The sequence below is a fragment of the Coptis chinensis genome, chromosome 3, assembly GCF_015680905.1.
Source record: "Coptis chinensis isolate HL-2020 chromosome 3, ASM1568090v1, whole genome shotgun sequence".
NCBI classification, from domain to species: Eukaryota; Viridiplantae; Streptophyta; class Magnoliopsida; order Ranunculales; family Ranunculaceae; genus Coptis; species Coptis chinensis.
The window spans coordinates 66,039,080-66,111,168 of NC_141458.1; the positions used below are offsets into that span (position 1 = coordinate 66,039,080).

The following is a 72,089-nucleotide window of genomic DNA, read 5'->3' on the forward strand; positions in this document are numbered from 1 at the left end:
TCTCCATGAATCCCTCCAACATCAGCAAGTCTCAAGCTAAATCTCTCCCAGTCATGCAAGCTAGCCGATACTGCAAAGTCTATTCGAACACTTCTCATGCAACTCTAGAATGTCCTGGTTACTATCAACATGCATCAGTTGGAGAGTACAATGTGAACCCATTTTAGAGGCCCAACTAAGGTGGTAATAACTTTCAAGGCAATTTTTGGAGACAGAACGCTGGACCCCCCAGGTTCTCAAGATCAAAGTTATATTCCACAGATAAGTCAAGCTTGATAGTTGGTTCCTCAACAACAATTATACTCTCAGCAGAATTCCAATACAAGTGGAGAGTTAGTGCCTGATCCTAAGAGAAATTATGTCACACCTGCCAACCTGGAGAATGTTATTACTTTGCTATCACAGAAAAATTAGAAGTTTGAAAGTATTCTACAGCTTCTTGCACAGTCTCAACTCAATCTCCAGCAATCTCAGGCAAGTCAATGTTCTAGAACGGAGTCTTTAGAGGCTAAGGTCGACCAATTCACTATTGCTTTGTCTGTAAAGACACAAGCCATTCAACCTAGCTTATTGGAACCAATATTGAGGAGTGAAGATGTATGACACATTGGGACAACTTCTAGTACTGATCACCTCCATGATCATGTCAGCTCAGTTACTACTCTCATATTAGGATTGAAGATAGACAACAAGGTTGACTTACCTTCTCATGATAACATTGCTACAGAGCAATCAGTCAAGATTTCAAATGAAGTTCAAAGGAAGTGGGGGAAATCCTTTCCACTCCCATTTGTCAAGATGACCAAGACAAGATATGCAAGAATGTCGAAGAGAAAGAAGAGCAGATACATGCTGATGTGTTTGTACCAAAGGCACCTTTTCCTATGTTTTTTGCTCAAAGCAAAAGGACAAGCAATTTTTAGAGATGAAGGATGCATTTGAGAAAGATAACATCAATATCCCCTTTCTCAAAGTGATCAAGCAGTTGCCATCATATGCCAAATTCTTGAAGGATGCATGCAACATAAAGAAAAGTACTCATGTTCCAAAGCGAGCGTTTTTAGCTGGACAAACAACATCTATTATCCATCAGCAAGTTCCAATCAAGCTCAAAGATCCAGGAAGTCCTATAATATCATGCAAGATAGGAGAAAAATTCACGGGTAATGCTCTTTTAGACCTTGGTGCTAGTGTTAATCTCTTGCCATATCATGTGTACCAAGCGTTGGGCCTGGAGAACCTAAAGTCTACAAAAGTCAAATTAAAGTTAGCTGACCGTTCTACCAAGATTCCTAGAGGCATAGTTGAGGATGTTCTTGTTCAAGTAGCCGATTTCTACTATCCAGTGGATTTCATTGTGATAGACACCAAGGAGGCCTTTGATAAAATTCCAATTATTCTAGGCCGACCTTTCCTCGCTACCGCAAAAGCTTTTGATAAATTGTCACAACGGTGAAATGAATATCAACTTTGGTAAGATGTCCATGGACATAAATATCTTTCACCTGTTGCATAGGATTATGATGACGCCGAAGGTGAAGAGGTGTACTTCCTTGATAGCATCATACAAGAATCCTTCCCATTCGAAGATACAATTGAGAATGCTCAATCTACAGAAAACTATGATGAACATAAGAACCGCACCACAGAGGCATTGCTAGCCATGTTCTTGGAATCTCTGCAGAAAATTCAGGATTTAAGTGAGCATAATGGAAAATTGGTAGAGAGAGTATCATACCTTGAGAAAATGAACTCTACATTTCAAGATGAATAACAGACTTCTGCCCAGAAAAATTAGTTACTAGAGAATCAGCTTAAAGAAGTTTTGGAAAAACAACAGAATCTAGAAACTGAAATGAGTCTTCTGAAGTAGAAAGTGGACCATATTGATAAGAAACATTGCACTGTTGAAGCCTCTTCTACACCATCATTGTCTTAACGAGAGAAGTATGTGAACCAGTCTACCGCCCACCTTGAGCGCAGTCAGCCAGATATCTATTATCATTATTGTGGTGGTAAAGGGCACATCAGATACTATTGTCTTGTTAGAAAGAAAGATTTTTGTCAATCTTCTACACAGAGGAACCACAAGGCCTATCACACAATCATCGGACCTGAAATAGTTCAAGGTAAATAAGCAACTTCACCAACAATCTTTCCAGCATATCAAGGAGTATTTTTGACAACCCACAAGGTGAGACCTCCTCGTCCTCCAAACATTCATCAGATTTGGGTAAGAAAATCTGAACTCCTTACTCCAAATTGATAATGCATGATATAATACTAGTCTTAAGGATCTGACTATAAATGACTCAAAAGTCTTGAGAATCTGACTTTAAAATACTCACATTACGTCTTGGGGATCTGACGTAAAAAGGCCTAAATTGATTATACTGATATTCAGCATCAATGGTAATATCCTACCTTTTTCTCATCCATTTCATTTACTTCTTTATACATTGAGGTCAATGTATGCATAAGTAGGGGGAGGGTGTACTTGAGAAATGAATTTCGAAAATTAGTTTTCAAAAACAAAAATATTTTTGTTTCTATATCAGTAGCATGAGAAAAATAAATTTTAATGATGAGTCTGGGATATAGATTATATACTGCTTAGTGTTGAGTTTGATAGATAGTTGATATTGTTGATTTCATTACGGCTTAGACTATTTATTATGCTCGGACATAGTTCTTGTTGATAGAATTCTTTATCAAGGCACCACCATAATACTTGGTCAGTTTTGTGTACTTTTGCTAGAAGAGAGATTTAAACCCCTAGTAAACTGGAAGTAGAATTTTTAGACTTAGCCCGTGAGACTTGAGCTTTATACCCATTCTTTGGAGAATTCTTACGAAAAATCCGAGTCTTAGTGACTCAACATCTTTCAGTTCTTTATGTCGTTGTAATATAGTCTCATTATTTGTTGATTTGGCTAATCATGAAGTGACATCAACTGGGGAGATAGCCATTAGGTCTTGTAGTCTATTCGAAACAGAGTATCATACTGATAAGTCAAGTAGTGAACCCATTCAGCCTTTATCCCACCTAGTAGGACCATCATGTTAAACCTTTTTGACCCTTACAATAAGCCATTTTCTTTCATAAAACCCTTTACCCTTTACCCAAATCCAGACAAGGAGTATAGCCAAAATCTTTATCAGCCATACCCATATGTTTCTAGGAATACGAAGAGCACAAAGAGGAAGAAATAGCATAAAAGGAAGAATACAAGGAAATACCAGAGAGATACAATGAAGACCATCATTCTGTTCTTAGTGAAAGAAAATAGTGGAAAACAAGCATATCCAGTACTAATCAAGGATATACCACTGAGCTAAAGAAAAAAAATTAAAAAAAAAAAAAAAAAAGAAGAAGAAGAAGTTGAACAGAATGGATGGAAAAGCTAAGACAAAGGAAAAAATTCTCTGCAATACAGAATTTGAAGAAATCTTCCAAAGAATGAAGCAAAACCCTTAGTGTTTTTCAGAAACAACATTTGAATCTTTTTTACCTTTCCTTCATAAACCAATACCTAAACCAAGTTACAACCCATGACTTATCACTACAGTATGGTACAAAGTCTACAATAGGTGAGAGGATGCTAAAGTGAAGGACCTGACACTTCATATGTGATTGACATTCTTTCCATGAGACTACTGTCATCTAGAAGTCTATTTTTCAAGGTAGTATGTGGGATGTTCGTATTCATTATTATTTTCCCTACATACATGAGGTAAAATAGTAAACCATCTTCTGAAAGATTCTTTTATAAGAGTATGACCGGTGAGGATTGAAAGTCGAGATTATTTGTCTAAAGGTAAACTAGGGATTTCGTTTCTTGGATAAGAGAGTATAAGAGATTGACTGAGTACACACATAAGCCTTGATTGAGAATTTTGTCAATTTTTACTATCTTCCATCATAATCTATGAGTTTTTGCAACAATGTAGTTAGCAATGGAGATCGTTTGTTTGAGTAAGCACTAAGTGGGTAAGGAAAAATACTATCATTCTTGAACATGCTATTAATTGATTTTGTGGGTATATTACCTGAAAACCCTCACGAGACTATAACTACTCATCCTTTTTGGGGAACTTAGAGGTTTAAAGCCTTGTTGCATATAGTAAACGCAATCGCGATGCCTGCGAAAATGAGTTAGGATTTTATTTTTGTTATTAGGATGTGATTTTGATCACTTATCTACTTTTTATCTTATTTGCTAAGAGACTAGCAAAAGGCTAGTTAGGAGTTGTGATAAGTGCTCAAAAGGTGCAATTTAACCCTCGATTATGCCTCTTGTTTAGCCATCTTAGTGGACTAATAGTGTTTGTAGGTTATGTTTTATGATTCTACAGGTGAAAGAGAGAGTTTTGTAGAATATTAGAGAAAAAGGGGTAAAACAGAGTAATTCGGAGCATTAAAGATCACATGGGAAGCCCGTGGATAATCATGGAGAAGGCCAAGGAATTAAAGCTATTAAAGATGCGACTTGGACCTATTTTAAAGCCTATTTGGAAGCCCAAGGCCAAAGGATTCGTTGCTTGGACCAAAGCCCGCAGAAGAGGATAGAGCAGAAGAAACAAAATAAACTTCCGCGTCTGAGACTCATGGATCGTGAGTCCAGACTCAATTGTCGCGTCTGGGACGCATGGATCATGAGTCCAGACGTATGAAACAACATTGTAGCCAATTTCTTCTCAGTTTTGGAGACGAAGTTGGACTCTGAAAGAAGTCTATTTGTATTAGGAAACAAATGGCGGTTTGGAATGTTTCTAGAACTCATTTTAACCCCTATAAATAGAGGACCTAAGTGCCTCATGTAATTTTCCAATTCAGTTATATTCTTGTCTCCAAAACTTGAGGCAGAGAGAGAGTAATAATAAAATATTCAGTTTTAACTAGTTGAGTCTTAATAAATTAGTCTTTCTAGTCTTATGTTTTTCGACTCTTCTTCTTCTCATTCTTCGTGTTCTTCCTTCTATATAGAAGGCTAATCTTCTCCTTCAAGGGAGGAGATGAAGTCGGTGCTTAAGGTTTAATGATTCTTCTGGTGCATGGCGTTCTTCAATCAGGTTAGTTCTTTATGTTTTTAGTTATTAGTTCCATTGCCCATATTAGGGGATGGAAGTATAGATTAAGGTTTTTATTTATTGCAATCGAATATCATGCTAGTTTAGGGTTTTATTTATTACAATTGAATATTTTCTAGTGACATGCTTTTATTTATTGTAATTATAATGCTAAATATTATTTATTGTAATTGAATATTATTCTTATTCTACTTTTCTTCTAGTTGTGCATTGTTTTAGAGTAAGGGAAGTATTCCTTGTGTTTGCCTTAGATGGTGATTCATTGAATAGCTGCCCAAGCTCACATAAAAGGAAAGAAGATACTAATAACATGAACATAGGAACAACCTTAAGTAGAGTAATTCGTTAACGATGTTTCGTCCAAGAGGGCATCGGCACTCGCTCGATTGCCTAATTGTAGTCTACTTGTGAGAACAACCATGAAGCAAAAGGTCATTGAATCAAAGGTATTGGTGGATTCTAATCTCTTGAATTCCCTTTCTTATAAATTCTTAATAGTTTAGTTAGTTTAGTTTAGTTTAGCATTAGAATCTACAATATCTATAATCATAGTTTTTAATCCTTCAAACCCCCTTTCCAATCCTGTCCTTCATATAAACATACACTTAAAAGTGGAACGATACCCTACTCATCCTTTACTCATTGAGGGATAATTAGGTTTTTATATGCTTCTATTTTGTTCAACAACCATCATCTATCCACATCCCACATCCATACAAACCATAATAAACACAAAAAAGAAGCGAGGTCAACTTGCTCTGAAGGCCCCTTACCAGTTCCAAGTATTTAGTCATTCATTCGTCCCTGACCTTGTAACCTCCATCAACTTGAAACACAACCAGCTATGAGTCACTAAAAACTGTGAGGTGTGTTAAGCCCAGGTTGAGAGCCATTGTGAGGCCAACAAGGGTCATCTCATACTCCGCCTCATTGTTAAAAGCATTCCAACCTAACCGGATAGATTTCTTCAGTCACATGTTGTCAGGAGTAACTAACATAACTCCAACTCCTACACCTCTATCATTTGAAGATCCATCCACAAACAGTCGCTATCCGGAGCACGACTCCCAGGGGTCTGGATGGGTTTTTGGGGATTCAGGTAGGATGCTATCATCTGAACTGGGAATTGTTGAGTTGTACCTAGTGTAGGTCATCGGAAATCTCCTAAGAATTCTACTAGTGCCTGACCCTTCTCTGAGATTCATGGGACGTAAATAATATCATACTTTAGCAGTTGCACGAACCATTTAGCTAACCTTCTTGACCTGTTCGGCCTTTCCAGAACTAATCATAATTGGTATTTTGTGATTACTCTGATAGTGTGGGACTGGAAGTATGGTCGTAATTTCTTTACTGCAAAAACAAAGGCTAAAGCGACTCTTTTGAGTTTAGGGTACCTTGTTTCTGCTGGTAGGAGCATTCGACTCAAGAAGTAGACAGGTTTTCAACCTTCTTTTTGTCCACACGGAGCCACAAGATGTAGGGGATTTTCTAAGTATCCCCTGATCCTCCTCTGTGCCTTGTGATCCATAAGCTTTTTCTTGATGGAGAAGGGATAAGATGATTTAAAGTTCAGGGTTGAACCGCCTAGCGGCTGCCTACGTATCTCCTGGGGTTGTACTGCATTCGCCTGCTCGTGTTCTATGAATTGCTTCAAATACCCCATTTCAATCAAATCATGTAGTTCATTTTTCAGGGTCCTACAGGATCTGGTACTGTGACCCTTACTTTTATGGAACTTGCAGTAGGTCCTCTGGTCTCTGGTACCCAGGGAGCCTGGCTTGAGTGGAGCTGGCCACTTGAGATAACTCTAGTTTTTTATCGAATCCAGGACCTCGTCTGGCATTTTGTTCAAAGGGGCGAAGTTTCTGTCAATCGAGGGAAGAGCTTCTTAAACTCCTTCCATCCGTGGCTTCTATTATGGTTTTCCATATGCATTACTGGCCACATTTTGGTACTGCCCTCTGGGCATTCGTCCCTTGGATGGGGATTCAGCCTTTTGGCGACCACGATGACGGTCTCTCTTTGGCTTTTGAAGTGAAGAGCTACCATTCCCCTCATGTGGGACCACAGGGGTTGTCCAATTAGTCTTTTTTGCTTCTTGGCATCTGTTCAAGACATCCTCCTCCCACCCTATATGAGTTTCAACCCTATCTAAAAGTTCCTCCAAATTACGGGGTGGTTTCCTAGATAGGGACCAGAATAAGGCATTGTTTTCATCCAACCCTTGTTTGAAATCTATTATAGCAGTCTGTTCATCACAAGACTCTATCTGGATTGAAATTTTCATGAGCCGTTGTATGTAGGACCTTAATGCCTCTTCGTCTTTTTTCTTGATGTTGAACAGTCGATCAATTTTGGTTAGTGCTTGTTGCACGAGTGATAAATGCTCAAAAGTGCAATTTAACCCTCGATTATGCCTCTTGTTTAGCCATCTTAGTAGACTAATAGTGTTTGTAAGTTATGTTTTATGATTCTACAGGTGAAAGAGAGAGTTTTGTGGAATATTAGAGAAAAAGGAGTAAAACGGAGCAATTCAGAGCATTAAGGATCACATGGGAAGCTCGTGGACAATCATGGAGAAGGCCAAGGAATTGAAGCTATTAAATATGTAACTTTAACCTATTTTAAAGCCTATTTGGAAGACCAAGGCCAAAGGATTTTTTGCTTGGACCAAAGCCCACAAAAGAGGATAAAAAGATGGAGCAAAATAGGGAAAATAGACTTCCGCGTCTGGGACGCATGGATCGCGCTTCCAGACGCATTGTTCGTGTCTGAGATGCATGGATCGTGTGTCCAGATGCATGAAACGACACTGTGGCCAATTCCTTCTTAGTTTTGGAGACAAAGTTGGACTTTGAAAGAAGTTTATTTGTATTACGAAACAAATGGCGGTTTGGAATGCTTCTAGAACTCATTGTAACCCCTATAAATAGAGGACCTAAGTGCCTCATGTAATTTGCCAATTCACTTATACTCTTGTCTCTAGAACTTGAGGCAGAGAGAGATTAATAATAAAAGATTCGGTTTTAACTAGACGAGTCTTAATAAATTAGTCTTTCTAGTAAAAAAAAAATATAACGAGTACCTGTCTATAAAGGTCCTAAACAGTTCTTCTGAGGACCTGATCTATTGCTCAGGTAACCTTTGGTACCACTGGAGCGTAGATCCAGACAGGGAAGCTTTGAACTCTTGACACATAACGTGGTCATACCTTTCATATTGTCCTATGGTGGCACGATATCTGAATACGTGATCCACCGGATCTGACTTGCCACTGAAGATACTGAACTTTGGTTGTCTATAACTCCGGGGATAAGGCTTTCTTATTACTCGTGATGAAAAAAGATATCTGCCTGCCCCCATTATGGCGGATTGAAAAAGGGATTCTTGCATTTTTCTCCCCTTACCTATCATCCGATGCATCTGACAGATCAGGTCATTTTTCTCAGTCTCCCATGCACTTTCTTTGGTAGAAAGTCTCTTGTTCTGGGTTCTTTTTTGGTGTCGGGGGTCGACATCATGATCCTGGTCAGTTGACTTTGGCTCTGATGCCGTATCCGAGTTACCGTATTCTGACTCTGATGGTTTGCGTCGAACTGGATCCCCTCGCCTTGGGTTCCTAGCACGACCGCCTTCTGGAAGGCTGTCATCTTCGAGATCAATAAGTAGCTCATTCCTTGTGTCAGATTGATACAACTGCCTCAGCAGCTATAACTCTCATTCAAGGTTGCTTCTTTGATGTTCCAAAGCCTATACCACGTGGCTCGCTTGAACAGATTCTGGGTTGGTGAGAACAACATTCTCACCATTTTGACTTTCCTCTTGAGTGTTTTTCCTAGGGCCTATACCAGGAGCAACTTGTCCGTCGGTGCTGGTCACAGGTCTTTGGATAAGATTATTCGCATCATGGCGACCAACATTCTCCCCCCCCCGGTATCTCGTGCTCTTCTTCTCTAACAGCGACGCTACGTGTGGTAACGCCGCCCTTTGTTTTCTTTGCTCTTGCCATAATAATAGTAAGAGTTTTTAAACTAAATCAGTCATTTGAAATGAATGTTTACCTGCTTTTGTCCCCACAGACGGCGCCACAAGATGTAGGGGATTTTCTGAGTATCCCCTGATCCTCCTCTCTGCCTTGTGATCCAGAAGTTTTTTCTTGATGGAGAAAGGATGAGATGATTTAGAGTTTAAGGTTGAACCACCTAACGGCTGCCTACATATCTCCTTGTTTACTTAGAAGAATCAAACCCTATTTTGCATAGTTCCTAAAAGCAATCCCAATGGTTTATATAAGAAGAGCTTTGAGAGTCCTAGGGTTAGGGTTAACCTCACCGCTTGTGAGTTCCCTTCCATCTTTGGACTCTACCTTCCTATTAGGAATCATCTCCTTATAGAAGTCTGAATCTAGACCATATCTTATTAGAGGTAGGTTTTCCTCGTTGATCATAATATCCCATCGTATATGGGAAGTTAATACCTACAAGGTAACTCTTAAGATATGTCATTACGATTCCTTCATTATCATCAAAGATCGCCCTCTTCACTTTCCTTCTATTCAGGAACTGTCCATATCAGTTCCTAACGACTTGGAGAGCTATTATGCTTAGAGGTGGTCAGTCACGTGTCTGGCACATGCTTACTAAACACTCGTGCTAAACACGAGATCACTTATTCACAGAACTGATCTGATGTTTCTCGTCTCATTCTGGACATCTATAGTCCTGGGTCACTTCCTATACACATGTCATCTAATCAATGACGGGAAATCCCCCTTACAGACGTTATGATGGCAGAAATGCTTCTCGATGGTAGGAAAAACCACACGTCACACTGCGCGTTTCAGAGTTAGCTGTTAAGGAATTAGTTGGCGGTATCTCAATGGATAACTTAAAACTTAATAGGCTCTATCAAGCCTTCTAATATTAGTAAGGCGATGCTCCACATCTTGTGGATTCTTTAGGAGCAAAAGAACAGCTTCTGCATCGCCACCTTCGTCTGGGAGCAACTCTGTAAACCCAGGAGGTCCATCACCCCTCTACCAGTGCTGGTCACTAGGATCATGCAGCACTGGAGGTTCGATGCTACAAACGCTCTAGTGGAAGTCAAGGATGCTACCATAGGTCCTATCTATGCCCACTGCGTCCAAAAATTCTGGCATCCACCTGCTGCCAGAGCCACCGAGCAAGCAAGCATTACCGAGCCAGTGGACTACTTCGCCGAAGGTGCCACTCGACAATTCACTCAGCCCATGGATGCAATTCATTTCCTCCATGAGGGCTAGAGGATTATGCACCATCACGTCCACCACCTCAGGCAAGGTCAACGAGTTATTATAGCGGCTCAGCAAACCCTTAGAGAGGAGCAGCAGTCTTTCCAGCAGGAGCAGCGATGTTTTCAGCACAGTGTCACAAGGACACTACACAGTATTAGAGATGCACTCCCACATAGTGATAGACACTCTATGACCCGACGTCAGTGAGGAGAAGGATCTTCTCGACATCGTGATGAGTCACACACGGATTCTGACTAGGCAACTCCCTAGTGTCTGTATAGATAGTTTATGCTTTACTTTCATTTTGTTTGCTTTGTTTTCTTTTTGCACTTATGTATAATTATAACTATTAGTGTAATTTTAATATTATCTACTTGTTTTCATTTGTTTTTTATATGGAATTTGGTATATGATTATAAGGTAATACAAATACATCATACCAAAATTTTCCATTTTTCTTTCTGCATTACATATGTTTTCAAAAATACAAAAACCCAAAAATTTCATTATAGAATAAATACGTAAATCCCTAGTACAATAAACCATGTATTTATCGTTCTATATCAAACAACCCACGCCCCAAACTTATTTGGGGTGACATATTTTCATCATGAAGAACATAATATAGGTGTATCGCCATTTTTGCTCATGTTTATATGGTAATATCTTTCCTTTTCTCTTCATACTTTGAGGGCTGATAAGCATCCAAAACTGTATTTTAAACCCCTTAATAGTACTCTATTTAGGCCAATTATGTTTATAATAAATAAGAGTTAGTAATGTTTATGTGTTTTTATGCATTTTAGGACTTGAAGTTGATCAGGTGACTAAAAGCACAACTTTTTCATGGAAAACGGGTCAATATGATTGCCAAGGAAGTTCTACATTTAAAGCCCAAGAATCATGGAGAAAAGCCTTTTTCAAGCCTAGTCAAAGCTGGGAAGTCAAAGTCAATCTGAGTAGAAAAAAGACAGAAAAGTCAGTAGAACTTCAATAAGTTGTATCTTTGGACTTGGGCCTTGGAATTTGGCCTACATTATGTCAAAACAACCGGCTCGGAATCAGCTTTCCAATTAATATGGCCTAGCCCTAATCAGATCTAAAAAAAGTGGATGAAAATGGTACTTAAGTAATTTCCAACATATGTGGCCCTTTTAGACTTAACCTAATGTGACTTTGGGCTTACTTTAGAGGCCCAAAGTCCCCTTTTTTGGCTTATGCATGAAATTGTAAACCTAACCCTCTCTTATATAAAGAAGGTTAAGGCTAAATTTATTTTCTCTCCTACATCTCTTCCCTTCTTTAGTTAATAAGTAGTTTAGTTTAGTTTTAATTAGTTTTTACTTTTATTAGGCCGGGTTAGCATTGTAACCTCCATTAGAACCTATCAATAAAAAGTGTAGTTCTTTAATATTCAATTCTCCTTACATTATGCCTTCTTATTATTGCATTTATATAATGATTCCTATGACACTAGGCTAAACCTCCATTAGAGGAGGTTTATGAAGCCATGTGAGGATGATTAATCTTTAGGATTTATTGTTTTGCAAATAAGAACTTTAAGTTCTTCGTTATGAGTAACTAGAGATAGAGCTCATAATTGAGAACTAGAGTACAGAGCCACCACCAAATAGATTTGTGGTAGAGCTATACTCTCTTGCTTGTAAAACCTCGATCCAAGAGGACTTGGTATTCACTAGGGATTAACAAAGTGATTCGATACTAATTAATGGTAAATCGAATTGCATGGCGGATTAAACCCCTTCTAATTCCTTTATTCATTCTCTAAATTTACTATTTTCACATCATATCTACTGTTTTGACTCTTATTAGTGAAGCATAATTGCACTCTAGACTCGCATCTAAGTAGTGTACAAAGTAGAGTTTGGCGAGCATGACTACTTTCCTCTTTATCACATGATTTTGATGAGTTATATCTACTATTTTTCCACCATAATTTACTATTCATGATCTCATATGTCTACTGTTCATCTATATAAAAACGATATTTACTTATCAATGGCACCGCTTGCCATCTAGTTTGTTTACATTACGCGTATTTAGATTACAAAACACTGTTTTCACTATTCACAAATCACACACTAAAACATTGTTTGTACTTTTTACCAATTTTTCTACTACTGTAAGAGAGCATACAAGTTGCTCAGCCAACTCACTGCCCTCCCGTGACCTGACCTTAAAAAAATCAAGTCACTGTATTCACTTACAAGCGCGCACACCCTACATTTGCCATTACTGAGTGCGACCCGCCTTCCACATATAAAACGCGACACGCGCCCAATAAAACTAGATTCTAAGCACGCACGTGCCCTATGTTTATTATAGTTAATTAAATTTTTAATATTATTTGCAATATCATCTTAAGAGTATAGTACAGTACTCATATGCTACAAATTACTAAATTTGAAAAATTAGTTTTCTTTATTCTAAACGGTGTCTAGCAAACTGAAAGAATTTGGGGTAATCTAATTAAGGAACGTGCATGCATGGACAACCTCCCTCAAATTCCTAAGTGACCAGGCCGTTGGTTTGATTAAAAATACAAAAAAATTAATTAAATAAATAAATATTAATTAGAAAGCCTACTACCAAAAGTCCATTTTCACAGGCCTAACATCCAGGCCCAAACATGAAGCCCATAGTAAAAAGTTTTTTCCTAATTCTTAAAACTTTGAAAAACTAATAAGATTAATCTTTTTACAGGACTTCACAATCCACATCGTGTGCTAGGAACAGTACTCGTATAATTGTTCAAATAACGTAGACGTGCTTCAAGGCTGTTGAAGACGCTATTTGTATGCGTAGCAAGGACACTCCAGGTAACACCTCTATACATCCTCGAATTACTATCAGAGGATTCTATTTCTAGTAATAATCAGGCTATTTTTGCATGCTTGTTAGGACTTGCCTATTAGATTGAAAACTTGCATAAGATTAAGATCTGGTACTCATAAACCTGCTATATTTGTTTATCGTAGACACAGAAATAATCGCCTATCTAGAAATTGACCAATCACCACACACACACACCACATACACCCACCAACACTACATCAGTAGCAATGGGTGAAGAAATTGTAGAGAGACCTCTCTCTGATTTCTATAAAGCTTTAAACGATGGACCTAAGTCCTGCATAATTTTTGCAAATACTATGGGAGATTTTAGAATCCCCCCCCCCACCCCCCAATATATTTAATATGCTACCTGTTTTCCATGGCTTAGACCATGAGAAGCCTTATCAACACTTACGTAGGATACAACAAGTTCTTACTACATTTCATCATCCTAACATAAGACCTGGACAAATAAAGCTTAGGGTGTTTCCTTTCAACCTAGTTGACAAAGTGGCTGCTTGGCTAACAGCAAAAAAGCCAAACTCTGTCGATACATGGGAAAAACTAGTATAATTATTTATGGACCAATTTTACCTGCCACAGAAGACTGATGAGATGCTACAAAATATTAATTTTCTTTTGCCAAAAGCCTCAAGAATCCTTTGATGAGGCTTGGAATCGTTTCACTGATCTTATAGTAGAATGTCCACATCATAATCTTGGTAAAGATACACTAGTTCATGCTTTCATCAAAGGCATATCCCAACATCATAAAGAGACTTTAGATATCATGAATGGAGGTAATTTCTAGGTAAAAGAGCCACAGATGCATATAACTTCCTAGATAATCAATCTAAGAAAAGTAATAACTGGGGAGGTAACGATTACTCCCACTCCATTCCTTCTTCTATAGCTAAGGCAGCCAGTATGTTTGAAATTAAACAAGATCCTGAACTAAAAACTTTAATTGATTCCCTTACTCGGAAGGTAGATGCCCTTTCTGTTAATAAATAAGAAGAGAAACCAATTCCCGTCATGAACATAAACTCTCTTTGTTGTAATTTCTGTTGTAGTCTTGAACATTCCGATCATTATTGTCCTCTTTCTTATGAACAACAACAATCACAGCCATAAGATGTATGTGCTTTTAATTATATACCTAACGCACCTTGGAGACAAAATCCTAATTTTAGTTGGCATAGTAATCAGTAACAAGAAGCACCTCCAGGTTTTAATAATCAAAACGTTAGGCCCACCAATAACTACAATCAATATCAACCTAGGCAAGGACAAGGGCAAGGTAATTATAATAATAATAGAAGTTCAGTCCTGGTAAATAACAACTATCAAAATCTACCCGTTAATAATCAACGTGAGACAGTTCCTGTTACTCAACCCGTGGCAACGCAACCTTCCCAAACTGATAGATTCGATGCATACATGCAAGCTCAACAACAGATATTACTAGAAATCCAACAATCCATCCAACAGTTAGCCCAAGAAAAACCATAACAAAAAGGCGTGTTTCCAGGTCAACCTGTAACTAATCCAAAATCAACAAAAACAGCCTTTGAATTAAATGGTAGTTCTAGTAATGAAAATATAATACAAGGAGAACTAAAGGACGTCACTACTCTCCGTTCAAGGAAAGTGGTTGATAACAAAGTAATAAAGCCTGAGGATTCTCCACAACAAGATAAAGAAAACTTACTAGATACCATAGTTGAAACTGAAGATCCTACCACAGTAGAAGTACCAGTTCAACCTTAACCTAATGGGAAAATGACAACACTTATAGAAAAAGGCAATACTTATATTGACCTTTATGCTAAATATAGAGAAAAATCACCGCTTCCCCAGAGACTAGCTATGTTAAAAAAGGACGATAATTTTGACAAGATTAAGAAAGTTTTTAAAAATTTAACTATAAACCTACCTTTCCTCGAAATTGTAAAACGTCTTCCAACACACTTTAAGTTTCTTAAAGATTTGTGCACCACAAAAAGGAAAACAAACATACCTAAAGAAGCCTTCTTAACAGTTTTCTTATTTATCTAAACATAATGGAATCGTTAAGTACAAGAACCCTGGTCGTCCCACTATGCAATGCACCTTAGGCAATACTTTCATAACAACTCCTCTTCTAGATCTAGGGGCGAGTGTTAACTTACTCCCATTTTACCTTTATAAACAACTAGGTATACACGATCTAAAACTGACTAAAATGACTTGCAGTTAGCCGATCGTTCGATTAAGTATCCTAAGGGCATTGTTGAAAATATTCTTGTTAAAGTACAAGACTTCTATTATCCATCCGATTTTGTCATTCTAGACGCAGAAGTCACCCATGACTCTGTTCCTATCATCTTAGGGCGTCCTTTCTTGGCAACTACCAATGCCCTCATTAATTGCCGTGATGGTTCGATGTCTATTTCCTTTGGAAATCTTGCTATTGAGGTAAATGTTTTTAAAATGATGCAACAGACACCAGACACGACTATAGATGGCAAAATTAGCATGATAGAAAGCCTCGCTCAAGATTATTTTAACAAAACTTTTCCAGATAATCAGATGCACTAATTTCTTTCCTTTAGCAGTACTGAAGATTCTTACATCCAAGAAGTACATGACCTCTTAGAATCTACTCCTATCCATGATATAGCTCCTGAGTTTGAAGAACTCATTCTTGATCAAATCTACGTTTTAGAGGAGGAAAACCCTCCTAAATCCCTCATTCCCACTCCTCCCACCCCTAAGCTTAAACCTTTTCCTGCTGAGTTAAAATACATTCATCTTGATCCGGATGGCACTCATCCGATTATTATATCATCTCAGTTATCTGCTACTGAAGAGGCAAATTTGATTAGGGTTATTCGTGAACATCGTTCTGCGATTGGTTGGTCTTTAGACGATATTACGGGTATTGACCCTAGCATATGCAAACATCGTATACATTTGGAGGATAATGTGAAAACCTCCCGTGAGCCACAACATCGCTTGAACCCTGCCATGAAAGAGGTAATGAGAGCGGAAGTTTTGAGATTACTCAATGTCGGCATTATAAACCCCATTTTAGATAGTCAATGGGTGAGCCCAATTCATGTAGTCCCTAAAAAATCCAGTGTTACAGTCATACGTAATGCCAATGGAGAGTTAGTTTCCATCTGAATTCCTATAACATGGTAGATTTGTATTGATTATAGGAAGCTTAATGCTATGACAAGTAAGGATCACTTTCCTTTACCCTTTGTTGACCAAATGCTTGAACGCACAGTCGACGATATAGTTTTAGGTCATATTATTTCTAAAAATAGAATAGAAGTAGATAAAGCTAAAATAGATAAAATATCATCTCTGCCTATACCATGGACTGTCCATGACATTAGAGCCTTTCTAGGCCATGTAGGTTTCTATAGACGTTTCATAAAAGATTTTCCAAAAATAGCTAAGCCATTAACACAATTGCTTTTAAAAGATGCCATTTTTTATTTTAATTATGACTACAAATAGGCTTTTGAATCTTTGAAAGCCGCTTTAACCTCTGCACCTATCATGCAACCACTAGAGTGGTCAAAGCCTTTTGAACTTATGTGTAATGCTAGTGAATATGTCGTTGGTGCTGTGCTAGGACAAAAGTTAGATAATAAGTCTACTGTAATTTTTTATGCTAGTAAAACCTTAAATGATGCTCAATGTAATTACACAACTACTAAAAAGGAATTTATAACCGTTGTCTATGCCTTAGATAAGTTTTGTCCCTACTTAGTTGGTTCCATGACCATCGTCTATACAGACCATGTCGCGCTTAGGTACCTTCTCGTGAAGAAGGATGCTAAGCAGAGATTGATCCATTGGATTCTTCTCCTAACTGAATTTACCTTAGAAATTAAGGATAAAAAAATGAGCTAAAAATGAAGTTGCAGATCACTTATCTAGGTTAGCTAATGAGGATGACAGTGATTCCGAATCGATATCTAACTCTGTTCCGGATGAGCATCTATATGCACTTTTTCTGCACCTTGGTATGCAGACATAGTAAATTTCTTAGTGTCCGAGATCATTCCTGACATATAGACTAGGAATGAATGCAAGAGATTTTTGGCAAAAGTTAAATTTTACTACTGAGATAAACCTTACCTTTTTAAGTATTGTGTGGATCAGATAATACGATGTTGTATTCCCCAGTGGGAGCAGAATGAAGTCTTATCCTTCTTCCATGAACAATCATGTGGGGGTCATTTTAGTGGAAAGAAAATTGCCGCCAAAGTTCTTCAATGCAGTTTTTATTGGTCGACCCTATTTCAAGATGCCCATACACACTGTTATAGGAACCGTTATTTCAGAATGACTATTTCTACAAACCGCGAACACCACGCGCAGCGGAATTAATGGGTGTCCACGATTTGTAATTGGAAAACATACCTTTGAGAATTGGTTTAGATAACTCTGAGAATCCAAGCTTTATGAAATTTGAAATCAACCTCTTGATCTTCTATTGTATTCCTTTAGAATAGATTGGACGTTGTGTGGACAACGATCTACCAACCCCTTTCTTTCTCTCAAGATTAGAAACGAATTCAGATCTACTTTTCTTGCCTCTTTTTCAAAACAATGAATAGTCAATTACGGCCAGAGATAGATTATTCTATTTATAGACTACAACAGGGACTATGAGGAGAAATTAGGGTTGGGCCTCCTGACGGGCTTGGGCTTCCCATGTTCACCCCAAACACACGGCCCAAGTCCGTCAACAAATGGCTTATTCCACTAAAGGTCATTGTTGCACTACCGCCCTAATCCCAAATTACGTATCAGCATTTATGGGCTCCATATTATATGCTCGTTGATCTCCCCGTGTTTAAGATATCGAATGTCCGTTGATTAAGTCAAGTTACTGACAACTACATTAATCAACTTATTATGTCCTTGAGTAGTACCACTCAACCTCATTGTCATGTCGGAATAAATCCACCTGCAGGGTTTACATGACAATCTTTTTGAGCTCCTCAAGGGGACATCATCAACCCGACTTTTTGCGGGACACGGATTCCTTCTATAATCAACAGCACACCTTACATACAATGTCATTACCCAATCCATCGAGTTTGTTGATTCACATATGAATCTCACTCATTGATGATTTAAAGCAATGTACAATGTATGTAAGTGCCCGTTATTATATCCGGATTAGGAGGACAAGCATCCATAATAACAGAGGCGTTTGTTCTCTTATATAGTCAGTATAAAGGGAAACAACCTCACTTGGTCCTATTCAATACACACAAAGTGTACTAGTGTAATATTATAGTCAAGATAGACTAATACCAGATTATACTACAACCGTACTAATGGTTTGTCCAAATCCATCTAGGTTGTGAACGATTACTTATACTTTATAAGATACCGATGATATAATCTTCTGTGTGTTCACACCATATCATCTACAACATAAAGTATTAGACACATGCATATAACTAATATGTATAACATTTGCCCATATGATTCTTATTCAAAAAATGAAGAATTATAGTTAATACAAAAGTAATGTTTTTAGTATATAACCCTATCAACTGTAAAGCGTGTATTATATGTCAACAACTTGGGCGTATTACTCAACGTAATATGATGCCCCTAAATCTCATTCTTATAGTGGAGATATTTGATGTCTGGGGTATTGATTTTATGGGTCCGTTTCCTATTTCGCATGGTTTCATTTATATTCTTGTAGCTGTAGACTACGTTTCTAAATGGATTGAAGTCATGGCTTGTCGTAATAATGATCATAAAATTGTAGTATTGTTTATGAAGGAGTATATTTTCTCACGTTTCAGCATACCTAAAGCCATCATTAGTGATGGAGGAAAACATTTCTGTAATAGAGTTATTGATCCTTTAGTCAAGAAATATGGAGATACCCATAAGGTGGAGACTTCGTATCACCCACAAACTAGTGGTCAAGTAGAGGTGTCCAATAGAGAAATTAAAAAGATTTTAAAAACGACATTTAATCCTGATAGAAAAGACTGGTCTAAACACCTAACAAATGCTTTATGGGCATATAGAACGGCTTTTAAAACACCTATTGGTATGTCCCCTTACCGCTTAGTTTTTGGTAAACCTTGTCACTTGCCAGTTGAGTTGGAATACCATGCCCTATGGGCTATCAAAAGTTTAAATTTCAACATTAATGCCGCTGGTGTCAAGCGCAAATTACAATTAAATGAGCTTGAAGAAATCCGTAGCGATTCTTACGATTTAGCGAAGGATTATAAGGCTAACATGAAACGTATTCATGATAAACATATTTTGCGTAAAGAATTTGACCTTGGTCAAAACGTTTTGTTATATAACTCACGTTTGCATATCTGGTAAATTAAAAACACGTTGGTCAAGACCTTTTCTGGTTACTGATGTCACTTCTCAAGGAGTAATTACTTTGGTAAATCCCAAAGACAATAGTACATTTCAAGTAAATGGCCAACGCTTAAAATATTTCCACGAATTACGTTCGCCCGCTATAGAAGAAACCCTTCTACAATACCCTGTTTATGAGGACTGGCCTTTATGCTTGGTGTACTTCCTATCTTAATTCTATATTTTGATAGTACTCTATTAAGGTAACCGGACTCTACTTTCGGAGTGTGTGGTTGTAAGTGTCGGATCCTTAGTCCATATTCATGTAATTCGCACATTTCTTTCTTGCACTTTTTCTCAATTCTTTTGAGTAGTGTTTCTCTATGGAGTGATTTACATTTGTACTTGCTTTATTATTGTATTCTTCAAAAAAATCCTTTTCATAAAAATTAGAAAATATAAAACCATAAATATTAGATAAATTAGAAAGTCTAGGGTATCTGACTTTAAAAGACCTTCTTTTTCACCACAACAAAATATTTTTTTCATCGTATAGATTCATGTGACACAATCTAGTCGTCTAGATTTTCCTTCACCCGCATAACTTATGCCATTTACACATTTTGAGACGTTATTCCACCATTTCATACGTCACCCATGGTTATTAGATAGAATTTTTTATGCTGATCATTTTCATAGCTCATTAGCCAAAATCGGACCACAAACGAATCAGGAATTTTAGTTTTAAGTTTACGAGGCAACAAGACAGGATCGGTATTTTAGAAAAGATTTGGGCTTGGGCCAAAATTCATTTTTCCACCCAACCCACGATATTTACACCCTACCAACCATCCCATTTAAGATCCAACACCGGCCATTCATTTCATCTTCTTAAACAAAATTCGCCCCCGGGAAGGGTGTTCACATTGTCCTAAATGAATTTCTTCGAGGCCTAGTAAATCGTTCATTCTGCCCAAACAACGAAGGATAGGATTGAGACTTGTGCCGCTGCGATAGAGTTTTTGGTCATCGGAATTCCAGAGCATCATCAACTGCATGATCGTTGTCGGTAGATACCGAGACATTATCAGTGCCAAGCTCGTTAGAATCATCTGACAGCATAAGTGGTTAATCCAGTGCTGTCTTGGCAGTGACGACTTGATTTCCCCAAATAAGTTACGATAGAATCTGGATGTCTTACATCATAACGTGGATATTGCACAATACTAATAGGTGTAAAATTTCATGCAATTCGTTCAATTAAGTCCAAATAAATGATCATTCTATTATCGCGAGCCGCATATTATCATGCAAAGTGGCTAGTGACTAACTTAGAATAATTAATCGAAACTTAGTCGCCCCCAGCTGAAGAGTTGTGTGTATACCACAAATGACAGTTTTGTACTCGGCCATATTATTTAAAGCGTCAAAACCCAAACGTAGAGACCTCTCAATTATGTCTTCATTCAGCTTCAAGATGACAAAACCAAAACCATAGGCTGACTTATTATGCGAACCTTCGGTGTAAATCCAACAATCAGTTGATATAGCCAATAAGTATTGCTAGTCATCGCCCTCGGGAGGTAATGACAATTAGGTATCAACATTTTTCTTATCGAGTAATGTGTTCAACAGAGAAATATTATCAATAAGAAAATCAACCATTAGCGAAACCAAAGTTTGTCTTTTTTTTAACAGTATGAGTGTTAGAAACAATGTTGTAAGCGCTAAGGTAACTTTTCCATTTTGGGATTCAATTTGTAGACATTTACGAAAAAACTGCGACATTTTTTAGAGAAATAGTTCGTTTCAAACGACGCTTATAGTAATTGTTATGTTTCCGTACACACTTGAACTATCAAAGAAGTGCTACGCGAGACATTGGACTTATATTATCCGCATCAAACGATGGAGAATCGTCAGAGGTAATAACTTCGCGCTGAATAATTTGGTGTATCGGTGGAACGGCAGTAGGGTCACGTGCAACCTGTTGTTGAAAAGGAGTAGAAAGGATTAGTCCGTTATCGCCAACTTGACCTTGAACATCATGTACGTGATGATCGACAGTAATTGTATCGGGAACTTGAGCTCTTCTAGTATTCGTCATAATTTTTGCAGAACGTGATCGAGGGTGTTGAATAAGAACCGTAGACGGGGCCAATTATATTTTGACCAAATATGATCAAAACACTAAGAGATGATGAAAGATGTGAATAACGTAGAAGAGTAGTGAGAAAAGTGATGGTGATTAAGTGAATGATGAGATTGTACCTTTCGGTTGCCTACGTACCCAAATTATCAATAGGATCAAGTCTCAAGAACGTAGTTCTGTATTAAAAATAGTTTGAAATTTATATAGGTAGAGTAGAGACTCCTTGTAGCTCAAGTATTCTTGTAGCTTAAGTAATTGTAATTGAATATAACTCTCAACTGACAATTATCTCTCTGATAAGAAACGAATCTTAACATAAATTAATGTACGTTAGTGGCAAGCCATGTGGCTAAGGTTCAGCCTTAGACACATGAGTTAATGGGCATATACATTGATCCATGGTATTGCAAATTGGGTTTTAGCCCTGTCGATTAAACGAATAAAGTGGAGACCCTTACCAATGGACGTTTTCCACATAGGTAGGGGTCGAAACATTGCGCATAATAAAAAGACAACTCATAGCTTTTATTGTATTTTTCAGGTTACAGAGCATTTCAGACCACTTATCATAAAAGTTGTATCTTAGCGCCAAAAGGAGCCTTATTAACGTTTATTATGAAAACTCAAAGCTGCTATGAAAAAGTGCTGAAAAAGTCAAAGTCAAGGTCAAGGACTCAAAACTAGATAACTGAAAGTCACGTCCTTAACTCAGAAGACTAGAGATGGATGACCTTGATACAAAAGAAGACTTGCTCAAAACCTAGCTTGATCAATAAGATATGAAAAAGCAAAAGAAAAAGCATAAAGGAAAAACATAAAGCAACATGGTGAGGTGTCTTGATTGTAGAGGGAGAAGGCAAATCAATCTTTTGTAAAAGTAGGGGTATAAGAACCTAAAAGTAGGAAGAGAGAATGCACCTAGACTTATTCTAGTGTCATATAGGAGTAGAGTAGAATTTATTTTTCAAGTCATTTACATTCAAGTCTTGTTGTTTTTTACTTTTTGCTCTTCAATTCAATCTTTTTTCTTTTCAAGTTTATGTTTCAATCTGCAATCAAAGTTGTTTCTTTTCAAGTTTATGTTCAATCTTCAATCAAAGTTTTTCTTTTCATCAATCAAGTTGTTTCATTTAAGTTAGGAAATTTCAATACAAAGTTTGAGTCATTCAAAACAAGTCATGAGTTCTAGTTAAGAATACTACCTTTTATCCTTCACAACTCCCATCAATCCATATTCTAAACAATTTATGGTGAACCTTAACTTCAATACTCTTTGGAACTTACTTCCACAATCAGCAACTTCAGTAGTCTCCAAGGCGATATAGACGGGTCGTTTGGGGACTCTGTTGGGAGACATGGATGGATCGTTTGAACTAAAATAATTTAGAAGTTTCAAACCAAGAAAATTCCTAAATAACAAATGATTAGCCCGATTAACCAATGAAAATTCCAAACACAAATTACTATTTTCTTATACATAAACACCAAACACTTTTCTTATAATACAAAACATTAATCGGCCATAATTGTACAATAATTTATTTAAATAATGATCTGTAAAATTGAATTAGCAATGATTAATGATCAGCACACCCCAATTGAATTAGTAAAATTGAAATCCGATTTTAAAAAATGGGTTAGAAACAACACAATTAGTTGCACCAACACAATTACATGCACTCCTTATCTGTTATGACATGGTATCTATATTACCAAGTTAAAACATGTAATCAAACATGCTAAAATCTAAAATAATAATTTGTTTTCTAAACTTGTTATTTTCCATTTTTTTTTATCAATTGTGAATCATAAACTAGTTTAGGGTTTAGGGTTTACAAATTTCGTACCAACATTTCGTACCAGCATAAAAAAATTTAATTTCAAACATATTTCACTCAATTATTCGAAATGTATCAAAATTCAAATATTTAAAAATGTTTCCACTTTCAAATTTTGGTTATTGTGATTTTCAAATTTTCGAAATGGTTCCACTTTCAAATTTATAAATTTATGAAAACCCATTTAAGTAAGAGTGTAAAGGGCACAACCCATAACTCAATTGCTCTTCTTCTCCAAATTACAACCCATAGCTCAAATGTTCTTCTTCTCCAAAAAATACAACCCATAGGTCTATTGTTCTTCTTCCTCAAAATGGCCACCTCAAACAAAAAGTGTTATTGTGGTTGTCAAATAATGTTGAAGACATCAAAGAGTGAGAAAAATCCGGGTATAAGGTATTGGGGATGTGCATCGAATTTAAATGATCACTATTTTCAATGGGTAGATACACCCTTGTACCTAAACATAAATAAGGGTAAAGGTCAGGCTATTGATGAGAAGGTGAATGAATGTGAATTGAGAATTAGTCATTTGGAAGCAAATAAGGTGTTGGAGAGGAACATTGAGCTTGATGACGGGTAATGTAAACAAATGCTTCAAAAAAAAAGTGGATGAGTTAGAGAAGAAGAGCAAGAAAAATGAAATTTTCGTAATGACGAAGGATGTAATCATTGTTGTTCTTGTTTGTTTAATTATATTTAGTTGGTTGAAGTAATTATATTTAGTCAGTTGGTTTAATTATATTTAAATGTTTGTAATTGTTGTTCTTGTTTCAATAATGAAATTGAACATGTAATGTTACCATGTTTTAGCATTCACTTACACAAAAAAATCCTTTCAAAGTTGAAAAAACCCTTCAAATTCAAGTCCCTAAAATCACAAGTGTAATAGCAAGCTCAAAAATTCCAAGTGTAGTAACTTCCAATCGACCTAACAGGATCGTTTCAATATACACTCAAACAGTCTCACAATGTCGTTTCAGTGTAAGTGTCCACTGAAACAACATATTCAGAACGTTTGAGTGTATACTGAAACGACATATTCAGACCGTTTGCTAGACGATATGGCTAGGTCATTTGGGCAGTCTCCAGACCGACATGGCTGGGTCGTTTGGACAAAAAAAATTGAGAATTTTTTTTTTTACAACACTTTCATATCCCTGATTAAACACAAACACAAACACAAACACAAACACAAACAAATACCAAAACTTTCATATCCACTTTCAATTACATCAAATTCCAAAATTAAACAAGTGTCATCCATATATAAATCAACATACATCAAATTTAAAAATCAACCTCCACTATTATAACGCCCACCAATGTACTTGCACCTAGTCAAGTTGTACGTCTCTTGGAACTCGGACCTTGCTTTCTCGGGAATATTATTCCCACCTAATTGCAAACCTCTCTCTAGCAAGTGACTAGTTTGATCGATGATGTTGTTCTGTCGAAATAAGACTACAAAACAATTATTATTTACAATTATAAAAAAAGCGGAAGAAAATCACAATCGGTGTACAATTGGGAAGTGTTTGTAGGGAGAAATGATAGAAAGATGCTCAGGATTTACCAATCGAATATGAGAATGTTTCACATACCAATCCATCTAGTTTGGATGACACTCCCATGGATAAGCAGAGATAGGGCCTTGATTGTTGGGTTGGATCACGTGATTCTGCCATGAGTCCCAATATGTAAGCCCAATAGTCGTCTATCTCACGTCATACCCACGTCCGGCTAGAGTTCTCGTTGTCCAATTTGGTATTGGAGGAGCTACGGGTATGCCCTGCACATGACCCAACTGATGCACGACCCTTGCAACAGTGTAAAACTCCACATTGCTAAAAAAAACATATCAATCCCTCAAAAAAGACAATGTCATCGACCGGTCGATAAAATTATTGTAGGGATGCCATTCAATCTTAAACAAAATAAAATGTGTCATTAATCATATACTCCAATGATCAATTACTAAAAAAGATAGAAACAAACTGAAATACTTACATTGAACACCATCATATCATTAAGTATTGCCCGATAATACTGCAATGCATGACATGTGTCCTCATAGTGTGGAGTGGTGATTGTGTGTCTAAGAACACGCAACTCAGACAACTTATACTCCAGGTTTGGGATTGGCCTGGATAACGGGATATACTCATGGATCCACGCCTAGATATATACACACAGTTAACATACTAATAGATTAATAAAATTAACATTAAAAAGAATTCCTAAAATACTAAAGTTTTACCTGTAGAAGAGTCAAGTAGCCTGAAACACCTTTAACCTTGGCACACGTGCCAGTCCTAAGACCTCTATACAAAAATGTTAATATTACTGCACCCCAAGCATAATCTCTGATCTCACTAAATTTCAACAACGGCCTCAGAGAATAAACTGGCACTCCAGTCCCAGACTTATTAGTGAAGATGATACATCCAAAGAAAAATAATATATAAGCTCTTACAGCCAGATGTACCTCCCTCAAAATCGACTCCTTCTCCACCACCTACCCAGTTGCATTGCGTATATCGTTATCATGCACCTTCCCAGCAAACTGGCTCCCCAAGAATTCTAGCCTTACTTTTGAAATGAAACAGTTTGCTTCCATCTCTGCTTTAATCAAAGGCATAGGGATACCCAGAGCACGATGTAGGAGATTCTCCGATTGTTCACGGCTCAACTTCATGTTCCCTTGCACTGCTCTTCCTCTATCCGCGACTCCTAGGATTTGGGAGACATCGTCCAAAGTGATATTCATCTCCCCAAACGGCATATGGAAGGTGTTGGTCTCCGGATGCCACCTCTCCAAATCATCCTTAGAATTTCTCACAAAATCTCCCACTATAGGGGCTTCGACTTCCACCGGTGCTTCGGCTTCCACCACTTCTTCCAAATCATCATCCTCGTCATCGTCATCCTCATCATCACCTAACTCTTCCCCATGCATCATCACCCTCTTCTTTTTCACCATGCCCATCACCATCACTTTCAACATACTCTTTCCACGATCCATATCTATATTTAAATCTTGATCTTGATCTATATCTAAATCTATGCTAGTATCACCATCACCTACATTAGAATCACTCTCAGTATCACTATAACTATAACTATAACTATCACTTACATTACTCGAAACATCAACATCCTCTATGTGGTTCCCTCTACACACTGATGCTAAAGTGCATGCTCCCCTTCTTCTCTTTTTCTCTCTTAAATCTACATCACATACATTAGCGGATTGGCGTCATCCACTTTTCTATCGCCTTTACGGATTGAAGCCGATGTATTCGACCCCCTAACTCTCTTTTTCTCAGTCTCAGGTGCGTCACCGCGACCTGAAGAGGAACCGCCGCCACCAAACAACTTTTGCATACCCTTGAATGTAGTTTTTGCTACATTCTTAACACTCTTTGATCGATGACCCATTTCTACAAAGAAAAAAAATAAGTATTAATAACTATAATAAGTTTAATCAAATCTAAATCAAATCAGACAATTCGTATCGAATTTTTTTCAAAATATGGCATGTCCATGTAGCCTAGCTTCAAACACTCAGCATAACTCTCAAATCATTCAAAACGATCATTCCATGCCCAATTCAAATAACTCAAAATCTGTATTAACTCATACAAAGATTAAAACCATGTCCGGATGGTTTTAGTGCTTGTTTTTTCAAGAAAAGTTGGGACACCGTTGGAGAGGATTTCATTAAAGCTATAAAGTACATCTTTAGCCATAAGCAGATTACAGGAGATATAAACTCTACATTTTTTAGTATTATTCCTAAAATGAAAAATGCCTCTCATGTTTCTTCCTTTAGGCCTATTGCAAGTTGTAACATTGTGTATATATGCATCTCCAAAGTACTAACAAACAGGATGAAGAGTTGTATTTCATCGTTGGTTTCATGCTCCCAATCTGCATTTGTTCCTGGAAGATCTATTCAGGATAACCTTCTCTTGGCGTATGAGCTTCTGAGAGGGTACTCAAGAAAGAATGGGCAAAAAATATGTGCGATAAATCTAGACATCCAGAAAGCCTATGATTCAGTTTCTTGGCAAGCACTTAAAGCTATCCTTTACAAGTTCAAGTTCCCTAAATTATGCATTGAATGGCTCCAGATGTGCTATGCTTCTCCTTTCTACTCGGTGATGGTGAATGGGTCGCCAGAAGGATACTTTAAAGGGAAGAGAGGGCTTAGATAGGTAGACCCTGTGTCACCACACCTCTTTGTGCTAGTTATGGAAATCCTGAGTGATCTTTTGCTTCAGGGACTACAGTCGAAAAGAATTTCAGCCTACTCAAAGTGTAAGAAGCTGGCCATATCTCACCTCTGCTTTGCGGATGATGTACTCCTGTTTTGTAAAGGTAACATGGAATCCATTATGGTTATCAAGGACATCCTACTATCGTTCTCTAAAGCTACAGGGCTCCATCTCAATAATGCGAAGACGACTCTCCTGACTGGGAGTATGACTGAAGCGGAAGGGTTGGAACTAGCAGCGGCTATGAACATCTCTTTGGTAACCCCACCAGTAACTTATCTGGGATTACCTCTCACAACTACTAGACTTGGGATAAGAGAATGTCTGCCACTCATAGAGAAGATTACCGGTAGAATCTCAAACTGGAAGAATAAGGATTTGAACAAAGCGGGTAGAGTGCAACTTGTAAAGTCGGTACTCTCTTCATTCCAAACTTATTAGGTAGCTACATTTGTTTTTTCGAGAACAGTTCTTGACAAAGTGGCGAAGATCTGCAACAGGTTCATCTGGGCAGGACCGAGCATGGAACGGAAAATGCACCATGCAAGCCACTTTATACTTTGACTTGATAAAGAACAGGGAGGCCTTGGATTGGTGGATCCACATGTTTGGAACAAAGCTGCCTATTGTGGATTAGTGGTGAAATTGGCCCAAAAGGTTGATTGTTTGTGGGTAAAGTGGGCTTGGGACAATCACATCAAACAAAAGCACTTCTGGACCATGAAAGCTCCAAATGGTTGTTCATGGGTGTCGAGAGGGATCATGAAGAACCGAGAAACCACATGGAAGTATCTCAGACATATCATAGCCAATGGTAGGGGTACTAGTTTCTGGCACGACCCTTGGTGCTCGGGTCCCCTTTTTTTGAATTCTCTTGCTAAATCAGTCCTTCCAGAGGTAGTGCCGTTTGAGGCGCTAGTTAGTTCAGTGATTGAGAATGGGTGCTGGGAAAGGCGTATCATGGATCTTCCTGAATGTGAAGTGAAGGAGTGGATTATGAACACGGGGATTAACTCATATTTACCATAAGATCAAGTCGTTTGGACCTCATCGAGTTCAGGAAAGTATTCTGTTTCATCAGCCTATGCTATCCTCAAACAGGTAAGAAGTAAAGTGAAGTGGTATAAGATTGTGTGGGGAAAGTTGTCTATGCCGAAGCACTCGTTCACTGTATGGCAGTTGTTCTCAAATTCATTACTGACCTAGAACAGACTACGAGTGAAGAAAGTGATCAAAACCTCGAGATGTTGTTTATGTGATATGCAGGAAGAGAGTTCGGCACACCTTTTCTTTGACTGTTCATTCTCAAAACTGGTGTGGTGAAGTTTCAAAGAAGCGATGGGATTACCTGGGAGAGTGCGCAACTCACATGATGAATGGTACTACATTATGCACATCTGTAGGCATAATTCTATGGCGTCTGAAGTGTTGAGGGCTCTAACTTGTGCGGCTGTTCAAGCCATCTGGACCGAGTGGAATTGGAGGCTGAAGAGAAAGCGATTCTTCACTGTTGATGCAGTCAGTTGTAAGGCGCTGAACAGGATGAAAGTCTACTTGGGGAAATCACTTGAAGAGGTAAAGGTTGACAGAGCTACTCGCACTGTCCTGTTACAGCTAGGAATCAGTGTTAATTTCCAGTAGCGAGATGAACAGTGGGTCAAGTGGAAGCCAGCTGATGCGGACATGTTGACTCTTAACACAGATGGTTCATTGAAAAATGGAAGTGCAGGCTATGGAGGACCACTAAGGGATCGGAATGGTGATATCATCATGGTGTTTAGTGGGAACTCTTCACGAGGCTCAGTCATTCATCAAGAGTTACTCGGGATTCTTAAAGCTTAGAAGGCGTGACAGCAAGGCAGTTGAAGAGAGTACAAGTGCAGTCTGACTCACATAGAGCGATTCAGGTATTGAACAAGAAAGAAGCACCTCCATGGTATGTTAGAAATCTTGTCACTCAAATTGAGGCTGAGCAAGCGAAATGTGAAGAGGTCATTTTTCAACATGTCCTCAAGGAAGCGAATCAGGTGGCAGATTACTTGTCTAGAGTTAGTAGCAACTGTAGTACTCATAGAAATGCTTGTTGTAATCAATGTATATACTTCATCTCCCTATGGATCAAAAACTTAGTGAACTGATCAAAGGGGATAAAGAAGGTAAGTTGTACTTGCGCGTTTGAATTAATAAAGGTTAGAGTCCCCTTAACCCCTAGTTGTTTTTTAAAAAAAAAACTCATACAAAGAATATTCAATAATATTCAATAATATTCAATAATAATAAACATTCAAACAACCTCACTGAGTCATTTGGGGCATCTTCAAAACGACCGCACTGGATCGTTTGGGTCATTTTCAAAACGACCTCACTGAGTCATATGAGGCATCTTCAAAACAACCTCACTGGGTCGTTTGGGGCTTTTTCAAACAATACTTCCAAACAACCTTGCATTGTATTTAAGGCAATGAAATAGTAATCAAAACTATTCTTCGCAATCTAAATGCAATCTACCCATATAAACATTCTAAATGAAATTGAATAAAATGAATTAAAACGAATAGAATAGATAGAAACAAACCTATAGTGATTCGCTTTCTTCGCAATGAGAACTTTGACGAGTGATTAGCTTCTTTCACAACGAGAATGGTTTGCTTTCTTAACAATGGCATGTTGGCGAGAGATGAGAGCAAGAGAGAAAAATTCACTTTCTTAATAATGGTGGTTGCCCCAAAAAAAATGGTTTTTTAGGTTGACACCCGAGAGAGATGATACCGGTTAGAACGATTAGAAAAGGTTGTTCTGATATGCATTTTAGGTGGAGGGGTGTATTGGATTTGGTTGTTGGGCTTGGGCGGGAGGCTGCTCAATTTAATTTGGTGGGTGTAGGAAATAGGACTCTATTAGGATTGACACACACCATGTGTGAGGGAAAAAACAAAGTTAGTAAAACCTTCGGGTGATGATACAAGAGGTCTGGGGCTCGGACCCTTCCAACATCAAAGAGTTAATGATCTTATTTAAAATAGGTTTGCCAAAAAATAAATAAATAAATAAAAAATGAGAGAGGTCCTTATAGCTACATATCTATTCTGTTTTTACCCAAAAGGAATATGCCTCTTATTTTTTTGTTACGTTTAATTGTTATCTTCCACCATACAAAACAATTTCTTAAGGTTATTGTAGTCATTATAGTGAGCTTAATATATCATTGATGAAGAACCTATAATGTATTTTAGTTTGTTTATTTAACACTCTACTGAAGAACTGTATGATTGGGGATAACAGAGGAGCATGAGGTGTAAGGATCTATAATTCTATTTTGTGTTGAAATTACTTTTATTCTTCATGTCGCGTAGGCATGCAGAATTTGATTTGGCTCAGAAGAATTTTCAGGATTGTTAGGGAGTGAATACTTTATTTCTTTTTTAATAAGTGAAAAGACGCTTAAAAGTTACTCACAAAATCAAAATAATAAAGTAACAAGTATCTTCTAGAACTCAATTACACTATCTATGAATGATCATCTCAATTGATTGTTGATTGCATATCTCGAAAACTCTAAGTGGATCCGTGGTTGAGATACCATAACCAAGCCTTGAAAAAGGGGTACATAATAAGATTGGAGGTTTATTTCCACCTATGAGTATATATAGCGTTCACTCCGTTCAGTAGACAATAGATTGAGAAAAATAAGTATACTGTTTTCAAATAGTATAAATTAAACGAAAATAGTACCTAATGAAAACGATTCCAGCAAAGATTCGCTTATGGAGCCAAGTTTATTGTGGGGAGCATTCATATTTTGTCCACTTTTTTTTTATACGTTCCAAAGCTCCCATATCAGAGCGTAATCGTACTTGAAGCCCCTAGCATATGTACTTAAATTCTAAGTTCCAACAAACAAATAAATCCCACTGTCCAACATGCTTGGAAAATAATATTTAGCATAGATATCTTATTTGTATAAGTGAACCCAATAACATTAATGAATATTTTCTTTCTTAAGATACTGATACAAAAGAAGAAGATTTTGAATCAAAATTATAAAGAGGGTACTACTTAGAATTGTAAATAAAAAAGTTGAAATAAGTAATAGTGAAATGATAAATGTGAGGGAAGTTTGTTCTTGTTCCCAAGAAAATGATTTGGCTTAATAGGGGGCACAAGGGGATTTGATGTTTTGGAAGTTAGCTCTTAAACTTGTTCACATGGGAACAATGCTGTCTATTTTAGGCTTTCTTTCTCCGTTTTTGGTGGGGAGATATCCTACGGTCGACCCAACAGTAGGTGCCCCACACTAGGGCACCTTCCCTAATCTTGTCCTAATACACACCAGACATGTTGGGGCCATGTGCTTCTAAGGGTTCCTACAGTTCACACCAACTTCAGGCTTGGCTTAAATTCAGGGTTAGAACGTCTCTGTCTACGAAGATAAGTTAGAAACTTGATATTATGGTTCGATTTTGTGGACCAATAGTAATATAGCATAGCACTGATATTCTGATTCATGCTTCCAGAGTATTTTAGGCATGTATATAATCCATACTCTACATGATTGGTTATTTGCAGGTCTGGGGTAGACGTGGCATTCTGTTATTGCAAGGTCTTAACGTGGAGGGTGTACTGTTGGTTTATCCAGCTTGCGCGCAAAAAGAAAATATAGATATGTAAAAAACATTAGTGTATTGAAAGTATAGGCTGACAAACTAATGAATTCAATGTGTTTTAACTAAGATTACCTACGTGGACATGCCAATGTCTGTGCATGTCCCAAGATATCTTGACAGTAAGGAAGAGAAGCTGGCACTGATCTTCCCATCATTGAAGACTTCAGGTTATTTCCTTTGATTCAATCTCTAGTCCTTTTTTCTCCAGTCCAAGAACTCGGACAATTTTATGTCGGGTCTAATTTTATGGACAATCAATGAGCTTTTCGCCATAACAATATATTCTATTTTGGGTTTTAAACTCGAGGGGCGGCTAACTGGCCGAGGACCTACAAGGACCTACATTTAGTTTCATTTGCTCTCATTAATCCTTGTTAGGCCCTAAACACACCTACGAAGTGGATACATTCATATTTTCTTTGTAATTTTTCAGGTTCTCTATTATCTAGGAAGATCTGAATTGGTCCTTCATATGTCAGACATTGTGGTGTCTTGTAAAATTAGTCAGAATACTAAAGATATTAATGATCAAGAGTTGATTATCAAGAGTTTCTGAAAATAAAAGTTTAAAAAGACAACTATAGCAGTATAATGGATATATTTAGTAACTGAACAAGAATTTCTTTCCAAGAAAGCTAGCACCCCCAGCAGCATAGCAGCTGCGATGCATTTCTTATTTCATGTTTTTTTTTTCTTGTTTTGTTTTTATATATATAAAGCTTCATCTTTATTGATGTCAGAAAAGCTGTAACTAGTTACACTTTTGGAATAGCAATTGTATTAATTGGCACCTTGTGTAAAACAGGAAAAAGTATAAGCTCATACTGTCACTATGTGAAAGACAGGAAAATGTATCTTTGTTTGAATTTTGTCGGGGTTTTCCAATTTCACGTCATTTTTGTACAATTGCTTTCTTAGAGTCTCATAATCTGTTTTGAAAAGACAAAATGAGGTGATTTTACATACAAAAGCCAATTCTATATCAGTTGTCAGTTTGCCACAAGGTGGTCCAGTTAGTCCATTTTATTTTTGCATTCAATCTTGCCTAATTTGCATAAATGAAAACCAGAATACCTTCGGTGGGGATATAGATGATGTCTCATAGATAATTGTTCCAAACAGATTTGATAACCATATTATGAGAGAAATGAGGAAAACATCCAAATAAATTTTTGTCTAGACTGAAAATTAAAGAGCGAAAGTTGGAGATATGCTCTTGTGATTTCCAAAGAAGTTCCACCCCACCATATCAACTCTTTATGCTGACTCAATTTCCTCTCAGCAATACTCCTCAAATTCATCCTCCACATGAGGACATATTGCAAGTTTGCAACCCTACACTAAAACAAGCTAGGGACAAAACAAGGGACAAACCATCAAAGTGTGGATCCGCTATTTATTGTTCTCTGTCCATACTAAACAAATACCCCAGTCCACACCCCTCCCCCACCACCACCACCACAACACACACAAGAATAAAATGAACATATACCGTACCCCTTACATTAAGAATATTAGATATGCCGTTCAATTGTTGTTTGAAATTAGATTTAACCTCCAACTTGAGTTCCGACAAATGCACCATATCGATGAATTCGGTGCTGATATCTTCCGTAGTATATCTCCCAACAATGTAGATCATCACATAGTACAAAATATCAGAATATGGGTATTTATTGATATTCAATTTCTGGATATGTATCGTAGATATATCCCTCTCTTTGGGGATATTTGACATTGTTTCACATGCAAATATCGTGAATATATCTAAAATATCGACAAATATTGTGGATATTTCTTGATATATCATGATACATTATTTATATTTATTTGAAATATAATGGTAAATATTAAATAAAATTGTTATATACACAAAATATCTCCAAATATCGCAAAATATCCCCAATATCACAAATATCATCGAAAATATCACCGTGATATTTATATATCTTTCTCTGAAATCTGAATAAATATCCCCAAATATCACGATATATCAGAATATTTTGTACTATGGACCATCATATCATTGCAGAAAACAAACCACTCATCTTAGCATCACCAACCTTTAAAATGTTACATTCAAGTTTGTATCTCCGGTTTGCATTTTTTTGGCTCTTTTGATAAGGTTAGACATTTTCGAATGAGACTTTTTCTAGCAAATGATCAACATGCATGCCAGAGATCATAGCCACCAAAAATAAAATCAACAAAAAAAATCTTCTTATAGCTAATGCACTTCTCGAATTCCTATGGGGGTTATGTACTCAATTCTTATGAACAAAATATCGACTGAACTTGTATTTTCCCATTTTTCCTTGGGAGCTTTTTGGTATCTTTCACTAGTTATTAGTTATTTGTTGCATATTACGCGTATTCACAAATGTACGTGTATCCACTTAGACAGTTAAACTATTGTATATGACGCCATTCATTCAATTATAAAACTGACTGTAGGCAGTTCTTGTCAAATTAAAAGCTTAAATACATCACAGGGCACCAAACAAAGAAAACAGCGAGAATTAATTAAACTACGTGAAAGTACAACAAATCATTTTTTTCGTTAGCACTTCTTAACACGCATTAAGTTTGTATTTGTTCTCATTAATTTCATAGTGCATACACTTACAGAAACTCCACACTCACAACACTAACAAATAGTAAAATACGCGCACACCTTAAATTATAATAACTGCAGATGTATGTGGTGATAAAAAGATGGACAAGACGCGGTATATTTTAGATGGGCGGATGGCCAGAATTTGGTTTTTTTTTACTGAAATAAAGGAATCAAAACTGTATAACAGGTCCTTGGTGTTGGGAATCTTTGGAGCTGTTACATCATGCAGAGAGTACATCAAAGGAATTATAAAAGGTATAACTAGATACAGAGAATTTATATACAAGAAATTATAAAACGCTAAATCTATGGTGCGCAGGTCGTATGGTGTGCTGGCAAATCTGGGCCACTCATACCAAAGGGTGCGTGTGTATTGGACGGCAGAAATACTGATCCAAAGGTCTATATCCTCTGCGCACCATACATCTCGCGCACTGAAGAAGTGCTCATTATAAAATGGGATTTTTTTATTTTTACACAAAAAATTATAAAATGGCATGAAACGTAAATAACTAGAAATAAGGAATTTACTAGCAAGTGTCAACTGTCAAGATCCTCTACTCAGACCTCGTGAAAATCCATTAAATGAGTGTCTTAGGATCTTCAGAAAGTCATAGGGCAGTTAAGTAATTTTAACTACATATATAAGGTAATTGAGTCATTTCATTTCGTGACCTTCACAAGGGAAAAAAACGGTCAACAAGGGTTGACTTGTATATAGTCTTAATTTCTTAAAACCCAAATGCGCACTTTTTAGGAACTTCTTAGCAAGAGCAGAATTTCAATTGGGATTACTCGTGGTCGTGGATACCGAAAAGAAAAATGAAAACAAAAAAGGGAATTACAGTAGTTCGCCGATGACACTGATAATGTCGTGACTTTCGTAGGCTCGTAGCCATGACTGCAACGCAACATAGGCGCACCAAAGGGTAATTAAGCACCCCTACTGTCTTAACTGGTCGAGGGACCCTTCCTGCTGGGGTTATGAGAGATGCATAGCCACTGCTTACCGTTAGAGATGACATTTTTGAAGTATTTTGTGATGTTAGATATATGTTGTATGCACATTGAAAGGACATTTCACCAAAATAACCCAAACAAATAGTTCCTTGACAAGGAAAAGTAGTTCCAAACAGTATCACTTGAGTCATACAGAAATGAAGACAAAACTTCCCCGACCATCCACCGACAATGAAAGTCACAATGCTTCTTTATCTCTATTACAATCTTTGTCACAAAATTTTACATTATATTTGCCCTACATGGGGCCTTTTATATTAGGGCAAGGTGGCTGTTAAGACTCTAAGGACAGTGGCCTTAATTAAAGAGATCCCCACCTTGTGTGGCATGTTCGTTAAGGTCAGACCAGCTTTGATGTTTCAAGATGCAAGCTATCCTACCTCTTTATGGTTGTTGTAATTGGAGAGCATGTATTAGTAGCCTTAGGGTTGTACAGTGTCCTATGATGTGGGGCTTAAGGATATGGTTAGAACGAACATTGACAGTGACGAGTCAATGAGCAAACGGGGCCAAAAACCCCACTAAGAACAGGTAATACAGATGCAAGTGTACTTCCACAGAAGCAGGAGAGTAGGAGTGGAATTAATAAGTTGGATACTAACATCTGTAATTCTGTATTATAAGTACACTACCATTTGGTTTTGGTCTTAATTTATGATATGATCAAACACACAAAATGTTAGTGATAGACCTGACAGATTTTATATTGACTTGTAAACGATCGAGTTCAGACTTCAGACATTAGATTAGAGTACATGATTATTTTCCGAATAGGTTGCTATATATGTTGTATCAACAGGTTTGAAGGGTTTCTAATTTTTCCATTTGATCTCTTGGAGAGATATCTTGAAAACTAATATATATGATCACACTGCCACATGACAACATGTACACATACAAATATTAGGTATTTAGGTTAGACATAAGACATATATGATTGCACTTTTTGCTTTTGTAATTTTAAAAGACACTTTACAGAGACAAGAAAAACATGATGGAAATGCATACGATTGTAGGTAAAAGTTTTTATCCAAGTGATATTAAAAATACTAAAATGCACTATAGTTCATAATTCATACAGATTTTTTTTTTTCTCCATACTAAAAAGTTACGCAACATAACTAGGTGGGTTCTCATATATATCACGTATGGAACACTTCCATTCTCCCCAAAAAATTTCAAATTAAAGCTCTTTGGCGGGGAAATTTTTTACTTCACAATTTTCACATCAACTGTGGAGTAGTGACTAGTGAAACTTAGAAAAGTGACCAAATTTATGGGCCTTGCATACCATAGGCTGGGCCAGAGGCAGCTGGCCACCGACTACTTAAGATCTTTCTTAGAAAGTGAGGCATACAATTGATGAATTGAAAGAAAATACATTGTTTTGCTGTCAACCTATATTTGGACTCAACCATTCGTAAGTTTGTTGGCAATGAAATCCTTCTCCAATCTTCATCCACAAGGCTCACATTTAAAACTATACGAAGCTAGTGCAACTCCAACGATAAGTTTACAGGCAACAAAAACGGTGTATTTTTATTAATCCTTGACGACGGACTTAAAATGATAACAGACTCAGACACGGTGCGTTAAGTAAAATAATATCATCCACCTAGAGTAAGTCCCATTGCCTACACAAGCCCATGGGCCCTTACACTCTTCACCACCACTAGTTTCTAACGCTTGAAAACGAATCCATGTCCAGCATGCAGTTGAATAGCGCCCTTAAGGTCCACCACGAGCATACTAGGCCTAGGTATAGAAGACTGGTTGAGAGCTAAGTTCATGAATGGACTATCAGACCCATATGCCTAGCACAACCAGTTGTTGTGCAAGATAAGAATGTGCTCTACAATGTCGCAGTCATTGGTCCAAATTCCTAGGTCAGCGTCACTAGGAAAACTTAGCAGCGAAAGCGAAATGCAAGGCAAAGTGAGTAAGTGACACATTTCCCATCTCAAGTTTTAATCCGACAGACCTTTCAACATTGCCGTGCCACCCTAATAATGGGTCTAAACTCCACAAATCCGAATATTTAGCATCCACAGCAGGTTTTATGGATCCATTACGCAATGAAGGTTCCAGAGTCTAACACACGCGTTTAGAGTTTCAAATTTTCAATTCCTCAAAAGGTGGTGTGAATGGTTAAAAACTCAAAAGCTCAAGAGAGTGGTTAGAGTATGCTCAAGGCAGAGAACACAAACCCTCTATCCTCAACTTTGAAGGAGCGTAGGGAATAAAACGCCCTTCATTCTTTGGGGTTCATTTAGTTTCAGGTTTAAAATAAAATGTGAGTAAAAACCACGCTTGCAATTGGTCAAGAGCCCTTTTTCCATCTTCCAGCCTTCAATTCAAACCGAGGATCATTAACAGTTTCAAACTTCCAAAGTTAAAAACACCTGTAAAGCCGTGATACAATAGAAGACCGCACTGGGTACATATCTTACAACTCTATAAAACCTCAACAAAGCTGACACGGTCCTCAATTTTGAGGGCCACCATTGGAGATTTCCCAAAGCTGCCGCTCAATAATTTGTGATCCCACGGCGCCCACACAACAGTGCACCTATAATCCGAGATTAGCCTATAGAATCGTCTTTAGCCTCCAAATTCACTGACCTTGGTCGACTACCCCTTATTATTATATACACTATCATGTTAAAATACACAACTTGCACAAATCAACGAAACCAACTGTTCAACAGAAACTAAGACATCAATTTTATCCAGAAAAAAATGAGACAGACAGTTCAAAATATTAAACACATCAAAAACTTCAAAACTCCCAACACTGTATTACAGAAGACAAAAAGAAAAACTTCCAAACACAAACTTTCCCATCTAGTTCTAATAGACATTGCTAAATTATACCAATCCTCAGATGAAACACATTGCTGCTACAAGAATTCATGGCATATACTGCAATACTGAATTTCCAAGACTGGGACTCGCCAAGTTGCATAGCAAAACATGCTCAAACCTCCACGTAATCCTCTGCAAATGAATTTATATGAGGATAAGCAGCTGCTGTTAGCAACTCCGCTCAGTTCCTGAAGTAACCATTGAGTATGAGAAAGAGCAATGACCACAATGAATTAACATGGGTCAAGTCAATTACACAATGAATTTAATATAAAACCAATAATAGTACATGGACACTCCACATAAATTAAAAATGTCATTGTTATACATTTTAACTGTACTAGCGTACACATATCCATGTTGAGCAAGAATGACGTTCTAGCCATGCCAATGGCATTAAATTAAGGAAACAAGAAACAATAATAACTGAAGATTAACATACCATTCAAATGGAAAAAATAAAATAAAATAGATTTATTTTGTAGAAACAGGAAAGAATCATAATGTAAACTACTATAATCATCAATAACGAGATGCAACACAAGATTTTTTGCAATTTTTTAAACAGTAAGATACTAAATGCATCAGACATAAAGTATAATTTGTAAGTAAACAGATGTATTTGAACATTCTTACCTTCCTGCTTGTCCAGCGCCACTACTCAATTAGATCATCATCGTCATCAGGTAGAGGTTGAGCAGCGGCAGCAATAAGCTCTTGTTCATGCCTATTTGACACCACAATATAAAAAGGTTAGGACACGAAGCCAGATAGGAAAACAAAGTGACTAGAATTAGACGCACGGTTAAGAAATTACAATTTTGGGGTCTGTGATCCCCTTAACAGATGGTTTTAGTACTTGGTGAGTTGGCATTCACTTTTTTTTATATATTGTCTGCACTTTTCGATTGGTTATAAAATAAACTTTATATTTCCTCCCCTATAAAATGGTGATGTTCTAATTTAGAAAAACCTTATTTCATATTCTTAATATGCCCAATTGGTCCTAATCTCTGGAGATATTCTAGTTTGAACAATACACATAAATTTCAGTTCCACATCCTATCACTCCTCTTATAGCATCAAATAACAGTCCTCGTAGAACATCAGAATAACATAAACAAAGGAACTCTTAAACGTCCGTCCATTCCACACAAGAGAGCTCGAGTCTGATTAGCCTGGCCCACCATCTCGAAATGGAGATCAACATCAACTTAGTTCTGATTCTTTTAGCATAATACGTACAAACGTTAATACAAGCATGAGTACACACACACGCACAAATGACATCTATCAGATCAAAATAATTTAATATAACTCCAAAGCCTAGAAAACGATGGACTACACGTAGCCTTATTTAATATTGAAAACGGACAGTAAACTAACTATAAAAGGAGTAGTTCAAATTTGGCATGCATTATTGGCTTATTGCGGTGATGATATAAACATGGTTCAGCGATTATCCCATGAAAACTCAGACAGCATCAAACTCAAGATGGAACCTTGTTTTATGGGATCAATTAGTGTTCAATGAGATGGGAACAGGAGTTGGTAGTTGCTGGCTGGTTGGAATGTTTTCTCTTGTTTGCAGTTTGTACTCGTATCGAGGAAAATAAAAACGAAGTCATAAAGAATTACACATATGATACATTCATTTTAAAAGCTCCTGCACATATAACCAAGTCAAATAGACCGTTTACTTAAATCTTCAGGGAAAAAGAAACAAAAAACAGAAAAATAAAAACCCCTACCTTTACATGTAATTTCAAACTGACATATGATGTGTATTGTGCATCATAAGATAACAGCATTGTTTGTCAACATAAAAGAAGGGGTTCTTTTTTTTATGAACTTACACTTTTGGGCCCTATAAATAGTGCCTTTTGGCAATCAATAATACATTTACCATAAACACATACATCATCAGTTTCACCTCCTGGATTTCTCAATTCCTTTTCTGCATGCCTAATGTTATTGCATCAAAACAGCATATGGTACAGTATTATCAACAAGAAGCCTTTTCTCTTAGGGTTCCAACATCAACCAACTGACAATCTAAACAATAAGCATCATGATCCAGGAAGGTAGAAATTAACTTTCCTCATTCATACATACCCAACCTCAATTTTTTTAACTTGCTCTAGCCACCTAGGCCAAGTCCTTCCTCTTTAGCCAATAATTGATTTAATAACCCTAAACCGAGTAACTGACTTTTTGTGACCAGAGCTACTAGTGAGAAGAAACAGACAAAACAAAAAAGATATGTTTGGAATAACAGAAAATACTTACTTCTATGTCAGTTATATAGTTAAATTCAATGTAGACAAGTTCCTCTCACACCCTAAACGATGCTTTCCTGCGTCTTTCACTCTTTTTGAACACACGAATTCACACATTTCTCAACACAACTGTTTGCATAGGGCTAAACCATCTCAATCAACTTCCCGGTATATCACGTCTGTTGCATTGGTAGGGTTGAGGGAATCTAAGTTGTTCCACGGATATGAGGCTTCAGCCTCGGGAAACCCAAATAGTCAAGACGCAGGATAACGTTTGCTAATTTTATAATTCTAAATTTTACTAATAATAGAATTCAAGTCCATTACAATTGGCCATTAACATACACTACACTTATGGGATTTATATCCTACATGGATCAGAGTTAAGAGAAAAACAGGTCTGGACATACGAGGAAGTGGCTTGAAAATCGGAACCACATAATTAATGTGGATTGTGAGAATGCATCTGAGGGGTCTGTAACAAGCATAACATTTGGTGACTTTGCAGAGACAAAAAGTAGGTTATGAGGTTTGTTAGAATCTGGATGTTTGAGTGATAAACGAAATTTTTAAGTGATAAAACAATGCCAAATCCTAACAATCATATTCTTTTATCACTCATTGAAAATCTTAATTCCCCCAGATGTTTCAAACAAATGACTTTTCAATATGATCCAAGCGTCGCGAGTACATCTCTACTTAAAACATCCAACATTAGATTCATGTTTGAGTCTTCTCTCATCTCCTTGGTCGTATTTCTAAACTAAGTTACATTGACATGGATAGGTGTGTCCATGTCTAACATGGCGAGATATAAAAAAATTGAGTTATATCACATCACATACGATATGTGTCCGACACTGACACGTGGATACGTATCCGACATAGATTGTTTTTGAAATAGCGTGTCCATGTTACATAATTTCTAACTAACAAAGATACTAAGATAGTTAATACAGCCAATTATAGATATTTGAATATTTGATGTCCTCCCACTTCAGGTAGGAGATCGTTCCAAGCGTATAAACAAGATGCCCTAAGAGATACATTATGTCTTCCAACTACTTTTAGCTCTATAAATCAATTAATGTTATGCGAATAATTTTCATCATCCCAAAGCTTAACTACAGGTAACTTTTGAGATTTGAGGATCACCAAAATGTGGTTGGCCTTTCGTGTTAATAAAAATACACTAAAAAAACAAACCAAAAAATAAACATAAATAAATAAATAATGGAGTTAGAGAAAGATGATGCATACTGTTGTTGTGCTACCAAGTCAATCTGAACCTCTGGAGGAGCAAGAGCAGGAGACTCAACAAAATGAAGGTTAGGATCCCTACAATGACAAAGAAATAAATGACTTGAATCCGTCACAGAATTGTAAAAACAGATTATCAATAAGCTGGGAACTTCTAATTACCCAGCAAGCTTTCTGGCAAGATATAGGAAAGGTTTCTCAAAGTTGTAGTTGCTTTTTGCAGATATTTCATAATACTGAAAATTCTTCTTCCTGTGAAACGTGACCTGCTTTGCTTTCACCTGCCTGTTCTTCACATCAACCTTGTTTCCACAAAGAACAATAGGTATACTCTCACAAACCCTGCAGTTTGAACCAAAATAATGGACAGAACCCTGGAATTAACAATCCAAAAATCCCCAAACAATGTAATCATATCGTAATCACATCAAAGAAACTAGAGACATCTGCAACAAACCTGCAGAGATCACGATGCCATGTAGGGACGTTCTTGTAAGTCAAACGAGCAGTGACATCGAACATGATAATTGCACACTGCCCATGGATACTAAACAGAGGGAAACAGGAGACCACAATTGAAATCAGCTTTGATATCGACCACAATGACAGACAAGTTGTACAAACAGGTATGAGAACGTGCAAACGAAACCACACGGGTCTTAAAAGCTTGTACATAAACACAGATGTAGGGATTATGGTAAACTACAAAGCATCTTTACAACTTCTATTATGAATTTTAAGTGGCAATGAAAAGAGTGAAAAAAAAAAAAAAAAAAAAAAAAAAAAAGTTAGTAGTAAGAACGACAAGAAACTACCAAGGAAATCATATTCAAGTTAACAGTCTCGCAGGGCCGGCCCTGGGCCTACATCGCCTAATGTTTGCTAATTTTAAAGGCCCCGTCCGCCACTTCAACCCACTACTATGTCAACTTACAAAATTGATATAGCCCACACACAGAAACAAAAGGTCCACATCCACACAAAAGTCCGTTTTAGAATTTAGAGTAAGAGAACCCAAATCGATTCTTTCTAGCTTTTTTTGGCAAACCTAATTATCTTTAAAAAAATTAAAAACCCATCTTCGCTCTTTTTGGCTCCGTTTCTTCTTCTGACTCATAGAACGAAACATTATCAAGTTCAGAAAACAAGTACGATTCTTTGCTTAATGCCTAGAAACTTAGGAAGTTGAACACTTGATGAACAGGCGCTGATTTAGTTACTTTTAGTTGATTTTATTATCAGGTTGTTTTTTCGGATTTTTTCGATGGCAGGCACTAGAACGTATCCCTCTGGTCATGAAAAAAGGAAAAAGAAACAAAGAATGGAAGCAATGACTCAATCTCAAGTAGGAGCTATAAAAAAATTCTTTACGACCACGAAACAAGAAGAGAGTTCAAATGCAAATCCCGTTAACGAGGTAGATGAGAATCACAATGGCAATAGAGAAGAAATAAATGATGAACAAATGCTTGAAGGGCATGAAGAGTTGGTAAATGAGGAACGGATTAATGAAGAACGTGAAGAATTGGATAATGTGGAATCTGGAAATGTGGTGATTGAAGAACATGCACAAGCTAATAATGATTATGAGGGACCGGTGAATTATTATGATCCAAGAAATTGGGATAAGATTGACCAAACTTTTAGAGACTTACTAGTACAAAAGGGTCCAGTGAGAGATCATAGTGGTAATTTTCCTAGAAATTCTGAAGGGAGACATTTTTCTTCCACTTATTACACTCGACATTTGGAGAATGGGGAGAAACAAGATAGAAGTTGGCTCGTCTATTCACACGCTTTAGACAAGGTATATTGCTTCTGTTGTAAGTTATTCAAGCAAAATGCAAATACCTCTCAGTTGACTGATGAAGGATATGACAATTGGAGAAATCTCACGACAAAAACAACATGAACAACGTCCTCATCATAAAAAACGTTGAAAATATTGGATTGAATTGGTGGATCGACTTGGCAAGAATGAAATGATTGATAAACATCTTCATAAACAGATTTCGGAAGAAAAGGAACATTGAAGGGAATTGTTACAGAGAATACTTGTTGTTGTGAAAACTCTAGCTAAGAATAATTTTCCATTTCGCGGGAAGCATGAAAAGATTTATGAAGATAATTATGGAATTTTTTTGAGTATAATTGAAATGATGGGTAAATTTGATCAGGTTATCCAGAAACACCTCCAACTTATTCAAAAAAGTGAAATTCACCATCATTATCTCAGTCACAAGATTCAAAATGAATTGATAAAAATGTTGGCAGGTGATGTTAAATGTTCGATTGTGAAGAAAATCCAAGATGCAAAGTATTTCTCGATCATCCTTGATTGTCCACCTGATATAAGTCACGAAGAACAAATGTCTCTTATTGTACGGTGTGTGGATATTTCAACGAGTCCAATGAAAGTAGAAGAATATTTTTTAGAATTTTGGAAGGTGGATGACACATTAGGTTTGGGACTTTTTAATAAACTGAAAGATATGCTAGATACTCTTGAACTCGACATTGGTAATATAAGAGGCCAAGGTTATGATAATGGATCCAATATGAAAGGGAAACACAAAGGTGTACATAATAGATTGCTCGAAGTTAATCCTAGGGCATTCTATACTCCATGCGGTTTTCACACACTTAATCTTGCTCTATGTGATATAGCGAACTTTTGTCCAAAAGCTGTATCTTTTTTCGAAGTGGTACAACGTATATATTCGGTATTTTCTTCATCTACAAAGCGATGGCAAGTTTTTAAAAATAAGGTTCAAGGTGGTCTTACTCTTAAGACATTGGCACCAACACATTGGGAAAGCCATTTGGACAGTGTTGCAGCGATAAAATAGCAAGCTCCACAGATTCGAGATGCTTTACTTCACTTGGTTGAAACTAGTGATGATCCAAAAACAAAGAGTGATGCTGAGTCTCTAGCAACACACGAGCTTGAAAATTTTGAATTTTTGGTTGGTATGATTATTTGGTACAATGTATTGTCATAGGTTAACTATGTTAGCAAACTCTTGCAAAAAGAAGACATGCATATAGATGTAGCTATAAAGTTGGAAGGACTCATTTCATATTTTGAAAGGTACAGAGTAACTGGATTTGATGAGGCTATGGTGGAAGCTAAGGAGATTGCGGCTGATATGCAAGTTGAATCCGTTTTTCATGAAAAACGCATCATTCGTAGAAAGAGACAGTTTGATGATAATGTCACTGAAAAATTGCCATGAAGAATTGCCACAATCTGCTAAAGAGTTGTTCAGAATCCGCTACTTCATTTATATAGTTGACCAAGCTCTTTCTTTATTACGGAGTCGATTTGATGAATTTCAAAAATTTGAAGGAATTTTCGGGTTTTTGTATGATTTGGAGAAGTTGAAGTCTGCAAATAATACTAGTTTAAAATCTTCTTGTGAGAACCTTGTAAAGTATCTGAAGCACGACACAATATCTGATATTGAAGGGAGAGAGTTATTTTCTAAACTAAAGATCTTGAGAGAAGATTTGCCAGATAGCATAAAGAAAGCAGCTGATGTGTTGGATCATTTGATGTTAACGGTTAGTTGTTTTCCAAATGCATGGATTTCTTACAAAATATTACTCACTATACCAGTTACAGTTGCATTTGGAGAAAGGAGCTTTTCAAAGTTGAAATTGATAAAATCTTACCTTCGGTCAAGCATGTCATAAGATAGATTAAATAGATTAGCCATGTTATCCATTGAGAAGGGATTAGTAGAGAAAATTGACTATGCAAGTGTAATCAGTGATTTCGCAAGTAGAAATGGGTCAAGATCTATTTTTGGTTAATAGTTTATTAATGTACTTTTCTTTTTAGTTTTATTGTGATAAGAGAACTATGTGATGCTTGATCAATGGGGTTAGGTTCCATGTCCCCCCCCTTGGGGCAGTTAGAAGTGATATGGGAAGAAACAAGAAAGAAAAAATATTTTGCGAGTTTTTTTGTTACTTATTTTTTAATTAGTATATAGGCAGGGCCGGCCCTGAAAATTGAGGGGCCCAAGGTGAGTTTTTTAAAATGGGCTTATATTATTGAGAAAAAAACAAGTTTTTTACATGAGAGGACGTGGGCCAATGTTTGAGTGGACTGGACTGTACATAATTTGACTGGACTGAACAACCTTGAGTCATTTACATATGGTCTAGTGGGTATAAAATTATACTTGGAGCCCAAAATTTAACCAACAAACTGGGGGCCCTAGGCGGCCGCCTAGTTGGCCTGCCCTCAGAGCCGGCCCTGTATATAGGCCCCATTTTCGGGAGCTTGCATAGGGCCCCTTGAAACGCAGGGCTGGCCCTGCAGTCTCGGCACAGCACTGTTATGAAAAAATTGCTATAATCCAATAATTGATAATGCTGAAGCCTTACAAACTAAGAAAAGTGTAAGTTGAACCTATTAAACAAATAGCAGATACAATGGTTCCATGCATTTCTTAGTATAATGAATGGACAACAGGAAAACACTCCGTTCCTTAAAACCACAGCATTACACAAAATTAAGGAAAGAACTTACTAGTATCCATCTCTAAGACCACCGAATTTTTCTTGACCAGCAGTATCCCAACAATAAAATCTAATCTTCCCACAATTTGTAAAAAAATCCAATGGATGCACTTCCACACCAATCGTAGCTGCAAAATACCGACACACAAAAAAAATCAAACCCCGAAATATAAAATAAAATTTCCGAAATTTAGAATAAAAATTTCAGCTTACGTTCGTATTTCTTTTCGAATTCTCCTGTCAGGTGTCTTTTAACAAAAGTTGTTTTACCTGAAAACATTAAGTAACAAATATTAGGATAAGTAATAAAGTAAATTGGATAAATAGAGGTATTGAAATAGTAATAAAGTTACCGGTGCCGCCGTCACCAACGAGAACAAGTTTGAAACTTGGGTAATCAACTGTTTGTTGGTTTGGTAAAGCCTGGTAAATAAAATTTTTGAATAAATAATAATAATAATATAATAATTTGACGAGGATAAATAGAAAAGAAAAGAACGTACCATATTTTTAGAGGAGAAAGAAAAAAGAGTGCTGGAAATCAGAGTTTTGAAGTGAGTATATATATATATATTTTTTGTATTCAGTGGGGAGGTGGGGCTTTGGCTTTCAAGTGACGCGACTATTTCAGCCATTGGATTTTGGTCCCGGTTGGAATCTCGCACTTTGTATTTTCACCATATGAGTTGGGGCAGCGGTATTTACACCATAATACAAAATATCTCGATATATTACGATATTTAGGGATATCTATCCAGATTCAAAAAAATATATATAAATATTACGATATGTTCAGAGATATATACGACTGCAAATATTGACGATATTTCAATGATATTTGCCATTTTTTGCGATATTTGGTGATATTTAGTGATATTTTGTGTATATAATAATTTTATTTAATATTTACTATTATATTTCAAATAAATATAAACAATATATCATGATATATCAAGAAATATCCACGATATTTGTCGATATTTTGGATATATCCATAATATTTGCATGTGAAACGATGTCAAATATCCCCAAAGAGGAGAATATATTCACGATATATATCCAGAAATTGAATATCGATAAATATCCATGTCCTGATATTTTATACTATGATTTACACAACACTTAATTGGGATTGACACCCTTATACAAGTATGCAAATCTACCCGTCCCTCGAGATCGATAGTTAGCATGGTTTTTTTGGATTCTAATTGTAAATGGTAATTGTAATTATATAGGAGAGACTCATCTATTTTTTTTTAAAACAAAATGGGAGATAATTATGTTATTTAAGTGATATTAGGGAGGTTCTTTTAAATTATCAATAATAAAATAGAGCTTGTTTTAATTTCAATGTAGGAAATGGGGGTAATTATTTAATTTAAGTGACATTAGATAGGTGTTTCTAAATTATTAATAAAAAAAAGGACCTTGTTCAAATTATATTAATAAAAGTGAGGCTTATTCTAAATTTAGTGAGGGAGGTGTTTCAAAATTAAGTAAATAAGGAGATCTTAAATTGTCTACTTGATATTGGGAAAGGTATTACGAAAGACCCGACTATCATATAGTGTAGATATTCCCTGGTAATCACACCCCCTCCATTAACCAACAATTTTGCAATACACAAGCACCCTTGCTACTACCACAGCTACTTCGAATATTTTACGGTAGGGATTGGCCGCAAAGTTTCAGCTGTCAGGGGATATGGCTACTGTGGGTAGGGAAAACAATAACAAAAATCTCAAAATTTCTCCTGCACTTTGTTGGTTTTTCTATACTATATCTTGCTATAGCTCGCACTAGTATAACTCACATCAGTATAATTATCTCTAGGGTTTTTAAAGATTGTTGAAATTTGAATGTCGTAAGCTTGAGTATGTTCATATTTAACCAACTTCTAGGAGAAACATAATTGACTTTGTAGTTAAGGATCAATTTTATTTGTACAAAAAAACGGTGTTTTGGCATGTTGGCAACAAGATTATATAAAACGAAACAAAATACAAGAACTCGTGTGAAAATTTAATTCATGTAAGTTCCATTCTCAGTTAACCCTCACATAAACAACAATGAGCACTTGTTATACAATATCATCTAACTACATAAATTAAATATGAAATTCTTGAGGGTTCAAGCAATCTTTTTTGGGCGAAACGGAGCATCGAGTTACTGTGAAAGTGTGGTTCTCGCGGCATATGAGTTGGGAGCGACGATCCTATTAAGTGGGGTGTAAATACCACGTCCCATGAATTGGGATATATATATATATATAGTAGGTTATGTTTACAACACTTTTTATACAACGTTTTATACAATACTCCTCACTGGACCCTTCAAGATATTTTAAGGGCTAATGTTTAGTGGATAAGATGTTTTCACCATGGATATGACATCCACAAAAAATCGGGTCCATTAAACATTTCTAAGTACACCGAAAAAAAGGTTACAAAATCGATATTTCTAGGCCGTTGATAAAAATTCATAGGTTGAGAGCAATTTTTTCTCATGGTTAGGAGTTTTCAAATGAGTTGAATTTTTGTGGAGATGATCTCCATAGTGTGAAGATCATAACTACAAAGAATCAAGGCTTAATTCATATTTTCAAGGGGTATTGTATAAAACGTTGTATAAAAACTATTGTAAACGGAACCTACCCCCTATATATCTAATATAACAAGGGAGGGAAGTTTTATGACCAATGGCTGGGATTCAATATGAGCGGGTATAAATTGAGGGTCAAAACCGAAGACACGTACGTAAAATTTAAAAAAAAAAAAAAAAATTAACGAGGGGGAATTAATTTGAGAAATAAATCGCCCGAGTATTAATTATGAAATTAAACAAAAAAAAAAACCCTTCGACGCCCTCTCTATTCTCCACTTTACATCATCCCCTCAAAAAAAAAAGCCATCGCCATCTCTCTCTCTCCAAATTGACCTTTTGAAAATTAAAAAAAAAATTAATTGGGACTTAATGTGAAAACCTCTTGGGTTCTCTCTCTCTCCACCTCTCAGTTTAATTGGGAGTCATAATTGTGAAGACCCATTCGTTATCTCTCCCGGTCTCCCCTATCCTTAGTGAAGAAGCGTGAAAATTTCTTATCTATCCAGCTTTGGGTTCGATCTAATTTTACAGGTATTAAATTATATGTCTTCTGCCAATTCCAAATAACAAGAGTCTATGTTTTTTTTCCCACCGCTACTTCTACTCCTCTCTGGGTTTTACACCAATCTTCTTCCACTTACTAATAATTCGTATCCATGGAGTGAAATGCATAAATCATGGTAATTAGTACAGATTTCTCTATTTAGAAAACCTTGAATACTTTGTATTTCTGCATTTAGATAGTAGTTTCTGTTCTCGGGCAAATTTTTAGTAATATAGGATTCCAGTAATTAGCAAGCCTTAATCTCCTAGAATTTAGAGTGGTATAAGAATTAGTATCCGTGGACGAAAAGGAAACTACGTCAAGTACAAGGCTCTCTCTGATTCTCTATCCTATAAATAATGTTGGGGGTTTGCCCGAGATATAGCTGTTAATTACTAATTAGATTTCTCTGTTTCATCAGTGATTTTTTGATTGGTTGGCAGGCAGGATTGAGGTATCTATCTCCATCAGAGAGATGGAGGATGGTTGTTTTGAACTCCCAAAACATGTTTGGTCATAACTGCGGAATGTGTTGTTTTGATGAATTAGTGAAAAATTGTGTTCACACTACTCTTTACAGTTGTAACTCCCTAAATGTAATTTGTTAGGACTTAGAAGACCAAGAGTTTCAAAATGGGAATTTGCACTGTCTAAATGATAATTTTGTGTAGAATTATATAATGAGCTTATTTGAAAATTCTGGTTTATGTCTAAATGATAGGTACCCTAAAAAAATGAAGGAGCACATTGAGAATGCATGTCATGTGTTGTGGAAATTGCAATTTGCAAGGCTTGTCTGCGAGCGAATATAGTGGTGGTGTGGACTTTTACTTTTTGCTTATGTTACTTTTTAATTTCTTGTAATAATTTTTGAAGAATACCAACATACTATTTGTGTACAGTCTAGATGTGAGGACCCAATCCAAATGTTAAACTTCAGCGGCTCCTCTACTTGCTACACGGAGCTTTGCCTCTCTTCTGGCTTTTTGCACAAGTGGACAGAATTTTCGTGTAAAATACATTGAACTTTTTCTAAATGCCTCCACAGGATATGTCAGATTATGATGATGTAAGATATTGCTGTTATGGAGCTGATGCTTGCTTAGAATGCTGGCCACTAATGACTATTGCTATTAAAGTGATTGATAGTGCACTTAGATGTTTGGGAGCTGATGATTTTGCGTAGACTATGTCTGAGAGATTATATGTATATCTCTGCAGTTTGTCATGCATAGAGGTCCATTGTAGTAGAGAACATACACTACCTTTATGGACTCAATCGACTTCCTTGGTTGTATATGGTTATTGTTATTCTCTGAATTCTGCCATTTAGCGTTCTTAAATTTTTTTCTATCGTTTTAGTGAATTACTGGAGTAGGTTGTATTAGACTATTGTTTATAGATGTGTTTACCATTTTTAATGCTTTGGTTTTGAATGTATAGTTACTTTGGAAAAACAGACTGCGGTGGAATTGCACCAAGAGAGGTTACGAGAGTCGTCGCTTCACACACAAAGAGCTGAGGAAGTCGAGGTATTTTTTCCCCTAATATATACATTTGTTTTCCCATTGTGCTTCATATAATCATGTTGTTTGTAGTACTTAGATTTGTTATGACAACATATAACATTTTAATATCTAAGATTGTTCAGTTTTAAACCTAACTACTTTATATGGGCATGGTTAAAGTTAATGAATTAAGCATAACCTAATAAGATCCAACACCCATTGTGTCAAAAAATTTGAGTTTGCAACATAATGTGGTTGTTCGCAATCTGATAGAATTTCCCTTTCAAAGAGTGATACACTCGAAGTGTCTGAGGCCATGTTTTCGAAAATCCAAGTACTCAAGGTATTGAGGCCTAAGTGTCAGTGTGTAATGCGTGGCCGAAAAATGCTTTAGGTTAATTTGTCTACTAAAAGCTCACAATAATTCTCTGGAGTTTGTATTTGTTTTTCTTTTGTGTGTGTGCTGAAAGCAAGGGTTCCAAAAAAAGAAGGTTTTACATATATTACTCCAATGCACTGATATGTAGAGACCATATCACTGCTATGTCCACTAGGAAGAGCAGATTGGTTGGCAGCCTTTAAGGGAACATTATAAGGTCATTGATTATACCAGCAGATTGCTGTGAAGTTCATTGTAATGCATGGATATGAATTTTTATGTAGTATATAGGATGGGATTTAACTTAAGTTTTGATTCTCCCTATCTTTGTCGATTCTGAGTCATTATTTATGAGGTTGGGTTCAGGTGGAGTTCTCTTTGATGCAACCTGTTGCCGTGGCAACATTATCCTTTTTTATTTTGTTATGCTATGTCAAAAGACCATCTTTATGTATGACCAGGAAGTGGTTTGGTTAAACAAAGTTGACAACAATGAATGTACTATGTGGTTCCAATATTTGTGCTATCATAGATGTCTACTATCAAATTTGTGCTAGAATTCAAATTATACAAATTTTAATTCGTAGCTAGATTTCAGCTAAAAACAAGTTTGGTGTATACCAAAAACTGCTGTTAAACCATTTGAAGTTATTAGAAAGAGATGATCATATATGAGATTGATGGGTCAAATATAGACACTGCACATGTATTCCATGACATTGGTATTATGTCTATCATTGTGTTACCATAGTGTGACATGCAGTGCAAGGAACGACGTTACCTTCTTAATTTAGCTATGAGTATGACACAAAGAAATTTTTTTCTTTTATACATAATTTGGAGGTTTCGAGTGTTTTATCATTAGTTTCTCATGTGTGATTATTTTATGCACAGGTACTTGCGTAGTTGCTTGACTGATTTTCATGAAAGAATACCCAATGCACATATCTTGGCATTTATGCACAACAATAACAACTTGATGTTGGGCCATATATGTTTTTTTTTTCTCCAACAGACAAACAGTAAGTAGAGGGTAAAGTCTCTGCAGGAGGCTAGGCTTTGATTGAACCAAACAAATAGCTAATGCCTCAGATGGTTTGTGAGCCTACTTTTCTTTTTCTTTTTCTTTGTATAGTTTAATTTTTGTACAGGTTCACTCTCATTTGTGATTTTGTGTGGTATGGAAGTTTTCAGTTTATCATTCCATCCAAATGAACCCACCCCAATTTTAGTAAGTGCAACTCGATTTAATAAATGGGTTCCAAATCTCCCACAACATGGAGTAATCGTTCGTTGCAATATTGGCCAAATACAACTATTTGATGCTCAAGAACATAGTGTTTTACCTACAAAAAAAAAACGAAAAGAACAGAGTGTTTTTCTATTGATTTTTTCAATTGAGATTTTTCAAAGACATTTCGTGCCGAAGGCACGGGCATTACCTAGTATATATACATAGGTGGGATTAATATATCATGGTTTATACTATTCCCCACAACTTCACCAACAAGACGAACTATAATCTAATTTTTTGTAGATATGTCCAACAAACCAGGAAGATCACCTCCACAAAAATTTAGCTCATTTAATGGTAATGGGGACCTTTTTTAAGGCGACTTGTAGTAATGGTAGTTAAGTTACTATCGTGATCCTGTGCTCTTTTTATTACCTGTTTTAGTTAAATCTCTCTTAGCTTCCCTCGCTTATCTAAACCAAGTTCAAGTTTTATTCCTTTTCTGGGAAAATCCTACACTGCTTATAGCGTGAGTTTAGAGAAGGAAGTAGATTTCAAAGGTCATGACTTCCTCCAGTAATCCCATAGAAACTTCAAATAATACAAACCAAAGGAGTTCTAGGAATAGTTCATGGAGCTCTCTATTTGGCCGATCAGGAGGCCAAGAATCAAATGTAGCTTTTAAGGAGTTCTCTCCTATTATCATTGATGGAGTAGCGCAAGTTCTTGAGGACCTTGTTGAACAAGGTATCAAACTATGGGATGAACATCTGGTGGGGTATTTTGTGGATAAAAGACTGTATTTCCTCACGGTGAAGGTTGTGCTGGAAAAAAAGATTTAGTTTGAAGGGTTCTTTTGAAATAACAACTGACAAGGAAATGTTTTATATGAGTTTTACCAGTGCTGAAGATTGGCAAATGGTGTTGGAAGCGGGACCGGTGTTCATTGCGGGGAGAGTGTTCGTTATTAAGCCATGGTCAGTGGAGGTTGACAGCTATAAAGATGAGGTAGCTACAATTCCGATATGGGTGTAGTTACTGGATGTACTAAAAGAGATGTGGACGTGCGATGGATTGTCATATCTCGCCAGTTTGATTGGTGGAACCCCAAAATTCATGGATGAAGCTACATCAAAGAGGAAAAGGCTATCATTTGTCCGATTTTGTATTGAATTCCTTGTTAACCATAGTTACAAAGAATATATTAAGATTAAAGCTAGTACTCGAGAGATTTTCATCCCTTGGAATATCCCGGCCTGGAAGCCGTTGTCATGTGAAAAGTGTAACCGGTTTGGGCATGACACAACTCAGTGTGGTGTGAGGGTCAGTAGAGTGTGGGCAAGAAGGCAGAATGGGCAAGCAAATGCATCAAGAGTGCAGAGAGCAGAACCTAATAGGGGAGAGTCTGTGAGTGTTGTAACTGGATAGCAATGGGAGGTGAATACAAGTGTTCGAGGGGTTGAAAAAGTGGATTTATCTCTTGCCATTGTAACACAAACAGTGGTTATCAGGAGACAAAATGATGATGGGGATGGGAGTTCTTTGGAGGAATAGAGAGGCTCAGAGCAGCAGCCACAAGAAGAGGAATGTCAAACCCAGATCCAACTGGTATCACCTGGAAGAGTAGAATGTACTTTCCAAGAGTTAACAGGCAATCCTGATGTACTAGCAATATAAGGAGTGCAAGGCCCAATACAAGGCAGGAATGAACATCCTGAAACTGGTGATCTGTTTACTGCTGAGAGAAATATATTTGAGGAGTTAGCTGATTTGGAAGAGAATGATTTATCAGATGTTGAACCATAACTCTTTAGTGATATGATGGCCAACCCTACTCCGTTGAGAATGGCTCTTGATCATACTCCGTTGGAAATGGCTCTTGAGAGTAGCCCTGTCCAAACAAGGGCACAGAAGAAAAAAAAATGCAGAATCCCAAACTACACCTGGGAAGCGAGGAAAGGGAAGGTCCAAAGGTCGTGGAAAGCGACGAGGTCATTAAACAAAAACATTAGAAATGATCAGAGTATGTAGCTGGAATATAAGGGGGGTTAAATGACCACAATAAAGCAAGGAATTTGAATAAGTTTATTGTGGAGAATAAGATAAGTTGTATGGGCATTTTGGAAACGAAGGTAAGGATGGAGAAGTATCCCACTATTGCAGGAATGGTTTGCCCAACATGAGGAATAATACATAATTACTCGAGTGATGTATATGACAGAATATGGCTTGCATGGGATAAGAGCATTTTGGATGTACAAAGAGAAGTGGAAGGAGCCCAGTTTATTCATTGTAAGGTACACATCCTACAATACGGGTTCTTGTTCTTTTTAACTGTTATCTATGCAAGTAATAAGGGCCATGAAAGGCTCATTTTGTGGGAGGAGCTGAAATTGTTGAGTGCAGGAATTTAGGGACCTTGGAGTGTGATAGGAGATTTTAATAATGTACTGTTCTCACATGAAAGAGCTGGGGATAGAGCTGTTCACCCGAGGGAAACCCTTCCAATTGCGAGTTGTTTGAATGTGGTAGGATTGTTTGATCATACTGGTACTAGCTGTTTTTACACATGGAACAGTGGTGGAGATAATATAAGGAAGTCGTCTAAGATCGATTGATGTCTCATAAATGTCTCTTGGTCCTTGAATCCTCTAACAACAAAGGTTAAGATTCTAACTCAAGGTCTCTCTAACCATTGCCCACTGGTTCTTAGCTTCATGGCAACAGGTAGAAGACATCATCCATTTCGATTCTGTAATGTGTGGACTCGGCTACAAGATTTTGAGCCTACTGTAAGAGAGTGTTGGGGTATGGTTGAACATGGGAGTCCTCCGTTCATGTTAACAAGGAAACTCAAAAGCTTGAAAGGGGTGTTGAAGGGTTGGGCACGAAAGTTCTGTTATGACACACAAAGACTTGTAATAGCCATAAGGATTGAACTGATGGAGGTTCAAGAAAGGCTCAATCTTACACCTCTAGATCTTACTCTCAGTGCACAAGAGTTTATAATAAGGGAAAAACTATTCCATTTACTTAATCTGGAGGAAGCAGAATTGTACCATAAAATAGATATAGATTGGTTATATTTTGGGGATAAGTGTAGTGAGTTTTTCTTCAATGCCTTGAAGGAAAAACAGACCAGAAATCTCATGTGGAGTATAATAGATGTGCATGGAACCAGAAGGGAAGGCAAAGAACAGGTAGCTGAAGCTTTCATGGTATATTACAAAGAGCTTCTGGGAGTGTCGTTTGCTACCTATTGTGATGCTAAATTTCTTAGTAGCATTCCTATTAAATAGGTAGATCATGATATTAGCTAGCAGCTAGTATCCCCTATTTGTGACACGGAGATCAAAGAAGCTCTTTTTGCTATGGAGGATAACAAGGCACCAGGACCTGATGGCTTTGATGCATGTTTTTTCAAGAATACCTGGGACATTATAGGAGAAGACTTCATGAAAGCCATCAAGTACATCTTTAGCCACAAACAAATTATAGGAGGTATTAATGCTACATTTCTGTGTCTAATTCCAAAGATGAACAATGCCTCACATGTTAATTCTTTCCGTCCTATTGCATGTTGTAGTATTGTTTATAAATGTATCTCCAAAGTACTAACAATCAGGATGAAGAGTTGCATTTCCTCCTTGGTATCTTGCTCCCAATTTGCCTTTGTTTCGGGAAGATCAATCTAGGATAATCTTCTGATGGCGCATGAACTTCTTAGCGGCTACTCAAGGAAGAATGGGCATAAAAGATGTGCGATTAAGCTTGACATCCAGAAAGCCTATGATTCTATTTCCTGGCAAGCATTTGAAGCCATTCTCAATAAGTTTAAGTTCCCAATTCTGTTTATCGAATGGCTCCAGATGTGTTATGCTTCTTCGTTTTTCTCGCTGCTGATAAATGGTTCACCTGAAGGCTACTTTCAAGGGAAGAGATGGCTGAAACAGGGTGACCCTGTGTCCCCTTATCTGTTTATGCTTGTTATGGAAATCATGAGTGCTCTTCTTCTTCGAGGCCTACAATCAAAAAGGATTTCAGCCCACTCAAAGTGTAGAAAGTTGGCCATATAACATCTATGCTTTGCTGATGACATGTTATTGTTCTGTAAAGGTAACATGGAATCCATGATGGCTATCAAGGACATATTGCACTCTTTCTCTAAGGCTACAGGACTTCAACTCAACAATGCCAAGAAAACACTCTTAACTAGCAGTATGTCCGAAGAGGAAGGGCTAGAACTTGCAGCAGCTATGAATATCTCTCTTGTTACTCCACCAGTCACTTACCTGGGACTACCACTCACTGCAACAAGATTAGGTATACGAGAATGTCTACCACTTATTGAGAAGATCACAGGAATGATTTCCAACTGGAAAAATAAGGATTTGAACAAAGTAGGTAGAGTGCAACTTGTGAACTCAGTGCTTTCATCTTTTCAAACTTATTGGGCAACAACCTTTGTGCTTCCGAAGATAGTCCTTGATAAGGTAGCGAAACTATGTAATAGATTCATATGGGTAGGACCAAGTATGGGGAAGAAAATGCACCATGCAAGTCATTTCAAGCTTAGACTTGATAACGAATATGGAGGGCTGGGTTTAATTTATCCAAGAGTGTGGAATCGCGTTGCATATTGTGGATTAGTGGTGAAATTGGCTAAAAAAGCTGAATGCTTATGGGTCAAGTGATCATGGGAAAATCATATCAGGAAGAAACATTTTTGGACAATGAAAGCTCCGAAAGACTGCTCATGGGTGTGGAGAGGTATCCTTAGAACAGGGAAACTGCATGGAACTATGTGAGATACAATATAGCTAATGGTAATGGTACTAGTTTTTGGCATGACACATGGTGCTCAGGCCCCCTCCTCCTGAATCCAATTGCAAAGTCTCTCCTTGCGGATATAGTGCCAGTTGATACATTAGTTAGTTCAGTGATTGAAAATGGGTCTTGGGCAAGAAGTATCCTTGATTTACCTGAATGTGAAGTTAAGGAGTAGATCATGAATACAGAGATTAACTCTTACATTTCTGAAGACCAAGTCATTTGGACACCATCCAGTTCAGGGTTTTTATTATATCCTCAGCGTATGCAACCCTCAAGAATGTGAGAAGAAAGGTAAAATGGTACAAGATTGTGTGGGGTAAGATGTCAGTGCCTAAACACTCTTTTACTATTTGGCAATTATTCTCATGATCTCTTCCGACCCAAAATCGATTAATGGCAAAGAAAGTGATTGGGCACTCTAGGTGTTGTTTGTGCGACTTGCATGATGAAAGTTCACCTCACCTTTTCTTCGACTGTTCGTACTCGAAACTTGTGTGGGAAAGTTTCAAAGAGGCTATGGGGTTACCTGGAAGGGTTAGAAAATCGCATGAGGAATGGTATTACATGATACGCATCTGTCAACCAAACTCTATGCCGTCTGAAGTGATAAGGGCTTTAACTTGTGCTGTTGTAGAAACTATTTAGAATGAAAGAAATTGGCGAGTAAAGAGGAAGAGATTCTTGTCTGCAGATTCGGTCAGCATGAAGGCTCTAAATAATATGAAAGTATACTTGGGGAAATCACTGAAACCTGTCAGAGAGGGTGTAGCCATTCACACTATTCTGACAAAGCTAGGGATTGGGACAACTTTCAAGCAGAGCGAAGACCAATGGATCAAATGGATGAAACCTGAAAATGACATTCCCACGCTAAATACTGATGGATCAGTTCAAAATGGGACAGTAGGGTATGGGGTGCTCTAAGGGATCGAAATGGAGATGTTCTTATGGCTTTTTGTGGTAACTCTATGAAATGTTTAGTTCTTCAGCAAGAGTTTGCTTGGCATACTCAAAGGGTTAGAAGGTGTGACAGCTATGCATATAGAAAAAGTGATAGTGCAGTCAGATTCGTTAAGAGTGATCCAGATACTGAACAAAAAGGAAGAAGCACCGTGGTATTGCAGGAACCTAGTGGCTCAGATCGAGGTTGAACAAGGGAAATTTGTAGAAGTTCAATTTCTACATGTGTTTAGGGAAGGAAATAAAGTAGCGGATTACTTATCTAGAATGAGTAGTACTTGTAGTACTCATAGTACCGACTACTGTAACCAATGTATGTACTTTATCTCCCCCATGAATCAAAAAATTAGTGAACTGATCAAAGGGGATAAAAAAGGAAAGATGTACTTGAGAAGTTGCCATTAATAAAGGTTGGGGTCCCTTAAACCCCTAGTATTTTTTTTTAAAAAAAAAACAATGTCAAAAGATGATTATAAAATCGAAAAATCTGGACCGTTAAAAAAAAATTCAAAGTTGTCAACAATTTTTAAATAGGTTAGAGGTTTCTAAATAAGCCGAATTTTTGTGGAGTATCTACGTAAATCATATCCATAAAATATTAGTTTTTAACTCATCTTGTAAAGGGGTGTGGTATAAAAAACTATGGTAAACATATCCATCTCCATATATATATATATATATATATATATATATATATATATATATATATATAAAGTTAACTTATAAAGTAGTTACTTAAGTTAATTTAAAATAAGTATGTATATAAAATTTCACCTAGAAAATGAATTCAAACCTAATTTTTTGTGGTTATGAAGCACTCACCATAAAGATCATCTACACAAAATTTCAGCTCATTTGGAAACCTCTAACATTGGCAAAAATTGATTACAAAAACTCGATATTTTTGGACCGTTAGATTTCTTTTTATAGATGTATATCAAGACATTTGAACATGTCTAACCTTGTTAAAAGTTGTGTTTAAGCTCGAAATTTATCTAACGGCCCACAATTTTAGCACTTTTTTTAATAAAGCTAGACATATCCAATTGAGACGAGTTTGGGTGGAGATTTTATCCAGCATATATGGTAGGAAAATCTTCTCTACCATGAGTTGGGGGTGATATATATATAGGGCTTGCTACCTTGACAGCTCTAATTGACAGCTTATCTGGCCAGCCCGTTTGATCCTATCTAATCCAATGGCCAGATCACGCACCCAAGCAACTAAAGAATAGAACAGGGGCAAACTGGTCATTTAACCTCCTTTATCAATTAACCCAAAAAAAACACACAAACCTCTCCCTTTCTCTCTTCTCTCGCTCTCTCTCTCTCCTCACCAACAGTGAAGATGACAAAGTAACTTCTACCCCATTGAAGCTCAACAACGAAAATGAAATCCTCCACCACTACAGAGAGACCCACCACTAGTCAAGAACGAGAAACCCACCACCACTATAGAGAGAACCCCCACCACTACAGATCGAGAAACTCATCACCACTACAAAGAAACCCACCACCACGATTGATTAACTCAAAAGATGTAAGTTTTTTTTTTTTTTCTCTCTTTATTAGCTCTCTTTTCTTCTATTTTGTAGTGTTTGAGATGAATGTTGAGTTCTAAATTGGATAGATTGATGTTTTTGCTATGATATATAATGGATTTCGATGCAATTTAATTTGATGATTTAATTTTCCAATGCTATTTAATTTGATCATTTTTATTTTTTCCCCTTTTTGATAAACAATGAATTTTGATCATAAATGAGGTACCTAATATGTGGAAGTTCAGTAGCCACAAGGGAATCCTGGACAGCGCTTCTCTATTTGCAAACCAAATTCAGATATATTGTATTTCGGACGATGAGAGATATAGTTATTTTTAGTGGTTGGATTTGAAAAATTATGGAAGCTCGTCGTGTTCAAATATCACCGATGAATTTAAATATTCTTCTGCTCCAGCTCCAACATTTTCACTAACTGAGAGTTGAGCTTCTATTTACACAAAGAGGATAATGAGAGACATGAAAATTTACTCAATCGGAATACTAATACTTAAGTTGTTGTTATTTAGCCTATTTTCTTTTAGTGGTTCTGTGTATTATCAAGTACCTAATTAAGGTGTTAACCCTTATCTTATAATGAAATTTGAAGATTTGTAAGGATCACTTATGTAAAACTTGAATGTTGCTATCATAAACATGTTTTTGTCCAATAGTTTCCATTTGTGCATTTTTTTTTTATAGTCTTTGATGTTTTGTGCATTCTATGTTGTGTTTTGCAATTGTTCGGCAGCAAACTGTAAATTCAACCTGTGTAAATGAGTTATAAGAGCGTTTTTTTTGTTTTCCAAATAAGTAGCTTGATTGCTTCCATTGAAATTAGTATTGCACAGGTAAAAGGGGCAAATATGTCTTATAAGTTGAGAAGGCTTATTATATGCGTGCTTAAGAAGGGAGGTAATAAAAAGGGTGTAACTTGCTATAGAGTTTTATACTTATCAGAGATACATTGAAGTACTAAACTAGTAAGCAATAAAAAATCAACCTGTAAATTTCGTTGTAATCTAAAGTGAGCACCCAAGTAAGTAATAAAAATAATAAGAACGCGCACTTAACACATTGAACTAGTTCGAGTGATTATCAGACAACACCTCTTCAGAATAACAAATTAAGAAACTCATCAACAAACATAAAATAGACCAATGGAATTTAGAACAGGATAGTCAATATATAAATTATTACAATTCCCTTAAAAAATACACCCAAACAAACATGACAGCAAACACTCAATGACACACACAACAAGCATGTCAATCCACACTCTCATTTTTTAATTTTTTCGGACAATTATGAAAGTCATGCTTAGCAATTTTATCACAAGCTTTACATATTCTTCATGGATTCTCTAAAGCTACCTCCCTGGGTCCTTTCATTCCCTCTGCTTTCTTCTTCCTCCCCTTCGTTTGAGGAATGTTGGGATTCAAAATCAAAAGCTGAAAAGAAAATTTAAGGGTTCAGATCAAATAACATTTTTATAACTACAAAGATTAAAAAAAAAAACAAACTAAATAAATTACCTGTGAGGTATCAACTATAGGCTCTTCAACTAGAGGTGCTTCATTTGTCAATGTATCCCTTTTGCTAATGGTTTCCTTGAGCTCCGAAACTCCAATAGACATTTCAATCATCTTATGAATAAAATATGCATATGTCTCAATACTAGTCGATGCATCATAAGCCAATTGAGTAGCAATCTTGATACAATAGGCAACTCTTAAAGGCTCATGGTCTTCATGACCGACCATTAGTCCACCATCAAATACTGCTCTATATGTGTTTGCCTTTTGCGTCCACCATTTCAAAATAAAATTATCTGGAATCTCTTCGATGTCATAACGCTGAAAAAACTTTAAAATATGTGCACAAAGTAATTCTTCGAACTGAAAAGGGTTTTTTAGACATTGGTCCTACTATTACTATGGAATTAGACTATGGTCTAGAATTGCTGAAATATTAGTTTGTGGTCCTACTTCTGTTACTTGACCGTCAGTCAGATTAGTTGATTGTGGTCATGCTGTTTTCTCTTTTAAAATGGCCAGAATGCCCTTGAGTGTGCATCACACGTGCTTACAAGTAGGACTAAACTCTAATATCTAACTTACAAGTAAGACTAAATTCTAATATCTAACTTATAGTATGACTACTATTTATTTGAGAGTTGTAATGGACCATTCAGATGTAACTTGATTCCCTTATTGAGGAAAGTTTTTTTCACGTTCTACAATAAATTGCCTCGAAATTGGCTGATACGTTGCATAAACCAATTCTCTCAATGGGGAATAAATTCAAAGCACTGCCTTCAGTGTCATCTTTTACGCTAGAAATAGTAATATGTAAGATAGATAAGAAATTAAACAACATATAACCAACATCGGACACACTATAATTATTTTAGGATCTATAAGATTTTCTGTTAGAGTAAAGATTTTTCTTGTTTGTTTATTTTTAATCATGCTAGGGTTCATATTTTCACGACATAATTTTTGATCGATAGATGTTTTACAAGTGTATGTATTGAATCTCTGTTGGTATCAAGAACATGTATCTGAGGAAAAGATTGTGGATATAATTCTAGAAAGTAGAATTTTCATTCAATGTTCAAGTAAAAACTTAATATATTATATTGTTCCACCTCATAATGGATCGAACATGTAAAAATTATATGAACTTTTATGTCCTTGATTTGGATAACATGTTCCAAGATCCTACTAGAAAGATGCATATTTATTTCTTTTGTGACTAGTTAATTTGTAGTGAGATACTCACGACACCATAGTGCTTTTTCTATGCATGTATTTTCTAAACAATTTTTATAGTTTTCTTCTTCTATGTATTTGTTTTCTAAACAATTTTTTAGTTTCCTTTTGTTTTTTTCCTCTCTGCAACGCATATACTATGGAACTGGAAGAAAAACTTGCAAAACTTAGAGAGCATAATGAAGAATTGCAGAAGATCGAAATAGGAGTATTGGAAGATACACATTGTTTAAACCATCGTCCTCTCTCACTTTTAAAGATAAGTTAGTATTTGACCCATATAATAATGTCATCGTTAGGACATGGTCCTTATTGTAAGTTAGATATTAGAGTTTAGTCCTACTTGTAAGCACGTGTGACGCACGCTCAAAGGTATTCAGGCCATTTCAAAATAGCAAATAACATGACCATAGCCAACTGAGTTGATTGTCGGTCAAGTAACAGAAGTAGGACCAAAAACTAATATTTCAGCATTTATGGACCAAAGTCTAATTACCATAGTAATAGTAGGACCAATGTCTAAAAAACCCAATTGAAAATTCTTACATTCACACTCACCCTCCAAGGTTCCTCTATTAAAAGTCACTTTCCAAATTAAAGTTTGCTTGATATCTCTTGTCTTTGCCGTATAAATTCATATTCCATGTATGTCTATCTCTTCTCTAAAAATTTTGTATTTCATCTTAGCCTTTTCTAAATGTTTCATGAATTTATTAAAAGCACTAATAGTATAAATTTTAGCCGCATGCTTGAGGAGAAAAACATCTTTAGCCACAATGCAAGAAATATGTTCAGTGCAGTAATCAGATTCCCTTTCATTCCTGGCTATCGATTCCAAAGACTTCTCGTTACCATGGACCAAATGCATAAGTATAGTCTTCGAACTAACGAATTGACCATAATGAGAATTCATCGATTCACTTCGCCCAATCGTATGCCAGCAAAAAAAGTGTCATTGTGATAAACCGAAACCCAAGATGTACAGTTTTTATATATTTATGTCAACCAAGTATTTTTAGTCAAGTCATACTTCAACAGTAGTGCAGACCACCTTCTTTCAAAATCAACAATCCTATATGACTTCCAAATAATATATGTAAACTCCAAACACAATGTATCGAGCTTATGGTAGACAAAGGACAATTTCTCATTAAATTTTTGCATAATATGCCAAAGACAAAATTGATGTTGAGTAGTAGGGAAGACTCTTTTAACTGCTGTAGTCATCGCTAAATCTTGGTCAGTAAGCATTTAATTGAAGTTGGTGGATGACTACCCATAGCTGCAAGCCATGTCTGAAACAACCACATAAATATCTCTTCTGTCTCATTAAGTAATAGGGCACAACCAAACTAAACTGCATGTGGTGGTTTACTCCAGTAAAAAGGGCAAAAAGGCATAGTGTAAACATTAGTTCTATATGTTGTATCAAAAGATACGACATCCCCAAAGTACTCATATTAGACACAGGACCTTCCATCAACCCAAAAGAAATTTACTACAACACCTTTTGTATCTAATTGAACAACATAATAGAACCGGGGATTTTCAACACTCTTGCCTAAAATAGTGAAGTACGACAGTAGCATCATTGTCTTTAGGCATCTTTCTCGTCAAACTGTAATGATGATTCCAACAATGCTTTCTCCGAAACCCAATCTCATCCTCATAGAAAACGTCTGCCACTTTCTCTACAGGTATACAGTTGTCATGAAAAACCTCTGTCAAACTCTTTGCAACTTCAAGCATATTTTTGTTACCTTTCATATACTGCCTCTTTGATGGAGTGACGAAACTGTGGCTATGGTCGTTTGCAGCCAAGCTCACATCAAATATATTTTCGAGTTTTCTTTTTGTAGTTTGCATCCTGACTTCGCAACCACACCTAATAGTCTGAGTACTTCTCGAAGCTACACCTTCAATTTCTTCTTTCTTGTTATGGACCCTCTCGCGTGAGCAAACCAATAGGCAACTAGAAGGCAATTCCACACCCATTTGTTTTTTATCCGTAGTACAAATATGAATCTCAAATCCCTCATGTTTACTAAACTATCTATTGTAAGTCTTTGCTTCATCAACATTATTAAATTTCATACCCAAGTGCGGAGCAACTAGTTTCTCAACGTCATTACTTGAATTGGGAATCAGTACAACAAGAAGAAGACCCAACAAAAGCTCCAACATTTTCTTCCATTTCTAGCAAAAAAAAAAGGGGAAAATATCAAACGACGCAAAATTGATAGGAAAATAGATATCAATGACTACCATATTAAATTGACAATTTTAACGTCTATTCCGATTAGCAAAAAACGATTATGGTAGAAAAGACTCTTGAGAGCTGGCTCGGTTATAGAGAAATTCTTCAAGAACAAACAACTAAGCTTTTTGATTCGAAAAGAAAGCACTCAAGTTTAAAAAGACATTATCAAAGCAAAGAACATTAACTTGGGCCCATTTTCTTAACTTACCTTAGTTTACAAAGATAAGTGATAATCAAGAACTTGTTAGGTAGGCTAATTAAAAAAAAAATAGTATGATGATTTTTGTGAAGAAGAAAGAGAATGAGCTCCAATTGAAGAATTGGGTGTTTTTTTTTGTAAAGAAGAAACCAGGGTGGGTTTCTCTGTAGAGAGTGAGTGAGGAAGAAGAAAAGTCTCGGGTGTTTTGTTGGGTTTTTTTAATTTTTTTTATGAATAAAAAATCAAAATGACCATTATACCCACCATGAATTCTTTAGTTGCTTTGGTGCATGATCTAGCCATTGGATTAGATATGATCAAACGAATGTAACGGGCTGGCAAGATAAGCTGTCAATTGGAGTTGTCAAGGTAGTCAACCCGTATATATTAGCACTTAATTCATCTTGTAAGAGGGTGTGGTATAAACTATGGTATAAAAAGTATGGTAAACGGAACCTGCTCGATACAACATGAATTATAATCTAGTTTTTTGTGGATGTGTTCAACTATCCATAAAGATCACCTTTATAAAATTTCACCTCATTTGAGAATGTTTAACTATGTCAAAAGGTGATTGCAAAATCGAAAAATCTGAACCATTAAAAAAAAATTCAAAGTTTACAACAACTTTTAATTGGGTTAGAGATTTCCAAATGAGATGAATTTTTGTGGAGATATTATCTATAGTTAGTAGATCATATCCACAAATTATTATCACTTAATTCATCTTGTAAAGGGGTGTAGTATAAACTATGGTATAAAAAGTATGATTTTATGGTGAGTGTTTCATAACCACAAAAAATTAGATTTGAATAGTGACTACTTTTTAAAGAATTATATATATTCGTTTACAATGATTTTTTATACCATGGTTTATACCACACTCCTTTACAAGATGAGTTAAAAGCTAATATTTTGTGGATATGATCTACTAACTATGGATAGATACTCTACAAAAATTCAACTTATTTGGAAACCTCTAACCTATTTAAAAATTGTTGACAACTTTAAATGTTTTTTAACAGCCCAGATTTTTTGATTTTACAATCATCTTTTGATATTGTTAAACATCATCAAATGAGATGAAATTTTGTGAAAGTGATCTTCATGGTTTGTTGGACATATATATCCACAAAAAAATTAGGTTCTAGCTAGTTTGTCTTGTGGGTGAAGTTGTGGGGCATAGTATAAACCATGGTATGATTTTTGGTAGAGATGACCTCCCTACCTTGGATAGTATCTCCACAAAAAATCAGCTCAATTGGATGTATCTAGTTTTGTCAAAAGAATGTTAAATTTTTTGACCGTCAGATAATTAAATTTCAAACTTAAACTCAATTTTGGATAGGGTTAGACATGGTCAAAGAAGCTGATTTTCTTTGGAGATGATCTCCATGTTGTAGGGATCACATCCCCAAAAAATCAACTCTTAGTTCATTATGTATGTAGGTAGGATTGCGTATATCATTTTCGTATGTCGATGTAGCCAGCCCGATATATCATTACCTAGCCTCATGCATGTGCCAATTAAGGCACATCATCAACACTCCAGCATGGTAGGCCCCACATTTGTTTTAATTTTTTATTTATTTTTTGTTTGTCTAATACACAGGGCCCACTATGTTTTGAGAAAGGTCGAGGAACATATGGGGGCAAAACGGTTATTTCACCGAATTAAAAATACAAAAACAAAAAATCAAAATATTATTTTTTTACATATAGTGGGGTCCATAATAAAAAAAACAAAAAAAATTGAAACAGTACATTTGTGTCTGCCACATGGGTAAAATTGTAATTTTCCGTACTATCACTATTTTTTATAAAAACAAAGTAACAAAATATGCTGTGAAATGACATTTTTGCCTCTGTGACATACACAAAAAATATTGTTCATCGACCCCCCCCATATACAACTTTCCACAGTCTAGAATCTCTTGCACTTGACATTTTCACCATGTAGACAACCTGCTTTTCATTATCTTTCATTATCTACCGAACTTTCAATAAAGTACTCCAAATTAGGGGTGCAAGTGGATATCCAAATATTCGAATCCGATTCAAATTCGTATTCAAAAAATCAGAGATTATCCGACAATTTCGGATCTAGATTTAGATTCGGATAATTTTTTATGTCTGAACTAGTTTCGGATACGGATTTGGACACTGCCATATCCGCATCCGATAGTATTTGATTCGATTTAAAAAAATTAATAGTTATTATATATAATCAATTTATTCATTTTTTATTGTATAAAATATTATATAAAATCATAAACTAATAATATAAAACTATAATAACAAAATAATAATAATAAATGACAAATATATATATATACTAGTTTTTATAGTGGTAAAATGAATTATTGAAAGCAAAACTGACAATTTTGCCTTGCAACTCTCACGAACAATCCCCTGACGCCTTTTCTTTTCTCTGTCATTTTTATGTTTAGGTTTCCCCTCTTTGAAACAATAGTACTCCTTCCTAGTTATTTTATTACCTTATTTATCCTTCTTAGTAGAATTACTTTGTATACTAAACCCATCAACTTTTGCATAATTGTTGTAAAATTCATAAGCTTCATCCATAGACTTAAAATTTTGTCCTATTTTCGATTTGCAATCTTCTATTACTTCAAGCATATAAACCATATCAGAATGTTCTTCTTCATCTGAGTCCAAATGTTCAAACTCCATATCCATTCAATAGATGCTACACATAACAATTTCAAAATATGAGCAAAATTATAATTAGTTGGCATTTAATAATAATTCTCGAGAAATTAAATGTATATAAATTGAACATACCACCCCAATATGTTGAAAATAGAATATAATTAATTAACATTAAATAATAAAAATTTGCAAAAAAAAAGAAGGAAAAATTGAGCGTACTAGTGTACTGATGTTGAAAAGCAAGTGTAGTGTAGCGTTAGCTATTTTGTTCCACGTTGGAACAGTCTTAAAATGTGAAAAAGGTGTGGTGGTAATATTGAGGTGAAATAATGTAAAGGTGGGGTGGGTCGGAAGTTGGAAAGTGTGGAGAAAGGAATTAAAAGAGAGAGAGAGTGTGTGTGTGGGGTCAAACAAAATCAATAAAGTGGAGAGAGAATAGAAAATGGTTTGAGGTCACATGAATGTTTAGGTCCTGTAAACCAGCTTATGATTGTTACAACTTTTATAAGTTTTAGATTTGGCTAATTTTTTGTACATATGATGATCTTCCAACTATTTTAAACATTGTCACAAAAAATAGTTCTAGGGAGTAGTTAGAATAGTTAGGATATCATATCTACAAAAAATTGACCTAATCTAAAACTTATAAATACCCTAACGATTTTAAGTTTGTTTACGTGTTTTTATAACATATGTGCCTAGAATACCCTTGTTTTGATTGATGAAACAACATAATTAGTTTATGTCTTGAAAGCAATCCTATGTACTATCTACAGAGTAATATTAGTACATGAAATTTCAACTGAAAAATAATAATAAGGAATTGATTATGACAAGAAAGTTATTATCATGCTTAATATGTGGCATTGAAATTGTTAAAAGGATATAGATCAAGAATACCACCTCTGTTTTAATGGTGTTTAGGAAGTATGATTAATGGCTTTCGACTTTTAAAGCCAATATGCTGCTTTACATTCTTGTCTTCCCATTCTAACTGTTCCCACCATTCAAATTCACTAGTGACCACCAATGAATAAACCTTACTTGGAAGAAAGCTCATCTCTTTATAAAATGGAAGCTTATGAAGCTTTGGACATCCTTTTACTCGAATATCTTATAAAGGGATACATGTGGTTTTTATGGATGTGGAATGGAAATGGGAAGAGAATATGGATGATAGATGATGGGTTTCGTTGGTCAAAACCACACAAGATCAAAACCTAATATCCCTCTAAAGTTAAGAATGAGTAGGGTATTGATCAATCTGCTTCTGATTTGTATCACTTATGAAAGACGAGAGTGGAAAGAGGTGTCGAGGGATTAAAAGTATTTTATCGAGAGATTGTGAATTAAACTAAACTAACTAATTAAACTAATATTAAGAATTGGAAATAGAGAGAATATGAGAGAGAAATTCAAGAGATTCAAATCCACCAATATCTTTGATTCACGAACCTTTTGCCTCATGTTGTTCTCACAAGCAGACTACAATTGGGCAATTAAGCAAGTGTTGATGCCTTCATGGATGAAACATCGTTAAATAGTTATTTCTAATTATATGTTATTCCTATATATGTGTTATAATATCTTCTTTCCTTTTATGTGAGCTTGGACACCCATTCAATAAATCACTATCGAAGGCAAACACAAGGAATACTTCTCTTACTCTAGAACACTACACAACTAGAAGAAAAGTAGAGATTAGGAGCATGATATTCAATTACAATAAATAAAACCCTAATCTAGCATTATATTCAATTGCAATAAATAAAAGTCTGTTACTAGCATAATATTCAATTACAATAAATAAAACCTAAACTAGCATGATATTCAATTGCAATAAATAAAAACCCTAATCTATTCTCTCATCTCCTGGTCTGGGCAATTGATAAGAGCCCAAAATTGTAGTTTTAACCCCTTAATAATCATACTTTTAGACCAATTATGTGAATAATAATTAATAGTTAACACCGACACGTGTTTTATGCATTTCGGGCTTCAAAGTCCATTATGTGCGTAAATGTGCCACTTTAGCAAGATAAAGGAGCAAAGGTCGGTTACTAAGGAGTTCCGTGATTAAAGGCCAAGATTGAAGAAGATAAAGCCTTTCTAAAGCCCGGTCCAAAAGCTGAAAAGTCGACCAGGCGTAAATAGCACACAAGTCGTGAGAACTTCCTCGGGCGTATCTTTGGACTCGGACCTGAATGGGGCCTACCTTATGTCAAAACGACCGGCTCGGAAAGAGATTTCCAATGGTCTAATCCTTGACCCAATCAGAGGAGCAGAAGTGGACGAAAAGTCTGTTGAAGCCAACTGCAGCTGAAGAGGCCTTTTTGGACCGAAAGAATTGGGTTTTGGGCCCCGATTCTCGGCCCAAAACATGGCTCCAAGCCCATGCACGATTTTTGGATCTGAATGTATAAAAACCAAAGCTTCACTCTTTGTTAATGGTAGATAGTTAGACCTAGATTAGAATTAGATTAGTAGCCTCCATTAATTAATTTTAGATCTAGTTTTCCTTAGATTTAATTAGTTTAATTTAATTAGTTTCATATCTTGTTTTTATTTAATTCCTTGAATGATTGTTCGTCATTTAATTAGATAAATAAAATAGTTATTATTATTCAATTTCAATTTTTGTCATTTGCATTTATAGATCTAGTTTAAATTCTTGTTCTTATTTCATTCTTAGTTAATTAATTAGATTTCAATTATTGTTTAATTTAGATTAGTAAAGTTAGAATTTTGATATGATGTGTAGTTATAATTCAATGGGAAATGATGGGTTGATGACTCAAGGCTAAAACCTCCATTAGAGGGGTTGATGAAGCTTTGATAAAAACTTAGTGGTTTATTGTAGAAGCGTTATAGAATCTATTCCACTCTAGAAGGTCATGATTCGCCATGAGAATGGGTGGACGACCTCACATGCTAGTTAGTATTTGGTAGAAATGCCATGAACACTAGGGATTAAAACTCGAAATTCTTGCCGTAAGAACGTAAGAATCGAGATACAAGAATCTATGTTAGGTTATCAAGTTGGATTCGAGGTGGATTCAATTCCCTTCTAATCCTTTATCTAGATTCAAAAACAATCATATTTCCATAGCATTCGTAGTTTAAATTCAACATATGGCTTTTCATATTGCATCGTAGTATAATTCCCCTTCGTAAAGCTCTCATTAGACTTAAGAAACGACATATTAGACTAGAAAACATTCCATGCTAGAGAACTAGGAGTGGAACGAATTTGTTACTCCACTCTATTTCGATAGAATTGAGAGTAGAAACTTTGATAAATATAGCATCATAATCTAGTTTTAGTTTACTTACGTTTTGAGTTCATCGTTCATTTCGTAGGTAAACTATTCAGTTTTTAATCTTTTATCAAATGGCGCCGCTGCCGGGGATCGAACCCGGGTCACCCGCGTGACAGGCGGGAATACTCACCACTATACTACAACGACCAATTAGATTTCAATGGGTTTTATTCAACATA

General features: G+C 36.2%; 2 protein-coding genes and 1 non-coding gene across 3 annotated transcripts; 1 reads left to right on the forward strand and 2 right to left on the reverse strand.

Annotated features, from left to right (window-relative positions):
* Window positions 1-27,459: 27,459 nt before the first annotated feature.
* LOC147510451 (uncharacterized) lies at window positions 27,460-28,483 on the forward strand. The gene is made up of 3 exons (XM_086598138.1): window positions 27,460-27,735; window positions 27,853-28,251; window positions 28,316-28,483. Exons 1-3 carry the CDS (start codon window positions 27,460-27,462, stop codon window positions 28,481-28,483), a joined length of 843 nt encoding a protein of 280 aa, XP_086454264.1.
* Window positions 28,484-38,847: 10,364 nt separating this feature from the next.
* Window positions 38,848-47,642, reverse strand: LOC147510452 (GTP-binding nuclear protein Ran-1). The gene is made up of 9 exons (XM_086602425.1): window positions 47,585-47,642; window positions 47,435-47,504; window positions 47,295-47,351; window positions 47,092-47,209; window positions 43,009-43,098; window positions 42,714-42,893; window positions 42,552-42,629; window positions 39,649-39,739; window positions 38,848-39,144 (listed from the first exon to the last, which is right to left on the reverse strand). Exons 1-8 carry the CDS (start codon window positions 47,585-47,587, stop codon window positions 39,670-39,672), a joined length of 666 nt encoding a protein of 221 aa, XP_086458551.1. The 5' UTR covers window positions 47,588-47,642; the 3' UTR covers window positions 38,848-39,144; window positions 39,649-39,669.
* Window positions 47,643-71,985: 24,343 nt separating this feature from the next.
* Window positions 71,986-72,057, reverse strand: TRNAD-GUC (transfer RNA aspartic acid (anticodon GUC)). Its single transcript has one exon. It is a non-coding gene; the product is annotated as a tRNA-Asp (tRNA).
* Between the last annotated feature and the right edge of the window lie 32 nt (window positions 72,058-72,089).

Coding starts and splice junctions, on each gene's coding strand:
- LOC147510451 (XM_086598138.1), top strand. CDS start 27,460: ATGAAGAGTTGTATTTCATCGTTGGTTTCATGCTCCCAATCTGCATTT. Junction 27,736..27,852: donor CTCCTTTCTACTCGGTGATG/GTGAATGGGTCG, acceptor CTTTTGCTTCAG/GGACTACAGTCGAAAAGAAT. Junction 28,252..28,315: donor AAGCGGGTAGAGTGCAACTT/GTAAAGTCGGTA, acceptor TTTCGAGAACAG/TTCTTGACAAAGTGGCGAAG.
- LOC147510452 (XM_086602425.1), bottom strand. Junction 42,894..43,008: donor TGGCATCGTGATCTCTGCAG/GTTTGTTGCAGA, acceptor TTCAAACTGCAG/GGTTTGTGAGAGTATACCTA. Junction 39,740..42,551: donor GACTTGGTAGCACAACAACA/GTATGCATCATC, acceptor GGTGTCAAATAG/GCATGAACAAGAGCTTATTG.